The sequence below is a fragment of the Gossypium hirsutum genome, chromosome A01 (assembly GCF_007990345.1).
Source record: "Gossypium hirsutum isolate 1008001.06 chromosome A01, Gossypium_hirsutum_v2.1, whole genome shotgun sequence".
Classification (NCBI taxonomy): Eukaryota; Viridiplantae; Streptophyta; class Magnoliopsida; order Malvales; family Malvaceae; genus Gossypium; species Gossypium hirsutum.
Genome location: NC_053424.1, coordinates 12,946,840 through 13,018,928, shown reverse-complemented (window position 1 = coordinate 13,018,928; position 72,089 = coordinate 12,946,840). Strand labels below are relative to the sequence as shown.

The window sequence follows — 72,089 nt, the reverse complement described above, 5'->3', positions numbered from 1 at the left end:
ATCACTAAAACTTCTATCCAAGGTGAGAAGATAAAATGGTTTAGAAAAAATGACTTCAAAGAGCTCTTTTCGGTGAAAAGCACTTATTCTCAAATAATAACTATTTGTAGATATTACAATTTTCAACACTTGTATCTTTATGGGTGCCCTCTTTAGTGAGCTTTTAAGTCTCCCTTGTTTGTATCTTGTGAGATCTGAGATATGACACTTTTCAATGAACAAAAACAATATGAATATTTGTTTCCCATTTAAACATTTATTTTATATATTAATGCGATTCAGTTCTCTCATACTTTTCTGTGTTATCCTAACTAAAAATATATATTCTTTATATTGATTTTTTTTCGCTTCTTTCATATTGTTTAGACATACGATATTTGTGTTTGAAATATTGTCCATAGCATTTAATCTTATTATATATATAATTAATCTGTTTTCATCCTTTCACCATGAAAAGTTAGTAAAGAAATGTTTAATACATCACTATTAATATAGTTGTGAAAACACGAGCAAATAAAATGAAGGCATTTTTTTTTATTAAACAACACTTTTTTCTTTAATGAAAAGAAAAAGTTTAATAACTCAAATATTTTTTCATAATTTAATAAAACATTTTTAAAGTTTTTTTTTCCTAATTTTCATTTTGTTAAATGATAAATTTACCAAATCTATTAATTTTATAAAATTTTATAATTTTTTATATGCCTATAATATATTTGAAAATTTGTGGCATGTAATTTTTTAGGAACAATATATTTGAAAATTTGATTTTTTTTTTTGAGAAAACCAACATCTTACCAAATTAAATTAAATAGCAACCAGCAAGTCATGAGCCACTCTAACCCGGCCAGCAGGCCCACCCAATTACACCCTACCTCTAGCCCATAAGCTCACCACAATGTCCCATAATAACAGAAGATAAACTAATGAGAAGTCAGAACAAGAGATAAGCGAGTGCAGTCTATGAGGGACCTGTACCAGAACGATCGAGGTGAAGCAGATGTACCAGGCAAGCGGGGTCTTCTTCAATCCACACAAGACCATCAACTTCTCTGACTGGCTGCTCCGTAAGGACATGAGCCGCCTCGTTCGCCAATCTTCAGACATGTCGGAAAGAGCAGGACCGAAACCCAAAAGCTAGCCTCCGATCTCCAGTATTTGAGCAAAAGCTTGCATCAAAGTTCACCTTGTAAAGCCCTGTAGGTGGAGCCAACCATTGCGTCCTTCGGCTAACAGCATCAAGGGCCGGCGAACCAGGCTGGGATGAGCATTGACGCAGGTAAGAAGCTACACACAACTCGATATCTGGAATGGAGACATTCCTACCTTCATGAACAAAGCGATTGCGGTAATACCACAAGCACTACACAACCACCGAAATTTTCGAGTTGGTATACGAGTCCGGTAAAGTGAAGAAATGAAGGAACCAGTCTTGCAAGCTTTCCGTGTTCAATCGAGCAAGCCATGAAACCTGCAATCTTGACTATATAGCAGCCGTATGAGAGCATTCAAAGCATAAATGACATAGCGTCTCCTCCGCATGTCAACACAAAGGGCATAGCGGATCAATGAGGATTCGACGAGCAAAGAGAGTAGCTCTTGTGGGTATAAATCCTTTGTAAAAACGACAAACTGTCAAAAGGATTTTTTTTAGGCAACGGAAAGACCATAATGCATTGTAAAATAATTTCCCCTGTATGTCTATTACAACCGCATGGTTGTATGATATGTTGCCATTGAACCCCATAACGGTTTTGTAACCTGCTCGGTCACTATAACCCCGGAGTTATCATATTGCCACACCAGCATATCATCCATGCCAAATTTCGATAATGGAATGCTATTAATCATATGCTTCATCCTTAGAAATCAATATATGAAGTAATTTCTGATCCCAAACCATTTCGTTTTGATTTATGAGGCCGGAAACCATAGTAACTGTCATATCCAATTACGCTGATTGCACCTTACCTGTAGGCGTTGCCGGTAGCCATTTATCAGTATATATGCCTATTTGGTCCCCCCCTCCCCCCAAAAAAAAAAATTCCAATCATTTAACATCTTTATTTTTTTTGTCAAATTTACCAACTTAACATATTAATTGTGCTACCCTATATTATGTGATATATGATTGACAGAAAAATAAATAGTCTGAGTTAGTAAATTTTGATGGAAAATACTAATGGTGTTAATAATTGAGTTAGGATTTTTAAATTGAAAGAAAAATTAAAGGATTTAATTTTTAACTTTTAAAATATAGGGACTAAATCTCAAATACTATAAAAGTACAGGGACTACCATCATATTTTGACCTATAAATATTATTAAGTCGTAGTAATGTGTGTAATTGAGTAATATTTGTGGCAACGAAAACTCTTAAAATAAGATCTAAAATGTTTTTAAGTTTTAGAGCAAATTGAATTATTTTAATTCATACATTTATGATTTAATCTATCTCACTACAATAAAATAAAAAATTTCGCAATCAAAATCCTACAATTCAGATTCCAATTTCAATTAAATATTAATATTATTAACAATTGTCGAGCACTGAAAGTCTGACAACTAAAATATGTATAAAAAATTGATTAAAATTCAAATAATTAACTTAAATAGAATGATGATTAAAGTTATTATTAAACACCTCATGTTCAAATTATATTACCTTATCTTCTACTTTTAATATTATATAAAAAAAATAATTGCCATTATACACCGGGTTTGGTTGTAAAAATTTTAGTGCATGCCTATTGGTTATGAGAATTAAATGAAATTGGATTTTGGGATGTAGGAATTTAGTTGTAGAATATATTTTCACCCTTTAATTGTAAGATGGGTAAAAAAAGGTTGGGTGTTGTATTGTTTATTTTAGTGAGATAGTTAACTTACAAAGATTCAATTTGATCCGAGAATTAAAAATATTTTGATTATATAGTCACAACGTAATTGGAGCAGCCTTAGAACTAAAAACAAGAGTGAAGTCAGATCACTTTCTTAAGGGGTCGAATGAAATTTTAATTTTTTATAATTCATATCTTTATAATTTTTAAAAGATTAAATCAATTTTTTATAATTTTAGGAGATTAAAATGTAATTTTACTTTTATTAATTTAAAATTTTAAAAAGAATTAAAGACTTTAAAAATAATTTTCTATTTTAGAAGGCTCAGGTCGCCTCTAACTAAAAATTGTGAAGCACAAATAATTCCCAACAATTAGGGTGGGATACCATTCAAGTAAGATTTATTTTAGTCGGAATTAAATCTTATTTCTTCATATGATTTCAAGAGATATGTAATTAAAAGTTTAAAGTTAAGACTATATAAATTAATCAGTAAAAAGAGACTCACACAATAAGAAAGAAATGAATTTATAATAGTTTTCTTCATTTCAATGGTGAATCTCGCATCAGGATATATATTGCGAAAAATGTATTACTTTATAAATTTAATGAATTAATATACATTATCTTTGCATCAAAAACTTGAATTTTCACAATTCAAACCCTGCGTAAAAAGCTTCAGAAAAACCACAGAGAGCGGACCTAGCAGTGATACTCTTACAACAAGAGACAGCGCAAGTGTTTTTGGTTGGATACAAGACAACCTTTAGTGCCAAGATTGATGCTTCGAATTTAAAAGCCAAGAACAAAACATCTTCAGCCCATTTCCATGAATGGGTTTTTCAAGCAATGCACGTCGATTTCGACACCCTTGGCTGTATCAAACAAGAGTTTCACCAGTATTTGTTCAAAGAAGCACAAAGATCCAGTATAATATCGGTACAAGACAACAAGTCTCAGTTCGTCATGGTAAATACAAGGAGCAATACTCAAACATAAACTAATCTTGATCAACTTTTTAGCTTTACCATATTTATATATTCAGTAGAGTTTTATCTCTCCATTTTATCGAGAGTCCTTCCAGGTTAATAAATTAGCTCAAGTACTGACACCATCCTCCCTCTTTACAAATTATAGATGATGAGATTAAGTCCAATCATACCTAACTTCTCTTTAAGTACTCAAGACACTTCTACCCTATAAATCCATCAAAATTCTAAAAACAAATAGAAAACAAAACTCTCAGGCCCGACCCGAAGACCCACCTGAAATTTAGAAGGGTTTGGATAAAAATATAGATTCGAAAAATGGGTTTGGATAAAAAAATTAGGCCTGTTTAAAAAATGGGTCAGGCCTCGGATAAGGTATTTTTGGCCCGAGTCCGGCCCGAATTCACTACATGACAAAAAATCTATTTTTTTAATATTATTTTCTTATTGATTTCTCCCTATTTTGCTATATTTTACTATTATGTTGCTACTATTTTGTTGTTATTGTTTGGATATTGTATAAATTTTATTTTATTGTTAATTTTTTTTATTATTTTAAACACATTTGTTAATTTGGTTATTATTTTAGAAACATTTGCTTGTTAAGTTGCATCTATTTTAGTGTTATTTAAGTATACATATTTTTTAAAATTTATTTTTAATATGTTGAGATATTTTTATTTTGATATTTTTAGTATTTTTGATAGTTATATGTATTAAAATTATACAAAAAATAATATAAAAATTACTATAGGCTGGCCGGGTCGGGCCCGAGTTTTAACATTTTTATTTGGATCGAACTTGGGCAAAATTTTAAGCCTATTTTTTGGGCCGGACTGAACCCAAACCTAACAAACAAGCCTAAATTTTTAGTTGGACCTAGCCCGAACCGAGTCCAACCCATGAACACCTCTATCTCCAACCCCTCATTATATATGAATCTCTTTCATATAGAACAATTTATAGCAAACTAAATAGAAGAATCTAAATCCCATCATAAATTTTAAATTATTATTTGGAATTATTTTTGTCACTGTTTGTAATTTTTCTTCATTGGATTCATTAGGAAATTATTGTACCAACGCTATTCACGAAATCAATGATTTGTGTACGACACCAGGCCTACTGCTGTGTCTGGAAGGTAGATTTCAGCCACGATCAATGGCGTGTACTGTGGTTGGTAGCCCTAAAATTAATAATTGGATTCGATTCACATATATTTTTAATATTTATGTTAATTTTGAGTTTTAAATTTTAAATTTTTTATTTTGATAAAATAATATTTTAAATGATTGTTGAACATTATTTATTATAGTTTTAAATTTTGTTCATAATATATCTAAAAATAATATTTTTTAAGTAAATAAAATAATTAATAATTTTGATACTATATTTTTAAAATATTTCACTACTTTGAATATACAGTATTTATTTTTTACATGTTATGATAGATGTTGAGTTAATGGTTATACACTGAAGGTCATTCTAGTTAAGTAACTTCCCATGAAGCTCTACTTAAGTTAGAATTATGGCCAAACGTGAAATGATTATTAGTACATGTGAATACCTAAGAGATTAGGTTCACGTATTAATTGGTTAGAAATTCGTGTTCTTATTAGTTGGTTTAAGATTACCCTAAATTTTAACAAGTCGTTTTGTAAAATTATTTTCAAATCACTTCGGTGATCAATGTAACCTCCAAGATTCGATCTAAACTTCTGTGCCAAATTTTGGGGTGTTACATATAATGTCTCAAAAATAGAAGTTACAAAGCTAAACAATTAATACGAGTGATGAATTTAATTTTCAGTTACAATGGTTTTAATGGTTAAAAAAGGATGGTGAAAGGTTTTGCTGGTGATGATGATGGTGAATAGTGAAGAAGAGATCACTATATTTCTAAAAGAAGGAAAAATAACTTAATGTTATAAGAAAAGGTTAAGAGGAAACATCTAACTACCTTTATATCTGATCCATCAAGTCAAACTCTCCAAATTATCCCAAGAGTGAAGGTAACCTAAGAACCCTACCATATTTCAAGGTTACTTCCATTTCTTCTACTTTGGTGAAGTAGCACTATGTAAAACATCTTTCGCAAAATATCTTTTGAAATGCAAGATGAGGGATGTTCTTGGAAAAAGGATTATTCTAACTTGTTCAAGATATGAGTTGCTTAACGGTGATGCTTTTCTTGAAAGAACTTATTCTAAACAATGACTCTTCTAAAAAACATAGGCATTCTAAATAGAAGTTTTTCCAAACCAAGTGCGAAGCCAGAAAAATTTTATAGGGGCGGAATTATGTTGTATATTTTTATGAGAGTTAAAATGTAATTTTACAATTTGAATAGCTTACATCTTTATAATTTTTAAAGGACCCAATAAAAAAGTATCATTTTGGAGGGTCAAAAGTGAAATTTTTATTATAGGGGGTTGCCCTTATTCCAAACAACGGCGTTCTGATTATAGTTATTCTTGGAACACAATATTCTAAACTTTAGTTATTCTCAACAAAAAATATTCCTAAATGGCAGTTACATATGATGGTATTTGTTCTAAACTAAAACATTGTTTTGCACATACCTATTCTCAAACAACGATTGTTGTGAACAACAATCATTCTAAACAATAGTTGTTTTTCCAAAAGAGATATCAAGTGAAACGATGATGTTACTTGTTCCATGCTTGGTGGCCCAATTTTCTGAAATATAAATATTATTTATCTCAAGAATGAGATAAAATATTAGTAGCCGAAATTGAGTATTTACATTTTATCCCATTTATGAGAATTTTTAGTAGAAATTCTCATGCAAAAAGAGTGTAATGACGTAACAAAAAAAAATTCATATATATGTAAGAATTTCTTTTTTTTAAAATGTATTTGCATGAATTTTTTTAATGAAAAAAATCATCCATAAATTTCAAGTATATGAATGAGTTCTCAAAAAATTAAGAAAAGCATGTGATAACTTTTCTCTAAAAATTTGAGAATAATAAATCATTACTTTTTCTTTTAAAAACATGTAACATACCATTATCTTTCAAAAAAGGCCTATTATAGTGCTTGTATAAAAGAGTGAGAACATTATTGTATTTTTATACAGCTTATAATATTGACTCTTAAAAAGTTAAGGCGTAATATGTCGTACTCGCTTTTTAAAAAATAAATAAATAGGCATCGTTAGCATATATATTAATGGAATTAAAAGGAAAAACTAAAAATCAAGTCTTTAGACAACTAACAAAATTAGGGGATTGCTTGACGCAATTCTTCATTTTTTAATATATTTATAATGATATTATAAAGTAATTAAACTAATAAGTTGAGTAAGTATTGAGAATTAATATTTTGATTTTTGGGTTTATAAAAAAAAAATTTATGTCATTGAAAATTTCAATTTCATATAACACAATTTTTTTTTTTAGACTTGAGTTCTCTTTCAAAATTGAAGTTGAACATTGATGATAATAATTTTTAGAGTATTGTCAATTATTGTAAATGAATATTTATAAAAAAAATGAAATATTCTGAAGTGTTGTTATTTTATCAAAATAAAGGTAATTTGAGTATATAGAGATATATAGTTTTGTTTTCTTGTTTATGAAGTTGTGTATGCGACTTTCAATAATAACCAAGAAGTTTTTCTTAAACATATTTTATGAATTATAAATGCTTACATGGTACACATAAAACGAATACTACATTTTTTTTTATCATTTTTTAGATGGGACAAGTATTGGCTAATTTTTATAAATATGTTAGAAAAAAAATTATCTCATAAAGTAGGTTACTTTTTTATTTATTTATCCATTTATGATTTTTTTTAGATGGCTAGATAATTGTGATTTTATTCTTAACTCCTAAATTTGATTTTTCTTATAAGTATTTTAATATGTATTTTTTATTTTATGTTGTTTCAAACTTTTTTTAATTTTTAATTAATATTTATAATTAATAAATATTTTATTTTTAAGTTTTTTATTTTTAATTAATAACTCTTTTATTTATAAAATCAAATAATAAATATGTAATTATTTAAAAACATTAACTAATTCATTAGATATATTTTTCTTTATATATCAAATATTTATTTTCTCTACCTATATATAATAAATATTTATTTTCTTTAAAAATACATATTAAAATCCAACCCAGTACTCAAAGCTAAAAATACTTAAGCATTTTCACTGCAAGACAGTTTTCCTCCCTTCAAAAACAAGATAGAATGGCCAGCAGCAACCTTCAACATCTTGTCAAGAATCAGACATAATCCGTTGGTGCAAAAGTCATCGTTTTAGGGCTAATTCTGCGTTACTTTTCAAAAGCATTTCTGGAAGAAAAGCTGTGCAGAACAATCTGTTTTTAGCTAAAATTTTTAATTTTTTTCTCTCAAAAGCACTTTTAGTACTTAATTATTTTTTCACTCCTCCAAAAACATAGTACTTCCCTTTTTTTTCTTGGTATTTAATTACAAATGTATTAAAATCATTAATTAAAAATAAAAAAATATTTTTTAAAATACTAATTACAAATATTTAATAGTTATATTTAGATATTTAAAATATAGTTTATATATTCTATTTAAATTTTATAAATAATTAATATTTATTGTTTAAAAATATTTAAATTTATATTTTATATATTAAAATATTAACAAGAAGTTATAATAATTTTTTTATATTCTTACTAAAATATAATAATATTAACTAATTTAAATATTATTTAAATATATATTTGTTACTTGATAATAACATGTCTAAAATAGACATTTTATTTCTCAAAAGTATTGTCAAACTAGCCCTTAATGATTTGACTATAAAATTCGAGACCACATTCGTCTCACGCAACACATGTTATTTTTTAATCCCAAAATTTAAGGTCGATATCTTGATTGAGAAAATCTTATATTCAAGATTTAAAAAACTCCAATTGCTTGCTTATAAGATTATACATCGGTAAACACGTTCGTTAGAAAATTCTAATCTACTGTTTTGGAAGACTCATTCTACTTCTGTAAACACGTTGGGGTGAAAATATTGACTAATAGTTTAGTTTTCACCGTGGAGAGTAAAGTAGCCATCCATTAATGCTTATATATATATCTTATAGAATGACAGCAGCCACGATCAAGCAGTAGCTTTATCTATGGCAGATAATATAATCTCCATGTTTCCTCCATTCAACATCCTCCTTACCATCCTCTTTTTCTCTTTCATAGTTACCAGACTAGTGAAAACATTGAAAGCTAAGAAACCGTCCCCAAGGCTGCCTCCAGGGCCATGGAAACTACCTCTCATAGGCAACATTCACCAGCTTGTTGCTGTCTCATTGCCTCATTTCACATTAAGGAACTTGGCTCTAAACCATGGCCCCTTAATGCATCTGCAACTTGGGGAAGTCTCCACAGTTGTTATATCTTCCCCTGAATTCGCCGAAGAAGCTATGAGAAAAAATGATATCATTTTTGCTTCCAGGTCCTATCAGTTAGCTCCCAGCATCATATCTTATGACTGTACTAACATTGTATTCTCCCCTTATGGTAGTTATTGGAGGCATCTTCGAAAAATCTGCGTAACTGAGCTTTTATCCGCGCAGCGTGTGAGATCATTCAGAAGAGTTAGAGAAGAGATGGTTTCCAATCTCATCAAGACAATATCTTCAAGCCAGGGTTCACCAATCAACCTGAGTGACCAAATTTTCTCATTAACATATCGGATAACGGCAGCGATGGCCTTTGGTTCGAAATGCAGTGAAGAGGAAAAGTTCAAATCTATCATCACGAAAGTTGCAGAGCTGTCAACCGGCCTTACCCTTGCAGATTTCTTCCCTTCAATTAAAGCAGTTGAGGTAGTTAGTGGAATCAGGCCAAAACTTGAGAAGCTACATGGAGAAGCTGATAGAATACTTGAAAATATCATTTCTGAGCATAAAGAGAGGAGGGTTGAAGGAAATGGAAGTGGTGAAGATGAGAAAGATATAGTTGATATGCTTTTGAACCTTCAACAACATGGCAACCTTGACTTTCCTTTATCTTCGAACAACATCAAATCAGTCATCTTGGTATGTTTGCTTTAAATTTTTCATCCTTGAAATACAATACAAGTAATCTGCTGACTTCAAATCCATTTTCAGGACATGTTTGCTGCAGGGAGTGAAACATCATCAATATCTGTTGAATGGGCAATGTCACAACTGCTGAAAAATCCAAGCTTAATGGAAAAGGCTACAGCTGAGGTGAGACAGGTGTTTAATGGCAACGGGTATGTAGATGAAGCACAGTTTGGTGAACTAAAGTTCCTAAAATTAGTCATAAAAGAAACACTGAGGTTACACAATCCAGTGCCTTTAATACCAAGGGAATGCCGTGAGAACTGTAAGCTTGGTGGATATGATATTCCTGCTAATACTAAAGTTCTTATCAATTCATGGGCAATTGCAAGAGATTCTAGGTACTGGAGTGAACCTGAGAGTTTTAATCCTGAAAGGTTCCTTGATAGCTCATTAGACTATAAAGGAACAGATTTCCAATATATTCCGTTCGGGGCCGGAAGGAGGATATGTCCAGGCATAACATTTGGTCTTGCTAATGTTGAACAGCAACTAGCACAATTGGTGTACCACTTTGATTGGAAGCTCCCCAATGGAATGAAGTGTGAAGATTTGGATATGACATCTGGACCAGGTTTAACGATAAGAAGGAAACACGACCTGTTGGTAATTCCAGTTCCTTATCATCCTTCACCTCTTCAATAAAAGCGTGCATCAGAAATTAGCCATACTTTAATTTGTTAAACTATGGTTATAATAAACTGTTTGTTTGGCTTAAACTGAAATAATTCACATGATAACATTGACATGGGTCATTTGGACGGTTCTTTCGTTTGCCTTATTCTGGAAATTCGTCATTATGATAGACACCATTTCTATTAATTTTACGTTTGACTTTTTTTTTATTTTATTTTATTATATATTCAAGTACGACTCACACATTTTCACATGCACATTACTAAACTACCACATAAGCTATTTTGCAGTTGAGGATAAGAGTGAGTAAAATTCGATTCGGTTCGAAAAATTCAATAAAAAATTTAAATTTTAAATTAAATAGTTCGAGTTATTTGAGTTAATCAAGTTATTCGGATCAACCCAAATAAAAAATTAAGTTTTTCGGTTTAACTCGAATATGAATTACACAATTCGAGTTATCTGAAATTCCGAATAAAAAAAGACAAAATTACGTAGTTTTGATAAATGTTTACTTTATTAAAAGTTAAAATTCAAAATAATTAAGTTAAAAGGTAAAACTACGTCGTTTTGATAAATGTTTACTCATTAAGTTAAAAAACTAAATCATTATATTGTTCATGTAGATAAATAATCTTGTATTTCGTCTACTAGTTAAATAATCAGTCCATCTAAACGCAACATTAAGTATAAATAATAGGATTCGTTAATTCGACTCGATTTGACTCGAAATTTTTTGGCTCGATTCGATTCGATTCGAAAAAATTTCCAATTGAGTTCGGTTGCTAAAATAGGATTTGTCAACTCGATTAACTCGAAAATTTTTGACTCAATTCGACTCGACTCGATCGAATACTCACCCCTAGTTGAGGATGGGTGAACACCCTTAGTCAATAAATCCAATGTTAAGGTTCATTTCAGATTTGATTTTGGTTGTAACACATTTATACTATGTAGAGGGATTGTGATGAACAAAGATATTGAAAATATATAACCATATTAAGTAAAACTAACAAGTAATAAGTGTAGAGGCAAGACACATTGTATTCTTAAAAAATATATATATGTTCGAATTTTAAAGATAATATTATTGAAAAGAGTATGCATGAATCTCAACATAAACCATAAAACTGATATGGAAGATACTAAAAAAAATGACCATGTTAATAAATGACCCTTTTAGGTGATAATTTTACTGTAAGTTAGGGATGAGCAAAACTTGATTCGACTAAAAAAATAAAAAAAAAACTCGAATTTCAAGTTAAACGAATCGAGTTATTCGAGTCCACTCGAATTCTTTTTTGAATTTTGAGTTCTAATCGAGTTGAGTTTTCGAATTCGAATAATTCGAATATTAAACTATAATATTTTATACTTTACCCTACACTCCCAAACCTTTTTACTTTTCTCTCAAAACTTTTACTCCTTCCCACTTGTCCCCCAAAACTTTTACTCCCCTCCCATCCCAACCCTAATCTACCTAAAATCTATTTCCCACCAAAATTTTACTCTCCCATTTACTTTTTTTTCAAAATTTTACTCCCAAAAACCCTCAAAACTTTTTATTTTTCCCCAAAATTTTTACTTCCTCCCACTTTCCCCCTAAAACTTTTACACCATTCCCATCCCACCTCCCATCTACCCCAAACCCATCCCCCCAAAATTTTTTTAAATATTTTCCCTCCAAAATTTTACTCCCCCATTTACTCTCTCAAACTTTTATTCCCCTAAACTTTTATTCCCCTAAACTTTTATTTCTTATCCTTTACTCTCAAATAAAAAATTAAAATTATCAAAAAAAATCACTAAACATAAATAGTAATAATTTTATTTATATATACTATTTATATTATTAAATTAAATTTCACATTTTATATTATTTATATTATTGAATTGTTTAGTCATATTGAATATTTATATTAAAATTGAATTATTAATTATGCCATAAAATATTTGTGTTAAAATTTGATATTGATATCAATTTCACATTTTATCTTTAAAATAATTTTTATTAAAAAATTACATTTTTACATTTAATATATTTAGTGATAAGAATCTGAAGATAATTGAAACAACTAAACAAGTAAAGAAACTAACCCGTATATAAAAGATTAATAAATAAATTATGAGATGATGAAAGTTAATAAAAAATTTGATTAAAGCGGAAAATTTTTATTAGGATAGGTGACAGTGGTTACAAGTACATAAAATTATTTTTTAAAATTTAACTCGAACAAATATATTCGATTCGATTCGAATTCCATCTCACTTGAATCAATTTGAGAAAATTTCAAATCAAATTAGGATGATAAAATATGATTCGTCAACTTGATTAACTTAAAATTTTTTTCATTCGATTCGATTCGATTCGATCGAACACTCACCCCTATTGCAAGTAAGCATACAAAGCCAACCCAACCGAGCGCAAGCACCTGCTGCAGCTTCTATAGGCTTTGGGTTTCTTAAGTTGGTCCATTACTTTAATGCTAAAACTACCGAGTGTTGTTGGTCCATCATCTTGCAGGTAATTTGAAGTTGTAAGATTATCCTACTTTCCAAAAGCATATTATGTTATTTGCTTATACAGAGAAGAATCTAAGTAACGGAAGGCATAGATACTGGCTGGTCAGATGCCCTCATTGCCCACTACTTATGCAATTTCCTTGGTGGAAGAAAAAAATGGATTAGTGGCACTAGCTATACAACAGGCTATGGTAAATCCCCTCCCCATACACAACTATCTTCAGCATTTTTAAGATGCTTAAATTGCAATTCCTACTTAAATTATACTTGCTTTCTTATTTTAGCAGCTAATTTTCATTTTTAGTTAGAGATTATATCTAGACTACTATTTTTTTCCTCACATTAGTAGCGTATGAATATTTGCTTTTTTTAAATTTCTTTAATTTATATATATCTTTTAACTTTTTTTCATATATTTTTTAAATTTTATATAATTAATATATTGTAAAAAATAAAAAAAATCATAAATATATATTTTTAATTTTTTATATAAAATTGTTCTATGTATCAAAATCAAGCTGTATAGTTCGGTTTCCAAAATGTGTCTTAAGCCTATAATGGAATTAAGTTTGATTCGGGATTTTGTCATTTCAATCAAAAAATATATATATTTAGGGAGAGAATTGTAATTCTAAAATATATGGAGGCCAAGTTTTGTCATTTCACCTTTAACTTCCAACTTGCAGCAAGCAAAATCTTCCCTTCATCGGACATGAGCCTTTTTCCAAAAAGCCCCCCTCTTGGACTCAATGAAGAGACCACTCTTCTGTTGGGGTTTCTCTTCATCCTAATCCATATTTGTTTAAACAAGTTTTGATGTTTTTTTAGATTATTGGTTCATTTTTATTGATGGAAATGGCACTTGAATCCTCAATTCTCAGCAAACCAAATTTCTTTTCTTCAACAAAGTCCTCAGCTTTCCTGCTTTTTAATCGAAATTTGAAGTACCCACCAAAATTTTTATCCAAAACTAATCACTACCCACCTCCCATTATCTCAAGCTTTCCCAACCCCCGTGTTGTTAAAGCCTTTGGGGTGCCAAAAACTGGTGCTTTTGGAAGTCAAGCACGTTTAGGGTCGTTAATCAAAGAAAATGAAAAACTGGGAAGTTATCAGAATTTGATTTTTGTTAAAAGAGGAATTTTAGTGGCAATGGTTTGTGGTGTATTGGCCTTTGGTTGTAAAAGAGTGTTTGCTGTAGAGGGAGTGGTTAATGCTGGATATGGAGTGATTGGGCAGTCCATATTATTGTTGAAGAATGCTTGGCCAAAGCTATCTATGCTTATTAAAGTGTTCAAGGAGCAAGGTTTGGTCTTGACAGCGCTTTTGGGTCTCTCTGCATTCTTCTCAATGGCAGAGACGGCTATAACTACATTATGGCCTTGGAAGGTGTTGATTTCTTTGCTTGGTTTTATATTCGTTGAATGCATATTTTTGGTTGTTCATGATGGAAATTAGAGTGCAAGAATGTTGTTGCAAGTTTAAAAGAATGCATATGCTTGTCTTAGGAATATGTTAATTTTTCTTGATTGTGGTGCAAATTTCCTTGGCGACTTGATATATTCGGCCTAAGCTAATAATATTTGAGATTAAATTTTGATTTGCTATTTAATTCTTGGTATGAATTCCATTCTGTGTTATTAGTGTGTGGATTGAGTTCTAGTGATTTCATCCACCTCCTATAGATATGAGCTCAACTTTACTACTTTAGAAAATAATCACGTTGTTAATGGTGCACACAAGAGGAGAAATACTATGGAGGAGAAAAAATAACAGTATAGCAACACACTAGAGGGATAAGATAGAGGAGAAGAGAGACTAGAAAGGGGCAAGCAACTTATAGAATAAGCCTAGAGAACAACAACATAAAGTGTGTATCATTCAACTGTGAAACCCAATCGCCTACTTATGTTATTTGTATTGCATTGTGGTAAATGCTTAAGACAAGTCTTTTGAAGTACAGATTTCAATTTATTTTTTAATTTGGAGAGGGTTGAAGTCAAAATATCATATGCAAATTTTCTTCATTGTGTACCGGTTATTTTTAGTTTGGCATGCCATCAAGCCTTCAAGGAATCTGTTATCCATTGGTCATTTGGTGTTAATCTTGTCAGATACGTGAGCTGGCCGAAAAAGAGTCTGAAGATGGTGTATTCAAGATGCTTCGTACTGATGTAACTCGGTTTCTTACAACTATTCTTATTGGCACCACGTACTTCTCTTTTCTTGCCATCATCTTGCTATGTTCTGTTCCCATCTTTTCAGACTAAGCTTCAAAGTAATTCTTACCGTAGGGTTTATTTTCTGTACTCAGTGTGGTGAATATTGGAGCTACTGCTTTAGTCACAGATGCTGCAACAGCAATATTTGGGGAAGCTGGCGTTAGTGCAGCAACTGGAGTAATGACTGTGAGTATCAAGATCCTGTTCTTTGATTCTTTCTTCTTTGTTTTTTTTCTTTCCGGGGGGGGGGGGGGGGGGGAGGGGCGGCGGACATGCACATCTTTGAGTCTCTCTCATATCATGTATTTATCCTAAACCAGTTAAATAATTAATCAATTAACTTGTGGTTGGCCTGCATGAATATAGACAAGTAACATGACATATAATTGGTGAAATAAATATAGAAACCAGTTAACTTTCCTTTGATGATGCTAGGTTGCCATATTGCTTCTAACTGAGATCACTCCAAAGAGTATAGCTGTTCACAATCCCACAGAAGTTGCCAGATTTGTGGTAAGCTTTTTCTTTTTTAAATTTCACTATCTTCAAATAGCATAGCATTTTCTTCGTCTTATTTTATTTTATTTTTCTCTTTCTATATGCTTCTTGGCTCTCTTGGTACTTTGCTGAAGTTATAATTTCCAAGTTAAAACTAAACTTACTAATTGTCTTTGCAATATTTCTAGGTCAGGCCAGTGGCTTGGCTTTCTGTAATACTATATCCAGTGGGAAGAGTTGTCACATTTCTATCAATGGGAATGCTTAAAATTTTTGGCCTAAAAGGAAAAAGGTGAAGAAAATAATTACCTACATTTAATCTATCTGCAGCTTCTAACTCATCATGCATCTTCATTGTTGTTTCATACCAGTGGTTTTGTCAAATTTCAACATTCTTTCATTCTGTTATTTGCTTTTCAAATGCCTTATGCCTTGTATCTTTATTTTCATTGAACCTTATGTTACTGAAGATGAATTGAAGCTAATGTTACGAGGAGCAGAATTGAGTGGAGCAATAGAGGAGGAGGAGCAGGTATCCTCATATATCGCATGTATAATATAACTCTGATTGAGCTTTTTTAACACATGATAATTTATCTGCAGTGGATAATTTTCTACTACCTTTGGTTTGTGTTATGCCCAATAGATGCAAAGTTATCTTATGTGTTGTTGTAGTCTGTGTGGGGAATTATTTCCTCAGTGGACTTCTCAAACTATGTTGATTGATACTAAGTTATTGTCTAACATAGGATTCTTTTATCTGTTTGTACATGTGTGTATGTTGCATGTAGCTCACCTGCATGGATGGACCCCCCCCCCACTCCAAGTTTTTGGGTGGTTTAAAGAGGAGATGCTAAATAAAAAATAAGTAACATCCACAAAGAACTTTTCTGTTTTATACATGTGTTGTGTGTAGCCACCTTAAGAACTTTTCTGTTTTATACTGGTTTCAAAAAATAAATTCTTGAATTTGTTGAAGTGCATAAATATGAAAGGGTTCAATAGCCATTGGTCCCTCCTGGCTTCATTTGTAGCCAGTCTACTGCATATAGTAAGCCAGTACTTCCACGCCAAAAATGGATTTTTTTGGCCTTTCTTGGTTTCTCCATTGAACTGAAGCTCACAATGATTACAATGTTCCCTCCAATGGTATCTGGTAGAATGCCAATTACAGTCATGTTGCAATCATTGCTCTCAATGTTCCATGGTTATACACAAATCCAAACTGCTCTCTTTTTTAATGGTTCTGGTGTGCTCTTTTTGTTGAAATCCCCATGCAGGATATGATTGAAAATGTGTTAGAGATAAAAGATACTCATGTTAGAGAGGTGATGACACCTCTTGTTGATGTCGTTGCCATTGATGCGAGCTCAACTCTTGTTGAATTCCACAATTTGTGGTTGACTCATCAATACTCGAGGTAATTATCATAGTTGTTAAAAACAGGCTATTTCCATTCTGTATATTCACAAGAAATTACATAAATATTTATACACATAGTGAGTTTAACTTAGGAAACTCTATATTAAGAAACAGACTAATACTAGGGACGCTGTCCCTAAAAACAGCCTTAAAGTTAGGGATAGTAATCAATAAAATATTTACAGAATCCTATCTGATACACTCAAATATTCCTTAATTAGGAAACTGTAATCTGACACTCCCCCTTAAGCTGGGAAGTGGATATCATCCATTCTCAGCTTGCTTACTAGTTTCTGAAACAACTTCCCATACAATCCTTTGGTAAGTATGTCTGCTAGTATAGAATCAGTGGACACAAATGGAGTGCAAATTAAGCCACTGTCCAGTTTTTCCTTTATAAAATGTCTGTCAACCTCAATGTGCTTCGTACGATCATGTTGAACTGGATTATGTGCAATATTGATAGCAGACTTATTATCACAATACAACTTCATTGGACCTTCCCACTTGATCTTCAAATCTTCCAAAATATTTTTTAGCCATAATAACTCACAAATTCCAAGAGCCATCGCCCTAAATTCAGCTTCTGCACTAGATCTAGTCACAACATTCTGTTTTTCACTCCTCTAAGTCACAAGGTTGCCTCCTAGGAAAGTGCAATAGCCTGAGGTTGATCTTCTATCAACCATAGACCCTGCATAATCTGCATCAGTATAGGCTTCAAGGGTTAAATTCTCCCCCTTTTTAAATAGGATTCCTTTGCCTGGCATGCCCTTTAAGTACTGTAGAATCTGATACACAGCTCTAAGATGTGATTCTTTGGGGTTGTGCATAAACTGACTTACAACACCGACTGCATAGGCAATATCCGGTCTAGTATGAGACAAGTAAATGAGCTTTCCCACAAGTCTTTGATATTAACTTTTATCAATTGCTACATCTTCTAGTGCATCTCCAAGTCTGTGGTTCACCTCTATGGGTGTCTCTGCTGATTTACATCCCAACTTGTCCGTCTCTGTCAACAAATCAACTATGTATTTTTGCTGAGATATGAAGATTCCTTCTCGAGAGTGTGTCACTTCAATACCAAGGAAGTATTTTAACTTACTGAGCTCTTTGACTTCAAATTCTTTTACTAGGCATTTCTTTAAATTCTCCATTTCTTCTAGATCATCACCAGTCACTATAATGTCATCTACATAGACTAATAAAGTAGTCACTCCACCTAAAGATGAGTGTTTTACTAACAGAGTGTGATTTCCTTGACTCTATTTATACCTCAACTTGAGCATTACTTTGGTAAATCTTCCAAACCAAGCCCTCGGGGATTGTTTTAGTCCGTACAAAGCCTTTTTTAGTCTGCGAACTACCTGTCCTGTATTTGGATTGAATCTTGGTGGAACATCCATATAGACTTCCTCCTCAAGATCACCATGTAAAAAGGCGTTTTTTATGTCAAATTGTTGTAATTTCCAGCCTTGGTTGGCAGCTAGTGACAACATCACCACAGTGTTCATCTTTGCAACCAATCTATTCCTTACATTTGAGTGTACTCTTTAGCAACCAATCTTGCTTTGTACCTATCCAAAGAACCATCTGACTTATATTTCATTGTGTACACCCAGCAACATCCCACTGGTTTGTTTCCTCTCGGTTATTTCACCAAGTCCCATGTCTTATTTTTTTCAAGAGCTTCCATTTCAACCTTCATGGCATTTTTTCAATTCTCATATTCTAATGTCTCGGATACAGTTTTGGGAATGGAGATAGAATTTAGGCTAGTAAGAAAGGCTTTGTGGTTATGGGACAAATTTTTGTAAGACATGAATAAGTACAGGGGATGTTTTGTACAGGCTCTAGTCCCTTTTCTAGTAGCAATGGGAAAATCATCTAAATTTTCAGTAGTTTCAGTATTAGTATTCAAAGTAGGTTCAGTTATTACCTCAGGTTGTATAGTAGCAGGTTGTATAGGAGAAGAAGATGATTGGACTTGCACTGGTGCCTTCTTCCTTGAGTAAACCAATAAAGGAAGAGTAGAGTCCTGAATCCCTCTTTGTGATTTGGGTGTATTAGGCTCTGTTTCAGGTTGCATAGGGGCCATAGTTTCGAGTCGGGCAGGTTGGTTAGCAGGCAAGGATTGAGTGGGAGTGTTTGGTTGCTAGACAGGAGCTAGAATGTGAGTGTTTGGTTGCTGAACAGGAGCTGGAATGTCAAGAAAAAAGAATTCACTGTCCTTATCTTCTGTGAATAAGATCTCCCCCTGAAGATAAGGATGAGTAAAGAAATTCTCTTGTTCTGCAAAAGTAACATTCGCTGATACATAAAATTTTTTTGTGGCTAGATGACTTTTTAGTGGAAGAATAACCGAGAAAGACACACTTGACAGCTCGTGGATCAAATTTTCCTCTATTTTGAGAATGTATATGTACAAAGGCAGCACAGCCAAATATTTTGGGAGTAAGGTCACTTGAAGCATTGAAATCAGGAAAGAATTTTGCTAGAACTTGCATAGGACTTTGAGATTCAAGGACTTTTGTAGGCAATCTATTTATCATATGAATAGCAGTTAAAACAGCCTCCTCCCAATATTGTTTAGGGACATTTTTTTGGAATAAGAGGACTCTTGTAATAGCTAAAATGTGACCATTCTTTCTTTCGGCAACACCATTTTGTTGGGGTGTGCTAACACAAGATGACTCATATGCCTCTTTCTTGGAAATATGGTGAGAGAAATTGATTGAAATAGTCCTTGGCATTGTCTGACCTAAATTTTTTTATTTCAGCTCCAAATTGTGTTTTGATTATGTTGTAAAAGGTTGGAAAGACAGACCATACATCAGATTTCTATTTTAAAAGAAATACCCAAGACACACGGGTATAATCATCAATAAAGGATACAAACCACCGAGCCCCAGAAATATTTGAAATAGTGGATGGTCCCCAAACATCACTATGAATAAGAGTAAAAGGAGCGGATGTTCTTTTATTGCTTATCGGAAAAGAGGTACGTTTATGTTTTGCAAGTTCATAGACATCACAATGGAATTTTTCAACAGTTAATCCTTTGAACAATGAAGGAAACATAATTTTAAGGACTTTAAACAATGGATGACTAAGGCGGAGGTGATGGAGCCAAACTTGGTCTTTATTGGTTTTAATAGATTCGAATATGAAAGATAATGGTGAGGAATTCAGAGTACTAACTTCTCTACTGGATTCTTCAAGATAGTATAGGCCATTTACTTCCTTAGCATGTCCAATCATCCTCCTCGTATTTTGTTCCTGAAAAAGACATTGATTGTAATAGAAAACCACACTACAGTTAGAGTCTTTGGTAATTTTCTTGATGGATAAAAGATTGGTAAACAGTTTTAGAACATGGAGGACATTTCTAAAAGTAAGATTTTTATTTATAATAATATCACCCTGACCAGCCACTGTGATCACAGAACCATCGGCCAATGTTATCTTTCTATTACTAGGGCAAGGTATATATGAAACAAATTTTTGTGAGGAATGGGTCATGTGGTCTGTAGCTCTTGAGTCAATGACCCAAGAACTTTTGGTGGGTATATCCGAGATTTTAGAATCTTGAGAAGAGGATATACCTAAAAAACCCAAACCACAAGTACCTGTTGAAGGAGATTTTTCTAATGATTCCAGCAGATTCTTCAACTTCTCAATTTCTTCTTTATTGAACTCAACAGATGATTCTTGAGAATTCCCTTCTCCAGTGTTGCTGGTTTTGACAGTTTTAGCCATGTTTCTTTTGAACAAATTCTACAGGCTTGAGGATTGACCGAGAATGAGAAAAAGTTGCCAGACAAAGAAAAAATTCCAAAATTTGAGCTAAAAAAATGGCTCTGATACCATGTTAAAAACAAGCTATTTCCATTCGTATATTCACAAGAAATTACATAAATATTTATACACATAGTGAGCCTAACTTAGGAAACTCTATACTAGGAAATAGACTAATTAAGAAAGTACATTAATATTTATGTACTTAGTGAGCCTAACTTAGGAAACTTTATACTAGGAAACAGACTAATTCTAGGGATGCTGTCCCTAAAAACAGCCTTAAAGTTAGGGATAGTAATCAATAAAATATTTACAGAATCCTATCTGATACCCTCAAATATTCCTTAATTAGGAAACTGTAATCTGAAAATAGTAATTCACTCTTAGGTTCTTTTTAACTTAAAATAACATGCTAAGAGATTTGTTGGCACTTTCGCAGGGTGCCTGTTTTTGAGCAGCGTGTTGACAATATCGTGGGTATTGCATATGCTATGGATCTACTCGATTATGTTACAAAGGTCTCACAATTTCTGGTCTTAATCTTTTTTCTTATCATATATGACACTACCTATTAATGTAAGCAACAATACCATAGTGTGCAGAATTATAATCTGTTTGATTTTGAAGGGTGAAGTGCTAGAAAGTACCACTGTGGGAGATATGGCTCACAAACCTGCATATTTTGTGCCTGGTAATTTTGAAGCTTATATCTTCTGTTTGTTTCGTGCTTTGAACTAATGTGCAGATGAATTTTGCCTTTCTATCTTTGTATCCATTTGGCCAAATGGTAGCTTTTACTCCCTTTTTTTCACATTGTGAACATGTCGTGATGGATTATTTTATGAGAAGCTATTTCAAATAGAATCATCAATTTCTTTTACAGATTCAATGTTAGTCTGGAATCTTCTTAGAGAGTTCCGCATTAGGAAGGTTCACATGGCTGTTGTTCTTAATGAATATGGTGGAACAGTTGGAGTAAGTGCAATGAATTTCTGGCTTCATTTTGAATTGAAATTTGTATTCTTTAATGATTCTTACCTATTGAAGTACCTCAAAGGAAGATGGCATTTGTAAAAATGCACTTACATGGATTAAGGTGTTATGTGGAAGTACTTCAATAACTTAGCTAATAGCATGTTTTATTCCCATTCAAAGTAGCATCATTGATTTGTATGGCTTAACTTTAAACAATTATCTATTCAACAATAACATGGGATTAAACATGGAAAAGTTTTCCTGTAGTTGAAAAGTTGAATAAGCTGTCAAGTATTTATGAATCCTTTAACTCTTGTTAAAATTCATTGAGGTAGAGTCTGTATATGCTCAAATGTTAGCAAATCCATCACCCAACTACTAATCTGCATTTATGCCTACCCTCGCTCTCTTTTCTATTTCTCCTTGTATTCTTTTATCTCATGTTTTTATGCTGAAACAGCTAGTCACCTTAGAAGATGTGGTAGAGGAGATTGTTGGTGAAATTTTCGATGAAAATGATTCAAATGTAAGTCTTAATCCATCTTTGATGACTTTATCAATGACTTAGTTCTTCTGCTACACACTTTAATTCCTAATCATTTATATTTGTTCAAAATTTTGCTTTTCATTATTCCATCATAAGGGGATGCTTGTGAAACTTGTCAAAGTAGTCCAAAATGAGTTAATATGATTGATTCATGTCTTTTTTTGCTCAATGGTGGCCTTTTTCTGGTTATTAAGCATGTTGACATTGCATATCTTCACTTTCTCAAGATTTGGAAACTTAATGAGGATCTAGTAATACTAATTCATGATTATGCTATCAGTACTTATGTGTACCATAATAGCTTGTGAATTTAATTTTCAAATCCCTTTGACCTGAACTTTTTTTTCCTGCTATGACAGGAGGAGATCCAGAAGAAAACCGGCTACATTGTAATGCGAGCAGAGGGAATTTTTGATGTTGATGCCAATACATCTATTGATCAACTTTCTGAAGATCTGAATATCAAAATGCCCGAGGTATGTTACTCATAGTGTACTGATTTATTGATATAAATCCTCACACATGAGTTCTCATTCTACTTGCAAGTTTCTTCTAGTATAGTTGAAATGTTCATAGATGTTCTTTAGATGAAAAGGAGCTTTGAATTGGACCTCCCCTCACTCTATGAACTTATATATTTATTTCTTTCCTTTTTCTGTTTTATAGGAACATCAATATGAGACAGTGTCAGGCTTTGTCTGTGAAGCATTTGGATATATACCAAGGACAGGTGAGAGTATTAAGGTAGTCCTTGAAAAGGGAAATGAAGAAGAAGATGATGAGAATGCTGAAGCTGGATCTGATCAGCAAGATATGAAGGAAAGTCATCAAATTTATAAACTTGAGGTATGGTTTGAACCTTTGTGCCATATGTGTTTATATTGCATAGCATTTCTTTTCTCTCCTTTATGATTAATTGTCTGAGTACTTACTAATGTCATTGCTTATAAATATTCCTCACTGGAGTGCTAGTTTGATGCGTACAGAATGAATGCAGTTAGAATTTGTGACATCTGGAAATGAATCAGAATCTCTGAACCAAGTATAGAACAGTTAAATTGTCAATCATTTAGTTATTGGAGTTAGAATGAACTAAATTGTCAATCATTTAGTTATTGGAGTTAGAATGAACTAAGTTACTACTATGATATATCCTTGTAAATCCAAGCCTTCTACCTTACTGGTGAAAGCTGGCGGGTTATGAGCTGTAAGGTAGAAGGCTTGGATTTACAAGGATATATCATAGTAGTAACTTAGTTCATTCTAATTCCAATAACTAAATGATTGAGAATTTAACTCTTCTATACTTTGTTCAGAGATTCTGATTCATTTCCAGACGTCACAAATTCTAACTGCATTCATTCTATAATAGGATCCCCCCTCCATGTTTTTGGGTGTTTTAAAGAGGAGATGCTAAATAAAAAATAAGTAACATCTACAAAGAACTTTTCTGTTTTATACATATGTTGCGTGTAGCCACCTTAAGAACTTTTCCCCTCCAAGTTTTTGGGTGGTTTAAAGAGGAGATGCTAAATAAAAAATAAGTAACATCTGCAAAGAACTTTTCTGTTTTATACATGTGTTGCGTGTAGCCACCTTAAGAACTTTTCCTTAAGTTACTACAGAATGAATGCAGTTAGAATTTGTAACATCTGAAAATGAATCAGAATCTCTGAACCAAGTATAGAACAGTTAAATTGTCAATCATTTAGTTATTGGAATTAGAATGAACTAAGTTACTACTATGATATATCCTTGTAAATCCAAGTCTTCTACCTTACTGGAATTAGAATGAACTAAGTTACTACTATGATATATTCTCATGACCCTACCTAGCCGGCGGGGTATGAGCTGTGTCATGAGAATATAATCCAGAATTGTCCTCTTTGAGTACCCACAGGCCCCGCAAGGTTTTGCCACCTTAAGTTGCTTTCAGAGATTTGAACCCACGTCGCAACACATGTATGAGTGCATTCTTATCAGAACGGATACCAATTACACTACTAGATCAATTGGTATCTGTTCTAATAAGAGTGCACTCATATGTGTTGTGATGTGGGTTCGAATCTCTAGAGGCAAACCTGAGGTTGGCAAAACCTTGTGGGACCTGTGCGGTTCAAAGAGGATAATTCATAATTCCAGCTTATGTTCTTGTGGCATGGCTCATGCCCTATGACTTGGATCAGGTCTTGACATGACCCATCTCACTTTTTTCTGCCAAATTACTAAAATATAATATTCTAACTGAATATCGTGAAACCAATTGTATTTTAAAGTCTAAACAAAACTCAACAAGAATGCTAGACCTCCAAGAAAATGGTCATTAACAAATTGTTACATAGAGGAGTAAACACTTGATGAAATTCAGGAAATTCGTTGTGAAGGATACACTTCATGCAGCCTTTTGAAATTGCTGCTGCATGTGACAGCCTGTTGATGGCTTTACCAGTGCAATAGTTACTTGCATGCTGTTTTCTTTTTCAAAGGCTAACATAAGTTTGTTACACCAATGCAGCTTTCTTTGATCCTAAATTTATTAATTCTTTCTGCAAATATTTCATAAACATGACAAACTCATAGGTCATATGATCATCTATATCACTAACATATTGTTATACTCGGCAACTTGTCTTTGGTGCAGATATTAGCAGGAAATGCCCGAAAAGTTAGTGCCGTTAGATTTGAACGGATAAATGAGGAAGCACTATTAGATGACACAGCAGTAACTCCAATGATTTCAAAAATCATAAAGAGGAAATGGAGCACTGATGAAGACTCAAATAATGGCAACTACAATGAAGATACATTTGAAAAGAGGCAAGAGGAAGACATCTCAGATCACTATGTAATTGCTGATTACAAAGAGGATAAGGATAGTCCCAATGAACAGTAGTTAATATTATACTATTTGTCACTTACTTCCCCCTGAACACCCCTCTCTTCCCCTTTCAATATCTTACGGCCCCACAAGAAGAGGTAAAGACTTGAAAAACGGGACAGGAAAAAAAACAAACTAACATTGTACAATTTTTCACAGATGAAGTGAAGTGTCAACATCTGAATCATTAAAGGTGGATGTATCCATGACAGTATCTCTCTGCAGTAAATTTGACAAACTTGAAGTCTGAATAACATGATGCTGAGTATGCATGCTAGGTTCAGTGTAGATAGATCCTTGGAGAGGCGGTCTCGGCTGAAGGATCAATTCAGAATGGAAAAACAATTGGGATGCCTCATGAGGTGCAGCTGGATTGATCCGCTCTGCTTCAGAGAGCAGCCGCAAAACCTCTCTCTCCTGCCTCATTTCCTTGGCTCTCTGCAGCTGTCTAAACCTCTCTTGCAAGAGGGCAATGGATGAATGAACGGCCAGGTCACTCTGCCTTCCCATCTGCGAAATGAAGTGGAGCCTATCGAAGGTACTAAGGAAAATGCTCTATAAGGTGATCTTGTATTACTATATTCTTATATATAGGACAGTAGTAAAGCTTTGAATTCATTAATCTATTCAATGTAACCTCTTTAATTGATACCCAATGATGTAAAAGATAAAGGTACGTAGAATCGGCCGATAAGATGCAAAGTCCAAGAAGGCAGAGTTATGTAGCAATGTGTTGAGGTAAAAGTACATAATAGGAAGAAAAGTGTGAGAATGAAAAAACCAAACTGAGATGGAGTTTAGCATTTGGAAGGTATTGGTTTGCAGAATAAAAGGATGGATGATGATGCTCTGTCGGCTTGTTGCCAAGAGCTATTGGCCTCTGGAGAAGATGATACCCCTTTTTGGTGGGGGATTTGGTGGGGATCTTATATTATTCTCACCTTTCAACATTCTCTTTTCACTTTTTTTTAGAGACCAAAAAAGAAAAAAGAAAAGAAGTGGAGACAAAAGTTGGAACAGGGAATATATTTTGGACTTTGGGGTTGATGTCTTTCTCGATGGAAGCCCCTCCCCACTTTCTTTTTAAAAAAATGGAGAAAATAAAGCCTCACTCTCTCAATTTGCATGTTCTGTTTTGTCAGTAAGCTGTTGGATGGAAATGGAATGAGAGAAAAGCTATAGAGGCATAAAGTATGGGATTCGTTTTGTGGCTCTTCTGGTTGGAATATATATTTGCCTTTGAAACTTTAATTGTTGGAAGATGGTGAAAAGCTTAAAAGCAGCCTACGCAATACTACAAATCTCATATCAAACTTTGCCAACTTACAACTATCTGACTTTAGCCAAGCGTTACCAGTTAAAATTGGGAAATTGAGTGATGCAACCTTTTTTAAAAGCATTCTTGTTTGAGACCTCAACTTATCAATGATAATAGTGATGTTGGCTAACAATATACACTATATTGGTTGAATATAGAAATTCAATTCCTTCCATCCTAATAACAACTCATGGTTGATGCAAAGGTATAACGCAGGCAAGGGCTTCAAATTGGGTGGTGATAAAACATAGGTGGCAGCTTTGTTACAAACTTACAATTAAACCAGGCTATTTTTCTGTTGATAATCTCGAAGTGGTTTAGGAATTGGTCTATGTCCTCAAGTTCTCATTTAGGGAATAAAAATGAATGACTTGATTTCTACATTGGATTTTAAGTTTGGAATATTTTTGCTATTAGTCCCTATACAATATGTAAGTTGGTGATTCAGTTCATGAGTTTTAATTTGGTCATTTTCTAGTCATAAGCAGCCCAACTTTTAAAATAATTAGCCCTTACCAAATGATAATCATTATATTTGTTAAGTTAATTTATGTTATTTTCAAAATATTTGTGGCAAATATATTATCAAGTGTAATGTCATGTTTATTTGGTATTTTCACATAATATTCTGAAAGACATGTCATTTTAGTTAATGAATTTAACGATTATCGTTTAGTTTGGGGTTAACTTTTTAAATTTTGAGAAGTATAGAAACTAAAAAAGGATCAAATGAAAAAGCATGGACTGATCCTCACCTTATACATAGCATGGGTCCAATAGTAGGGCCAAAAGTTTTCTCCATTTGCTTTTGGAAAAGAAGGCCTGTTAGTATAAAGCACTTGGGTCAAATTTAAGGTCATATGTTTGGGCTCCCCAGCAATAAGAGCTAACCCATTCCTTTGTTTTTTGTTTCCCTTTAGAAATGGTTTTCATACTGTTGATAATGATTTGCAAAGACTCAACTAACCAGGGAAAATATATAATCATATGTCAATTTTCAGAGAAGAAAATGTAATTGTTTACCATTATTTCTAAAGGGAATCAAAATAAAGCCTCCTTAAAGAAAAAAAAGATATACTATTTAGACATGCAATTATATCCTAGTTTTACCAGAAAAATGTTGTTTAGAAGTAAAACATGGTTTCATTTAGATGTAACCTACTTTGGATTGTTGAATTTGCTCTATAAATATATCTATATATATATTGATGTCAATTGATTGCAACTCATTCGCAAAGTAGTGTTTGTGTCGCGCAGGTAACAATGTGCTTGAGTAAAGAAGTCTTGGAAACTAGCCTTCTGAGAATTTCTTACTTGTGAAAGACGAGAATTTTCCACAGACGAGAAGCTTCGTTGAAAGTGAAATCGAGGACCAGTCAAATGTCTTTTTCTTCTTCTTTTTCTCTGAAACTGATGGGTATCTTAAGGCAAAGGTAGTTTTAATGGAGTTTCCAAATCAAGCCATTCCAACTCCATATATAGCTCACAACTTGTTTCCAGACATGGAGAAGATGTGAAAGAAAGGAGGTAAATCAAACCCAGTTTTGTTCATGCTCACCTTATCTTTATTACTACCACCTTTTAGCCTGTCTGAAGGTGATCATGAACTTGGCTGCTCTTATCATTCAAATCTTCAGTCAATGATACATTGGGCTTCCTCTCCAACTGGAACGCCTCCGTCCCTTTCTGCACGTGGCAGGGAATCACTTGCAACAGTTTTTCTCACGTAAAAGCAATTGAACTCGCTCACGAAAACATTATTGGGACCATCTCCTCATCAATCTTTCATCTCCCAAGTATTGAGATTATAAATCTTTCCATCAATTGGTTATCTGGTGAAATTCCCAACGATATGGCTTCTTCACCTTCACTTCGATATCTCAATTTTAGCAACAACAATTTCATTGGTCCAATTCCAAACTGTTCAGTTTCACTTGAATCATTGGATCTTTCAAACAATATGATTTCGGAGGAAATTTCAGCGGAAATTGGACTCTGTTGGAGTCTGAAAACACTTGATCTTAGTGGCAATTATTTGGTTGGGAAAATCCCAACCTCTATATCAAATATCAGCAGTTCGCAGTTCTTGACTCTGGCTTCAAACGACTTAAGTGGTCAAATTCCAAGTGAAATAGGCCGATTGAAGAGCTTGAATTGGATTTACATTGACCGTAATCATTTTTCCGGAAAAATCCCAGAAGAAGTAGGCAACTTAGTTTCTCTTAATCACCTTGATCTTGCGTGGAACAATCTCAGTGGTCAAATCCCATCCTCACTTGGGAACCTGCGACCTTCATTACCTCTACCTGTGGGGAAACAAGCTTACAGGTTAGCTTCCTACACCCCTTTTTCGCCTCAAAATGCTGACTGAACTTGATCTTAGCGAAAATCATCTATCTGGGGAGTTCCCACAACTCATAATTGAGTTGCAGAACTTGAAGCTTCTTCAGCTTATGCTCAACAGCTTCACTGATAAAATTCCAAACGCTGTAGCATCTTTGCCTCGTCTTCAAGTCCTTCAACTTTGGTCCAACCAACTATCTGATGAAATCCCAAATTATCTTGGAACACAAAGTGATCTCATGATTTTAGACCTTTCAATGAACAACCTGAGTGGAAAAATACCCGATGAACTTTGCCATTCAGGCCATCTAGTTACACTGGGTCTTTTCTCAAATTCTCTTCAAGGGCAAATACCGATGAGTCTAAATACTTGCAAGAGTTTAGAGGATATTCACCTTTGGCAGAACCGTTTAGGAAACGATGAAGGAATTGTAGAATTGGACATGTTTTCAAACCTTCCAAATCTTAGATTCCTTGATCTTTCATATAATGGTGTATCAGTGAGCAGTAGCATCAATTCCAGCTATACTTGGCCTAATCTTCAGTATTTGTCCTTGGCTTATTGTAGCCTGAAGGAATTTCCCAGATTCCTAAAAGGCTCAAAACATTTAATGAGTTAAGACCTTTCTGACAACAAGATCCATGGCCAGATTCCCAAGTGGATGCTGAACAAAGGGCTGGATACTTTGAGCTATTTGAATCTTTCTCACGACTTCCAAACACATATAGAGCGACTTCCGTGGAAAAATATGAAAACACTGGATCTTCATTCAAACTTCATTCAGGGTGCTCTCCCACTTCCACCCTTAACTGTCTCATTCTTTTCCATTTCAAACAACAGTCTGATTGGAGAGCTTTCTTCTTTGATTTGTAATCGAACTTCCGTTGAAATTCTCGACTTGTCTTATAACAACTTGAATGGAACAATTCCACCATGTTTGGGGAACTTCAGCAAACGTTTGTCAGTGTTGGATCTACGAATGAATCGGTTTCAAGGAACCATCCCTGACACATTTGATCAGAAATGCGGGTTGAACAATATTAACTTCAATGGCAATGAATTGGAAGGGTCAATACCACCATCTCTGGTTCATTGTAGAAACATGCAAGTGTTGGATCTTGGTAACAACAAGATTAAAGATACATTCCCTCGCTGGCTAGAAACACTGCCTGAATTGCAAGTTCTTGTTTTGCGGTCCAACAAATTGCACTGTTTCTTACCAAGTACTACGACAAATCATTCTTTACCCGAGTTAAGAACTTTAGACTTTGCTAACAATGACTTGGCCGGGCCTTTACCAAAAGGGTACGTTGAGAACATGAAGGGCATGTGGAATCTCGATGAACAAGGAACTTCTTCATATATGGGAACAAGAAATTTCTCTTACCATTATTCTGTGAGTTTGACCATCAAAGGATTTGAGATTAAACTTGAGAAAATCTTGACAATATTCGCAAGTATTGATCTCTGAAACAATATGTTTGTCGGAGAAATTTCAAGTTTTGTTGGACAGCGTAATTCACTCAGAGGGCTCAACCTGTCTCATAATAGCTTCAGTGGTCAAATCCCTGAATCCATTGGAAATTTGACCCTACTTGAATGGTTAGACCTCTCTTCAAACAAGCTCAATGGCCAGATTCCTCACAAACTCGCTGATCTAACATTTCTTGCCTTCTTAAACCTTTCGGATAACCGACTCACAGGACCGATTCCTCAAGGCAGACAGTTCAATACATTTGAAAATGCTTCATACCATGGAAACATTGGTCTATGCGGGTTTCCATTAGCCAGAGGTTGCAACGCAGATGGGGGGACAAGCACAAAGAGGCATATGATAGCTGCAGACTGTAACAAGTTTTGTCCTGAAAGGTACGTTGATCGGGTACGGATGTGGGTTGCTAGTTGGAGCTGTTATTGGATATGTTGCTGTCAAAACAGGTAGAGCAAAATGGCTTTTGAAATTAGCTCAAAGCAAATGCCATTATGTTGCGCGGAAGCGTGTAAAAGAGTAAAATTATTATACTGAAAAATCACACTAAGTTCAATTCCCAGGAAAGAAAGGTGGATCATGAGGATCACTTAAGTACCAAGTCTTTCCTAACCAGAATATCCCTCTATCGTAATTTAATAGCACAATAAATCACTACAATCACACTCACAAAATATGCAAAAATAAATAATAAAGAACACTAGAATTTTAACGAGGTTCGGCAAATTTTGCCTACGTCCTCGGGTACTACCAAATATATTTCACTCTAAAAATACAAGTGAAATTTACAAATAGGGAGAGAGAGAACAATGCCTTAAGTAGAGAATGACAAATATGGAATGGATAAAGTGAGAAATGGTTAGGCGTATTTATAGTTGAGGTTCAGGGATCAACTTGCAAAGTCCTTATACAATTAGGGGCCAAAATTGAAATTATCCCATGCTAAATTTCAAACCAAATTTCAGTGCCATAAATAGGCAAATTACCAATAAAAGCCCCTTTTTTTTTTAAATTTACCGAAATGGGCCAAGTCAAAAATTATTTACCGGAATAGGCCAGTTTTTACAAAACGCGTCCACGTCAGCGCGTTGTCAGGGGAAAAAGCAGGAAAACGCTTCCTCAAGGAAGCGCTTTGCCTACGTGGACAGAAAACGCTTCTTTGAGGGCGCGCTTTCTGTCCACGTAGGCAAAGCACTTCCTTGAGGAAGCGTTTTCCCCGTGTTTGAACAGTAGCAACGGCTACTTTTTTTACCGTTGGTAACCCCCCCAACGGTCCAAAAAAAAACTATAAAACCCCCCATCCCTTTCATTTTTTTCACACTTAAATCATTTCAATCTACAATCTTTCAATATTCTCTCAAATTTCTCTCAAATTTCTCTTAAATTCCTCTCAAAACTCTCGTTAATTTTTTCAAAAAAGCTCTAATTTTATTTTTTCTAAATTTACTTTTTTAAATAAAAAAATTTTGATCGTGTTAGCAATGGCCGGAGAATTAATTCGCTTCGATAATAAACACATATCCGTCGAACAAATGCAAATGGTAAGTGTTAAATTTAATATTTAAATATTATTTAAGATTTCTGTCATTTATGCAAATTTAAATAATTTTTATTTTATTATTTCTTATAAAAGTCTGTAGATCGGATATTGCAATGCTATATCTGTAACATGACTGGTCCTCCATCACCGTTGATAGAGGATTACCTACGGGAAGCGGGTTTTTGGCACGTGGCGATGATAGGCCGGGGGTGTAAGTTGGACCCGAAACTTATTAGTGTGTTGATAGAAAGGTGGAGACCCGAGACGCACACATTTCATCTTCCACGTGGAGAGTGCACTATCACTTTGGAAGATATGCATTTGCAATTAGGATTGCCGGTGGACGGGGACGCAGTCACTGGGTCCATTCATTCTGCTGATTGGGGAGCGGTATACTACGAGCTTTTGGGTGCTATTCCGGATAATATTAACGGAGGTCGGATCGAGATGGGCTGGTTACTAGACATATTTCTGGAGCTGGATGATGATTCTACCAAACTAGAAAAAATTCGATATGCTCGAGCATATATTCTTCAGATAATTAGAGGTTATCTGATGCCGGACTTGTCACGAAACCTTGTACATCTGAGATGGTTGCTGAAACTCGTTGATTTTAGAGCAGCTGGTGAATTTAGTTGGGGGTCTGCCGTGTTGGCAACACTGTACCTGGAGATGTGCGGGGCTATGCGACCGAATAAAGCGAAAATCGAAGGTTGCCTATCACTACTGCAATCATGGGCACGGTTTCGCTTTCCATTTTTATGTCCTCGAGTGGACCACCCATATACATTCCCACTCATAACGAGGTAAATTTTATATTAGATTTTACAATTATTACATAGAGTTAAAATATAATCGTATGCTAAAAATTTATTTAATTAGGTGGAACCATTCAGCAAGTTATGCTCGATTACCTACCTGTCTTGAAGATATACAGCTTCTATTAGAGCAACGGTCGGAAGCATAAGTCAGTATTAAAAATATATATATACATACATAATAAAATAGTGGATTCGTATTTAGTATTTAGTATTTAGTATTTTTTATTTAACTAATATTTCCATCATTTTTATATAGTTTCAATGGACACCATACGAGGATCCGGCAATTCGGGCAGTAATTCCGGATGAATACTTGCAAAATCCGAATACTTGGTACGTGAAGGTCCCATTGGTCAACTTTGCTATTGTGGAGATGCACCAATTAGAGAGGGTATTACGACAATTTGGATTCCGACAACCAATTCCTGTGGCACCTGAGGTGTTGGATGATCATCACAAAATCGACTTACGGCAATTGCATACGGATTGGCCGAGATTCTGGTCACACTATATCCAAATGTGGGAAGATCGGTATGATTATATACCTACTCGGGAACCAATCATCGTTCCAGAGTTGGCGTGCGTGCCGGAATACATGCCATGGTTTAGGATCCATGGCAAGCCATATTTACTGTTAAAAGAGGAGAGGCAGCAGCAATTGCGTGTTCAAAGGGAACAACGTGGCCCTTTAAATCCTAGAAGAAGGGACGAGAATGCAGGCCCATCAACAGCGCCCACACAATCACCCGGCCCAGTAACAGGACCTACACAGTCACCGGGCCCAATAGTTCAACCGTCGACACCCACAGCACAGCCTCTTCATATTATCACAGCCTCTTTAGACGATGGGTATATTTACCGTACATAAAGGTACCGTCAATTTGTACCAATGGCTTACAATATGCAAATGCGTCTCGGCATTGCTGAAAGCTCCAGAAGAGACGCTTAAATACTTGGCATCCACGGAGCAATCGGTCGTTGTAGTATGCAGGTTCTGTTTGAAGGTCTGTTATGCAACCTGGGACGTATATCTCTAGCACTTAACACCACTGCCATATTTCATTATATGAAGCGTCCCACCCACTATGCATCTTCTCCAAAGCCTTCTGCTTAGCTATCCAAGCCTTGCGGTAAGAGGGCGTGTACCCCATTTGGTTACGAATATTGGCAATTAAGACTGGCACTAAAGTCCTAGGATCTGCCTTCACCATGGGTAGTATTAAGCTAGCTAACATAGCTGAATCCATCTTGGGATAATCTTGTGAAATACCTGTCAACGAAGTACGTTAAATAATGTAACATTACATAATAACAGTATTATTCAAAAACCTTAAATACTGTACCTACAGCACATGTATGTGGACCTTTATACTTTTTTATCTCCCACAACCCTGTCATTTTCCTCAACGAGGCGTAGATTTTCTATGAATAACTTTCGTCTTGCACTGCACACTTTGCCTCAAACTTATCGGATTTAGATTTAACCACGTGGTAGTTAACACCGTTATTGATGCTATGTTGTTTCAATGCACCAAGAAAACTATCCTTATTGGAAAACTCTTTACCAACTTCAAATTCACTCGAATCCAATAACGAACTTGTATGATCACGCGTTCTGTATGGTAGATCCGGAAACTCCAATGCATCATCTACAGATAGATCAACATTATGCATGTGAGCTGGAGGCGAGTATGCCCTGAATCGTAGATCTTCTTCTTCATCTGAACCCCCTTCAACATCTTCAGGTTCAGTTGAAATAGACTCCGGTTCAGAAAATAATCCAATTTATGTACCATTGCGGCCGGGCTCTCAAGGTGGATCCACATCGGACTTATCATCTAACCCACCATAATCTGCGACTTATGAGGTCCCCTCGCCGGTGGACGTCATGGGGAGTACATCATCCCTTCTTCTAGGCGTTTCATAACGTCCTTAATTGGATGTAGATTACCAAGCACTATAAGTTAATGTCGTTTCTCAGTACGTATTTCTAGCATCAAATATCGACCCACCTAGATGTATGTCCCATCCATTAACAGAGTGTCGTACAGGGATTGTGTATTCCATACCACTACCAAAAATCGGCGATTCCGTGTTATGTAACCCACTAACAGAGTGTCGGGCAGGGGTCGTGTATTCCTCTCGAACAGCAGCCGCAAACGTATCATTTGGCGATGCAAATTGTACATATAACCCAATATATGGTGCTCCACTAGTAAGATGAGTCTGCACCATTGCCTCCAAGCTACGAGCACCTTTGATGTCGAACGAGTCATATGTTACTGGATCAATAAAAGCACAAAATCGATACCTAATAGACAACACTTTCATTGGTGTCGTTTCGAATATTTTACGCCTAATCCTTTTACAAAGTTCTGTCAAATCTATGTTCTGGTTAAAAACCAGTCGTATTGTATTCTCCGAAAAAAACAACACCGTTCTCGGTGTGACGAACCTCACCATCATAGTAAATAACAGCACTAATGCGTTCACTCATCTTTAATTTTTATCCTTCTTAGCCTCTCTATTTTTTTTTTTTGCTGTAAGTTATGCAACCTGAGAACAAATTTTGGCTCATTTATAGCCCAAGTTATTTCAGAAACCACTGTAGCAAAAGAGCGTCCACGTGGGAGCTTCTTTCAGTACTGTTGCTGAAAATGCATCCTGCTTGAAGCGTTTTTGACACTATTTATGCAGACACGTTTTTTCAAAATTATTTTTTCAGAGACCACTATAGCAAAAGAGCATCCACGTGGGAGCTTCTTCCAGTAATTTTGCTGAAAATGCATCCTGCTTGAAGCGTTTTTACCACTATTTACGCAGACATGTCTTCTCAAAATTATTTTTTCAGAGACTACTGTAGCAAAAGAGCGTCTACGTGGAAGCTTCTTTCAGTACTTTTGCTGACAATGCATCCTGCTTGAAGCATTTTTTACACTATTTGCACAGTCACGTCTTCTCAAAATTATTTTTCAGATACTACTGTAGCAAAAGAGCGTCCACGTTGGAGCTTCTTTTAGTACTTTTGCTGACAATGCATCCTGCTTGAAGCGTTTTTGACACTATTTGCGCAGACACGTCTTCTCAAATTTATTTTTTCAGAGACTACTGTAGCAAAAGAGCATCCACGTAGAAGCTTTTTTAGATTAACAAATAATTTAATTAAGTTACCCCAAACCCTAATTTATTCGATTTTTTTCTTAAATACCCTAAAACCCTAAACCCTAAAATCCTAATCTAATTTTTTTAAAAATTTATAATTAATTTACTCAAGTAACCCTAAATCCTAATTTATTTTATTTTTTCCTTAAAAACCATAAACACTAAACCATAATCTAATTTTTTAAAATTAGTAATTAATTTAATTAACAAACACTAAACCCTAATTTATTTAATTTTTTTCCTTAAAACCCTAAAATTTAAAAACCCAAAATTCCCAAAACCTAACCCTAATTGTAGAAAGCCCTAATAAAAACACGGGAAAAATGCTTCCTCAAGGAAGCGTTTTCTGTCCACGTAGGCAAAGCGCTTCCTTGAGGAAGCGTTTTCCTACTTTTTCCCCTGACAACGCGCTGACGTGGACGCGTTTTGTAAAAACTGGCCCATTCCAGTAAATAATTTCTGACCTGGCCCATTTCGGTAAATTTAAAAAAAAAAGGCTTTTATTGGTAATTTGCCCGCCATAAATACTCTTATTTTCGGTTCCAACTTTCTGACACTCATATCTTTGACTTTTCAAAGATATGGGTAGTTGCTAATTCATTAAAAAGCTTAAAGTCATATGAGATCATAGATTTAAGCAACGCAAACATTACTATCAAAGGTGTTCGTAACATGTATTTCTTTCTGCTCATGGACATCCTTTTGTCTTTGCTCTAAATATTAGTAACATGCAATTCTAATTTTTATGTATTGATATAAGAAAAATATTTGGTACATATCCGATTCAATTTTTAAACTAAACAAGCAAGGTCAGGAATTAACAAGTGTCATGTAATAAATATTTTTTTAAAAAAAAGAAACGCATAACAATTTTTTAATGTTGCTTGTAAAATAAAAAAGAATATAATGTTATGAATATCTTATTAAGTGAATATCCATCATGATCAAGATAAAGTTTTGATGTACTTTAAATTCTAATAGTTATTAGAATTAGATCTCTACTTCTTTTATACTTTTTATGCCTATAAATAGAGACTCTGATAAAACATTGTAAATGACCCCTTTTTGATCAATAAAGTACATTTTATATTGCTTTCATATTTTATTTATTCTTTATTCTCCCCTTCTCTCTTTATTGCTCAAAGTGATAGTTCCTTTTATCAATGATCAAATTTATCCTCTATGATTTTCAATTTCTTTGACGGCAAGATGTAATGTTTTTATAGGAAGTTTCTTTTATTTAATATTTCATATCTAATTATTATTTTTCATTCTTCTTTCATTATATGTTATCATTGTTTTGATTAACTTATTTTACTTTTTGTTCTTAAGGATGGTAAAAGATTTGATATCGTTATCCATATGAAATCAAGAATATTTTCGAACTATCTCATACCTTCTAATGATGACAATGATGTTAAAGATCTTCAAGTATATTTTACTATATTTTATTTATTTATTATTATAATTGGAGACTAATCATGACAACATACATAAATAGATTTTGATTTGAAATCTCACGCATGTTTACGATCGTAGTTATGAAATAAAGAATCTATTGGGATGTTTATAAGTCCGTTCTACTAGATTTGTTACATTCCTCGAAATGAATGCAAACATAAAGAAAATAAAAGGTATACTCATGGACCACTAAAAGTGAGAACATATTAATAAATAAGAGAACAATGAGAGTTCTCAAGATAACTTTTCAAAGGGTAAAGATAACTTATTTTATCAATGTAATATGAAAATTATTGGCCACATATGTGGCGTATGCCCAAATATTTTGTTTCTGTTAATATTCTTTAAGGAATGATATAAAAATGTAGTAATGAATTCTATCATTACAGATAGAAAATATTTATCTTATTTGGTACTGAAACAAACAAATATTATTTCAATATTTGATAATACAAAATTAGTTGAAAGCTCCAGAAGAGCTAATATATCACTATCTAAAAAGCATAAAATTTGTGATGGTTAATGCATTACTTTTAAAAGTTATTTGTAATGGATCTCATATTGAGATTGTGAATGAGGAAGATATTATATTTCATATAAATAAAAAAAAGGGAATTGAATTATTAATTTATAATATTTATGATATTTTTTTGTCATCATCCATATTAAATGGTTGAAAGTAAAATATTTAACTGTGAAAGATCTACTCATGAGCGATAGAATATGATAATTCTATCTAAAGCTTATTATGGTTGGATGCACCTAAAGTTGCAAGTTTTTAAAGAAAAACTATGAGTATAACTCTACAGTATTTAGAATAAGTTCTCAATTAAAATTACATGGTAAAATATTACAGTTGAGAACTTACAAGAGAGAAAACTTATGTATGAAAAGTCATTGGTTATATACCTGTTGTACACTTGGAAAATAAGACTCACTCTCAAAGTTTGCTACTAATAGCTTTGTGGGCAATTGAAGATTTTGGAATATTCCCTGAAGCGATTATTGCATACAATTATTCGAAAATTATATTTATTGACTTGGAGGCATTATAGACTTCATATTGATTTAGACATTTCCAGTAGTAAACGTCACAATAGTACTTATATGTGGATACAAATTAAAAGGAATGATAATAAAATTATCAATTTGTTACAATTTAGTACAATTGAAACACATATTAAAGTAAACCAGAAGTTTACTAATACAAATGTGTTTACTACTTGGCGTGACCAGTTAGACTATCCTGAATCGTATATGATGCGAAAATTAATTGAAAATTCATATTGACATCCATTAAAAAACCAGAAGATTTTTTAATTTAAAGAATTCTCAATTGTTGCTTGTTCTCAATAAAAATTAGTTATTAGAAACTTACTAGCTAAAGTTGAGATTTAATGTCTTGCATTTTTAAAATGAATATGGGCTCATTCATCCACCATGTGGATGGTTTTGATATTTTATGACTTTGGTAGATGCATCTACAAAATAATCACATGTGGTATCAAGTTGTAACTTGTCGTTTACGAATTGCTTATTTGAATGATTAATTTCAGATTATGCAATTAAAACAATTTATCTTGCTAATGTTGGTGAGTTTACATCCCAAGTTTTCAATGATTATTGCATGTCAATTGAGATAAAAGTTGAACATCCTGTACCTCATGTTCACACACAAAATGATTTAGCTGAATTGTTTATCAAAGGCCTCCAACTAATAGCTAAACCATTACTTATGAGAACAAAACTTTCTATTTCAGCATGAGATTCATGCTTGTATTGATTTACATGTTGTACGCATCAAGCTAATAAATTATAAATACTCATCATTATAATTGATTTTTGGTCAAGAGCCAAATATTTCCCATCTTACAATTTTTGGATGTGCGGTATATGTTTCAACTGTTCCACCACAACGCACAAGTCATAATAAGAGATTGGGAAAGTATATTTATATGAGTAGAGGTATGCATGGGCTGGGTCGGGTCGAGTTTGGGCCGATCCCAACTAAAAATTTAAGCCTGTTTGCTAGGCTCAAGCCCGGCCCGGCCCGAAAAATGAGCCTAAAATTTAGCCCAAGTCCAGCCCGAATAAAAATGTTAAAACCCAATCCCGATCCGGCCCACCCATATTAATTTTTATATTATTTTTATATAATTTTAAAATATATATAAACCATCAAAAATACTAAAAACATCAAAATAAATATTTCTCAACAAATTGAAAATAAATTTTAAAAAATATGTATACTTAAATAACACTAAAATAGATGTAATTTAGCAAGCAAATGCATCTAAAATAATAACAAAATTAGCAAATGTCTTTAAAATAATAAAAAAATTAACAATAAAATAAGTTTTATATAATATCCAAACAATAACAATAAAATCGTAGCAATATAGTAGTAAAATAATAGCAAAATAGAGAGAAAATAATAAGAAAATAATATTAAAAAAATAGTTTTTTTCATTTAGTAAATTCGGGCTGGGCTGGGCTCGGGCCAAAAATGCCTTACCCTAAGCCCGACCTATTTTTTAAACGGGCCTTATTTTTTTGCCCAAGCCCATTTTTTGGGCCTATATTTTTTCCCAAACCCTCCCACATTTCGGGCGGGCCTTCGGGCCTGGCCGGGTGGCCCGGCCCATGCACACCTTTATATATGAGTCTCCTTATAATATTTTTAAGTAATTAATTCGAGATTTAATTGTGACATGAGTTGTCAGTTTTCTCAACATTAGGGGGAGAGAAACAATAACTTGTAATGAGCTAGGGGGAGAGTAATTGAACCAGAAGTTCAATAAGGATAACTCATTACAAGTTAACTGTTAGATGTATTTACAACATTAATCAAAATAACCAAATGTTATATACCATCTAATATTTTAATTTGAATCAAAGTCCCAGTAAGACAATCAGTTAGAATAAATAATTGATTGATCGGTTCAAATATGAAAATTATTTTAGATGGTTATATAGTAGACCCGGGTGCTCCAGAAGATATCCAAGACATAACTAATAAGTAAAAGTTCAGAAGAGATTTATGTACCTGAAACTGAATTTTAAAATAATGAAAATAAGAGATCTCAATAAGTTATGTCAATTCGAGAAAATATGGAATCGAATAATCAAAGTGGTCGACAATGGTTTTGCATGCAATATTATTATTGAAATAATGAAATAAAATGAGGATCTTGAATAAATCTATTGAGAAATATAGATATAGAATAAATTGATCAAAATAGAAAGATGCAACTCAAGTACAATTAAATTCATGGAGTTTTTAGACCAATAGTCCAAATATCTAAAGGTATAAAGCCAATAAGGTGCAAATGAAGTAGTTTTGCAAAAGCGGAATAAAAATACAAGTTTTTCGCTAAGTATTGGTATTGATTATGAAGAGATATAATATTCTTTTGTGGTGGATTAATAACTTTTAGATATATTATTAAATTGACAATTCATAAAAGATCTAACTTGCATCTAATGGTTATTGTTATAACCTTTTATGAATCACTATATAGTAAAGTTTATATTAAAATCCTCGAAGCATTTAGGATGCTAGAAGCATATTGAAATTCTCGAGAAATTTTTCATTTATATGAATTGAAATAATTTGAACATATGTGGTAAATTTGAGTAGTTGAAGGAGGATTATAAAATAATCTAAAATACCTATTTGTGTTTTTATATAAGAATTATGATTAAAGTTTGTTATGATTATTGTTGAATCTCCTGAAGAGATCAAAATATATTTCCCTAAATTTTCCCCACTCATGACTTTTAAAAGAATGGTAATATAAATGCTTAGCAAGTACATTCAAATAGCCATTTGAAAAACTAGTATTCAAGATTGAATATGTAGAATATGATAAAATATGTGATGTTTTCATAAGGGGGAGTAAATACACGTTGTACTCTTTGTCCTTTAACCGAGGTTTTGTCCCATTGAGTTTTCCTAGTAAGGTTTTTAATGAGGCAGCATATTATATATATTATAGATTGTGTACTCTTTTTCCTTCATTAGGTTTTTATCCCACAGGATTTTTCCTTTAAATTCTAATAGTTATTAGAATCAGATCTCTACTTCTTTTATACTTCTTATGCCTATAAATAGATACTCTGATGAAACATTATAAATCACCCCTTTTTGATCAATAAAGTACATTTTATATTGCTTTCATATTTTATTTGTTCTTTATTCTCTTCATCTCTCTTTATTTTATAACATATACAACCAATGTACCAAATACTAACTTATTGTTATACCCTATATCTTTAACCTATTTGTGAAGTCTAAAAAGCTTTGGGATAAATTTCCTTAATAAATATAACATTTAAAATCCCAACGTACATTGAATATGGCCAACGTTTTAACAATTGGTTATATACCATTTTCTAAACAAAACTTAGGGAGAGAAAAAATAAAGAACAAAAGTAAAATTTGAATGTCATATGAAAAATTCATTTCATGGAAATTAATAGACCCATGCGATGATCAACTCCTGCGGAATTGAAGTGAACAGAAACAAAAGTAAAACCATGAAGTCTTTCGTGTAATGTTTTCTGAGAAAAGAAGCTCCTAACTAAGACATCCTTAGCTCAGAGATTGAATGGGACACCATGTATGGGACCAAAACTAAAAAGTGTTGTGGATGAAGAAACCTATCGTCTTCTGCTTACTCAAACTGCTAATCTCCAACAAAAAACTATATTGAAAATGCCCCCAAATAAAAGGAGTAATAATTGTAATTAAAGCACAATAAGACTTGAAGAAATCTAGAAAACTCTAGAACAATTCATCATGCATTTTGCTGGACTTGTCTATGTATTTGCATTATCCAATCGATATAACCACCCGTCCTGCCCATCTGATCCTCATGAAGATTTACAAGCAGCAACAAACCTTCCTTGGGCTGCTCACCTTGTCTTACAAGATAAGAAAGTTGATAATATGAATGATCACTTTCTTTTAGTTTCTTCAATATCCCCATAAGCCTTCTTGGCATTTCATTATCGTGCCTGCTAAGCATAACCTGAAGTTTAAGAGAAAACAATGAAGAATCAGGTGAGTAACGTGAGCAAAGTAACATTATTGTGGAAAAAAGTGAGCATGCAAGTGAAGGTTCCAAGACAAAACAAATAAAGATTTATTGACATTCATATCTAAATATTTAGAAACCATACGATAAGACCAATCCAAATTTTTACCTAATAATCATATCAAACGGTCTACTCAAGTCAGAGTTGATATGACAATACAGACCAGCATTTAAAGCAAATCTTATATATAGCAAATGCAATTACAATATTAGTTTCCTTATGCATAAAATGGTCACAAAAACAGATGAAACATAAATACTCCACAATCTAATCATCATTAGAATACGTTCATCAACAAGAGATCGTAAGCATGTAATATTCAAAAATCTTATCACCATAAGAATATTCATACCCTTGATAATTCTGCTGCAAAGTCTGGCCCAATTAAATTCCTAGCTATATCAGGTGAAAGCATCCTACCAAACCATATGACAAAACGGAAACCATCATCGTATATATAAAGGCCTCTTGAATCTAAGCTTTCTGCAACCAATGGCAGTCTCTTCACAATGTTTTTGAAATCATTAGTTTGAGCAAATGGCTGCAAATATGAAACAGAAGGAATGTTATGTTTGCAAACTCTACATCTTTATCAAAATATATTTAAAGGGCCAAAGCCTTTACCTTTAGAAGAAACTCATCAATTCGAATCAAGCTAGGATATAAAGGCTTCAACAACTTTTTAACAGGTAATGCCATCATGGTGAAACCTGCTGCGCAGCGTTCATCAAGTTGAGCATCTGCATATCCCCCTTTCAGAGGTACAGATTTAGAGAGTGCTAATCCATACAAACACAAGAACTTTAGAGACTCGGGATAAATCATCCTAGCTCCCAACTGATGCTGCACAGCATAGAGATTGCGGTATTCTCTAAGTGCTTTTACAATCCTTAGTTGCAAATAATTTCTGGCATCTTCAAGTTTATTGGTCAAAGTTTTCTCAATGGCCGCAAAACCTCGGTTGATTAGAAAAAGTAAGGACCCTCTGAAACTAAGATCCAGCAAAACAAATAGCAAATTACCTAGTCTACAAAGCAAAGAAACAATGGCAGACATGTCAGCCACGCAATACATCGCCCCCAGATCTGCAACAACAGGGGCAGCTGCCGTATGTACTCTGATACGCCTCTCTCCACAAGATGCAGTGTATCTTTAAATCGTTAAAGAGACATCAGTGACCCATCTCCTTTTCCACTTATAAAAGTAACCCGGGCAGTTTCAGCAAACAAGGGAATAACCCAAGAAATTAAAATTTACACAGTAAGCCACTTAAAGGATACAGTAAAGCTACTTGGAAATATACTGTCTGATTTGTCAGCAGTGTCTCCTCAAAAGGATAACTGCATTGCATATGCCTTGTCACAATCTAAGGCTGGAAGTGCTAATAAATCTGTGGACCTTAGCATAAAGTTTCCATGATAAGATGTAAACCGAATCCCTGGTGCAAGTACCAAATGGCATGTATCAACGGCTTTGTTATCACAAAATCATAAGGAAACCAAACAATAAACGATAATAGCATTTTCCATAAACATTAGCCCACATCAGCATCCAGATTGAAGGAAAAAAAATTCATGTAGCTAACCCAACTACATTGGGATTATGGCTTCATAACAATAAGTTACAAGAGCAATAATGAATCAAAAGAATTAACAGACCTTTTCCACATCTTATGCGCATAACTGCTTCCCAGGCTGTTTCCCTAGTCAGATCCTTGGCTAATTCATGCCTCAACTTCTCCCCATGAATGCTTGACTGAAAGCTTGGATAATAATATACTTGACCACCAGTATATTTTTCTAGGGTACCTACATTGAAATGCATGACATCAAGTGTCATTAAAAGCTCTTCTTAACTTCGATATCAATTTTAAACTGATAGTAAAAAAGGACAGTGATTTTTGTACCTAAGGAAGCTATGTCGGTGTATTTGTCACTAAAGGCATAAATATTAACCCCTATCTGAAACTTCGTAAGATCAGCAGCCATTTGCTTGTAGAAGGTATCTTCTGGTAATCTCAATGTATGTTCCTTATCAGTTCCATACACATGAAGATCATGTCCACGCAACTTCAAGCGACCTACTCCATGGAAGGCAATGTATTTTGGAAAATTAGTAACTTTCCCCCAAGTTTACTCTGCAGTAAATAGGTTGTCAAACAACCAATAGACAATATTATCATCAGCAAGAAACTAAAAGGAATTTTATCGTTAGTAATAGCTATGGTAGAGAAAACAACATACCATAACCATGAATGCTGCCTTAAGTGCAGAACCAAAAGCAGATTCCACATTCACATTGTCCTGAAACATTGAGGGCAAGCTATCCAGGAATTTTTCAACCACATTTCTAGATTCAGACAAGTTGACAAGGAGATCATCTGGCAATGGAACAAATATATCATCCAGATCTGAAACAACCATCATTTGAGGCTGCGTAAGAGATGACTGCAAAGACAGAAGCCAAAAAATTATTTCATATGTACTTTAGCAGAATGGAGAAATTTTAAGGCATCCCAAAAAGACTTTTCCCCTGATCTCATACGTCACTTGCCTTCATATTGTAAAAACGAATTGTGCTATCAAAAGTAATGAAACCAATCTGAGTTCTGGGGAAGCCAGGCAGCTCATCCAAACATGAACGTATAGTTTGAGCAACAACCTAACAAATATGTTGCAAGTCAGCATAAACCATCACGTGCTTATACAACATGGAGAAATAAAGGAAAGAGAAACAAGCAGCATGGCCTCCAGAGGTAATTGTTAGTGTTATGACCAAAAGGCCAGAGCAAAAGCATGCAGACCTAACACTTATGTATTAAAACTATGATCAAACAATGCATACAACAACCTGGATAAAAAATCAGCTAAACAAGTTTTCCAGCATCCAAAAAGCCTTTAGTAATAGAAGCAGGGCTAACATGTATTTCTTTCCTACCTATCAATTCCATAGTAAGGCAACAATCTTGCAGGACATACTTTATAGACACGTTTTAGACCAAGGCAAAGCATTTCAACGGAAAATCTGAAGAGCTCTAATATTGAGCTTAGAGAACTAATAGGTGAACAGGAAAAGAGAAACCAGCTCAAGTGTAATTCAGATTTTCTTGATTCACGTTACTATTAGACAACTTTGCCATTATGACCCTTATTAGAATAACACAAGGATTTATTAAACACAATATGAGACTATAGACAATCAAATGCTTTAGAGGAAGTGCTTACCTCAATCATAACACTTCTTACTGCAGATATTGATACATCAATGAGAAAGAAGTACGGTGGCGTCATCGGAGGCTGCACCATGTATTCCATTGGTGGAACAAATTCCACACTGCCTTTTATAAGCTCAGGTCGCTGGTCCAAATCAATTCTTTTGCCAGTGGCATCCAAGTTTGCAAAATACTCACCTGGAACTGAATATGGAATTTGAATCAGATTAATATATATGCTTTCTAATTCCAACTATTAAAGTGACTTACCAGGGAAAAGAAAACCTATCTGCCACAAAATATAACCAATAAGATACGACTGAAAAATAAACAAAAATTACAATGCCAATAAAGAAGAGACTGTGAAATGTCATACCACCACCCACCATTAACTCAATTTTAAAAAATATATATATAAAAAATTGCACTTTGCATTTACCAATGACTTGAGATAGCAAAAAGTAAAGGAAAGATTCACTTGACAAGCAAGCTTGCAGAAAGCTGATACATATGTTGATTCAAGTCTCTATTAATGAGCAATTAGCTCATGGCCTTCAAATGGTATTTGACATTCCAAAGACGAAAGATATAGCAGATAGTAGATAAAAGTATGCACAGCATAAAAAAAGCACCCCAAACACATCAGTTACAACAAAAAACACTTGATGAAACTAACTGAACATTTAACCATTGAATTATATCATTGTTTCCTAAGTGAAATGAGTTTACCATCATTTAGTAAAGAACAGATGTTGCAACGCCACTTCCTTCCAGCATCTGTAAATGTGACATAGGGATTCACGTAAGTGCGACATCTTCTACAACGAATAATACCAGTTGAAGCGAAATTAATTACTGGCACTTCCTCCTGAATAGGAAAAATCCGTAATTGACAGGAAAAACATATGTGACTTCAACAAAATACAGTTATTGTTTTGTAGACCTAAACATAAAATATTATTGATTCTCAAGACACTTACTCCTTCAGGAGCCTCTGCAAGAGGGCAAACAACTGCATCTAGAGGCAAATGCCATCTTGAAGCCAAGGACTACGAATTTGGTATAGCACTTGTAGTAAGCCGTAGGTATCTAGGATTGCAATTCATAGGATACATCTGAAGAAAAGAACTTGGCTCCACATCACCATCCAATAGCCTAGGAAGTGTTCTATAATCAAGCCCTGGCTCAATTGATCCAGGTGTAGATGCAAGAGAGAGTGAACTAAAATCTTCTGCTAAGCTTTGGGCGCTGCCAATAGGAGGTGCAGAGCCTGGATGTTGCATTTGGTCTCTTAATTGGTAGCCTAAGGGAGTTGCTACTGGTGGAGAAGGACCATAACTTCCTTGCTGACTAGGAAAGGGAGAAGATGATACCGGTGGAGGAGGCATATAACTTCCTTGCTGAGATGGAAAAGGTGATGCTTGTGAACCTGCAGGCTGCTTGCTTGGATATCCACCAAAAGGTGGCTGAAAATTGGAGTTTGTAGCAGTATAAGATGAATCTGGACAGGGAAAAGTCTGCTGAAAATTGGGTCTGGGGCCTAAAAATGATGAATCTGATGAGGGTTGAGGAACATTCCCGCTAGATGGAGGAAATTTTACAGTTGCGGCAGAGATCTCGTTGGCACTGGCAGTACTTGTGTTTGTGGTCGAAAAGAAACTGGCGGTGTTGATACTTGACTTGTAGGAGGTTGAAAAGGTGGCTGCCCAACAGGTGGTGCATGAGTAGGGGGAGTTTGAGATGTTGAAGGAAATGATGGTGTTGGAAATCGCTGATGAGGACCCCTGGATGGTGGGACAGATGATATGGAAGGAGATGGAACTGATGGATCACTAAATCGAGGAGGCAGGCTCGGACTGGCTGATGAAGAAGGCATCATAGTTGGTAAAGCAACTGGTGGAGTAGGTCTAAAATTGCTGGCTTCTGATCCCACCACAAGACCTGACGATGAAAAAGGTCGCATAATTAGAGGAGCAGAAGCAAAAGGGGTAGAGGAAGGTCTCATGGGAAAATTTGGACGACCAGGGTTCTCAGTCCCCATGGTTTTCAGCAATACAACTACGTTTGCTACCTAGTATGTGATCTCTAAAAACTACGCCTGCCAAGAGTAGTAATATCGCAGTAGTAAGCATTCATAAAAGAAATGAACACCAGTACATTTTAATCAAATCAAGCCCCACAAAAAGAAAGAATTCTCCAGACATTACCAATGATTCTTATCAGGAATCGAACCCCAGCAAACTCACCAACAAAGAGCAAATTAAATATATCAAATTTTCACTTTGTCTTCATCTTTATAATGCTCATTAGTTCCATGCACCCTTGCAACTCAAAGGCTAAGGCTAAGGGGAGAAAAAAAAGTACAATCTCCTCCATGAATCTACAATTTAATAACAATATTCATTGGCTCAACCTCTACCCCCGATGATTAACTTCCATGCTATCCCTAATTTACAGTAAATAAATAATAAATTGCAACATCATATTTGCATCTAAGGTCTTATATAAAAGCAAAATCGACATTGACGAGAAAACTTCCAAACCTGAAACAGTTAAAAATATGATGATTTATACATAACATTTTACATAACTAAAATCGAAAAGACTCTGATTCCTTTGTTTTATCAAATTTTATACAGTTTAAAGCATTGCATCATAACTATGATAATCAGTTAAACAATCAAAAGAAGCTTCAATCAATATTCGATTCAATTCCAACTAATCTCAATAAAATTCAGCTCATTTAATTCAAAACTAACCCAAATTCCAACTGAAATAGTTCACATTCAAATTTCCAATCATCCACTAACTGAATTTCAATCAACTAATCCAAAACTCAATTCACTTGCACTAGCTTATTAGCCTCAACTTTGACTAAAAGTTATTCTTGAAAAAAAAAAAAAGGACTAACTGGTGTCGTATACAGCAGCGTAGAGATTCAGTAACAGGCCATGAAAATTATAACGGAGATGATATTTCAAGAAACCGCGAGTCAAATAAAACGACGACGTTGTAGACGAATATTTTCCGAAAGCGAGATCTAAAGCAAGAAGATGATTTTGTTAGAAATTACAGATCGAGAGAATGACGTTTAAAACAATGTAGAACAAAATCCTTACGTCGTTTTCTTTCATTTTTCTCCTTCTAATTAAGTCATTTTGGACAATCCGCGTTTCTTATTTTAATTTTCAAGCCTTTGGCTGCCCCCTCTGCTGCAAAAGACGGTTCATAATATTACTCGAATTTCTCTCCTTTTTTTCTTTTCTCTTTTTGCCATTTTTTTATAATCTATTTATATTTATATCTATCATAAATATTTTTTAAAATTGAGAATATTCTCTATCATATTATTAAATTAATTTTAAATTACTATAATTTAATTTATAATTATAAAATTTAAAATAGATTTATTACTTAAATAGAACTCTAAATATAAAATATAAAAAATATGATTATTATAATTTAATTTATAATTATTAGTTAAAATTTTTATGTAAAAAAATTGTGTTAATTTTAATTTTTTTAAAACAATTTTACTAATTTTATTAATGTAAAATAAAATAAATTATTTGAATAAAATTCTAATCATCTTAATTATCACTTTATTAATTATTTATAATATAATATTATAATATTAGTTTTTAAATTTTTTTTTATAAATTTATATTGTGTTAAGCCAACACAACACACTTAAAATCTATTCTTTTTTTTATTCATTTATTATTTGTTTTGGTGCATGTGAAAAATGTGTCGTGGGTTTGTTTCGAAAATATAATTGAAATTTCAAAAATTATTTTTTAATCATTATTATTAAATATGTTTTTTTATTTAGTTTAGTTGTCTTTCTTATTTATCATCGACTATAAAAGTTTTTAGACTCCATAAATAGTACAGGAGATATAGAATGAAAAAAAAATATATTACTAATGTATCAAATATTAGGTGGCAACTTATAATGAAAATTCTTAAAATAAGAACCATAAGAACTAAATTATTTTTAACTCGGATAAATCTAAAATTTAAGATTTGAGCACAACACCTAATCTTTTCTTCTTCTTTTTTAATGTGTAATACAAGTTTTAGACTAAAAAAATTGGATAAGCTTTTAGTTCCACGTTTAATTTTTTTTAAGCAAAAATATTGAAAGCAGATTTATAATTGAAAATAAGATATTAAGGTTATTAAGATTAAGTAATTTTGATATTCAGTATTTTTGTTTGTCTCACTGTAAATTCTTTTTCAATTTAAATCTAAAAGTAAGAAATAAAATATTTTCTTTATTTTAATGAGGTATATTAAATTTGAATCTAAGACTTGAAAAATATTTTGATTCTTATAATTTTCATTTTAAAAGTTTTCACTATAGTTACTATCTAAATACAAATCCTAATTATAATAACAATTCATGATAAATAAGAAAAATAATTTATTTTACTTTTCATTCAAATTAACATTATAAAAATTTCTATATTATTTAAAAATTAAGAGAAATTGTCATTATCAATTATATATAAAAATATTTTTAACATAATAATATTTAAAAACAATTTAAAATTTATTTAAAAATTAAACGCGTAAAATTATATTTAGCACATATAATATTAGAAACTAATTTATATAAATGAATTGAATTGATTTGGGCTGGTTGAAGGGTATTTTAGACTTAACCAGAAGAAATAAATTTGGGTCAGATGTTTGGTGGGATTGGGTCAAAATCCTTCTATGATTAGCCCAAATATTAAGGTGCCTTAAAGTTTATGGGATTGATTGGTCCATAAGATTCTCAAAATTGGACATTAACTAAAAGGTAATGTGTTGGTATGATAATTAAGGTATTTATTATTTTAGGTATGGCTTAAGTTCTAGTCACATTGCTATTAAGATTTTATTCTTTTATTGTAATTCACCAAAAAAAAAAAGAGAAAAGTTTCCAGTCACGTTGTAATAGTTATACATTACCCAATCCTTTTGAAGATATTTTGGCCATATGATTATAAACAAATTTATTTTATTTTATTTTTATCTTTCACATCTCTTTTATAATTTTTTTTCTAAATTTATTGTCTCCAAAATTAAAATCTATGTTATTTCTTTAGATATGTGATACCAACATTTAATAAAAAACAAATCCATGTTCATTAAATTATGATTTTGCTTGTTAAACATAATATATCTGTCATTATTTTCATGCCTTATTAAACATAATATATTTCTATCATATTTTAGTACAGGGGGAAGGGGTCAACTATATTTGCTTCTTAAATGCCTGCAAATTGAAAAGAAAAGAAAAAAGAAACCTAATTAAAGAAAGAATTTGTTTCAATCAATCATAAGTTGAACTGAAGGATAACAGCCACTAAAAGTAGAGGACCAGAAGTTGTCAACATCAAAATGAACATTATGTATATGTATGTGTATGTGTATTATATATATCGCCATCAGACAGACAAAAGCAATAGATGAAAGATCTACCGACCATTTATAACGGACCCCCCAATTTGTGTTGAACAATAAGAATAGATTATCAGATAATATAGGGGAAAACAAGCCTTTGATAAAGACCTCACATATTCATCTATGTTTGAATATTATTGGCTATATTTCATGTGACTACAAACCCCACCAATAGCTTGTAAGATATTATCCTCTCAACTCAATCCATGGACATAAACTTGAAATAATCGGATAAGGTTAACTCCGGTTAAGACAATTTTTTGGATAATTTACAATATTAGTCCCTTCCTCTTATGAATATTCACATTTCACTTTTCAGTTCGAAGTGAAATTTATTAGATGAGAGATATGGATTGCATAATTTACCCAATTTTAGTATACGGTTTCTTTTTAAGTGATCAAGATATTGATGTAACTTGATGATATGGACTTGCTTGTCCATCATAATTACAACATGTCGTATTAGAGATTCAAAGTCACACCTAAAAATATCTTTATATTTAGAAATTAGTCGTTTTGTGTTCATGAGACATTGGAATATTTTAAAATAAATTTGGGGGTTGGTCCAATATTGTAGAGACTAGATAGATTGATTCTTGTATTAGAATTTTGTTGGTTTTGTAGAAAAATGTTATGCTTTGAATAAATTGGACCGATTAGTTCGGACTTTTTGTGGATGAATATTTACGGTATTGAATCAAATGTTGGGTTGTAACATTTATTTTATTTACACTAACAATGAAAATGTTCATTAAGAATTTACTATATAACCCCTTGTCTCGATTTTTTTTTTCTTGTCTCAATTATTGATTTCATTAGATTTCAAATTTAAATTTTAATCCATTAAAAATGTAAGCTTTCGACTTTAAAGTAGACGAATTTAAACATTCTATGCTAGATTGTATTATAAATTTTTGTGGGGTGAATTGTAATTTGGAGTTTGATGTATTTGATTTATGCAATCAGCTTTAAAATATAAATCAATGTAAAGAAAGTATTGTTTCACAGATAAAGTTGAGAACTTTAAGATCTCGTATTTAAGTTCAAATTTATCTTAGGTATAAATTTTTAATTAATTAGTTGTTGAATTTTTTATTTAATTCAATGCATACAACGAAACTCAGTATATAAATTGTAGCTTCAATATTAGTAAATTTATTTACCGAGAGAGACTTACTAACCAAGTAGAGGGGGGAAAGGCATTCTGATCTATTGAATTTACCCACATTTAAACCAGTAGGAATGGAAATAAATACCATGAAACAAATGAGTTGATAAAAAGTAAGAGGTAGAGGCAACAAATTGATTGCATAAGCTTTTACAATTGGGGCCAAACCAAGCAAGATGAAGAAAAAGAAAGACAAAGCTTGTATTAAATGTGGCCCCCCTTGTTGTCTACCTACCCTAGTGTGGTGTGGGAAGTAATTTAAGTAACATGGGCAATGGACTCACCTTCTCTTGAGGTCAACAAACCCTGACTTTGGGGGGTATCAAATTGCTCTAATTAAGCAAAACAGAAGAAACAGAGACTTGATGCATTTGGTGGGAAAAATGAATGGGTTCCCCTCCTTTCCTTTCCTTTCCTTTCCAAATTGGCCTTGTTTTTCAAACATATGAAACCATATATTGCCTGGAAAAGGCTAGCAATGATTAGGTGAAAACATGTGAAGCAACTCAGCAAAAAATAAATAATAATAAAAAGGAAAGAGACCTTACTTACTCAGTAGCATGCAAAAGGGGGTATTGGCCATGTTATGGTCTTGACTAGCTAAGCTACAATTGGGTTTTAAATGATTCTCTCCCCACTTTGAAATATATCTCACATCCCGCCTTACAACTTTACAGTTGCTCATTACCTTTCTTCCTTTATATATAAAGATTCTGCTAGATTTTGGCTTACATGACAAAGCTTGAATTCTTAGTAGTTTAAGTTCCTAGCTTTGAATTTTTCTACCAAATTTATTTTGGATTTTATTTAATATTATGTTTTATTTGCACTTTGTCATAATTAATTCCATTTATTTTGGACTTTTAAATTTTTTAAAATTTTAAATTAATAAAAATAAAAATACACTTTAACCTCTTTGAAAATGATAATATTTTGATTTAATCCTTTAAAAATTATAATTTAATTGTGGCCCTCCTTAAAAGAATTTTTTAGCTTTATCCCTGTTTAAATATTTATTAATCTTTAATAAACATTTATATGTACTTTACTAAATTTTTGGGACACAATGCCCAAAATTATTTATAGCTCCTTCCCAACCCGTAAATAGGAGGATAATGTGCTTCAGCGTACTTGAACACGCGTTTTCCGCATTAACAACGATACACATACTAATTACACTAAGACTCAATCAACATACCTTCCTCAATTTTCATTCTTAATTAAATTTAAAAAATTAACTAATGTTTAAAGTGTAAAATTTATCACACTCAAACGCCTAGACGAAACCTATACATTGCACCAATCGGGGGTTTAAAATTAATATTAGAGAACACATTGTATACGTACTTTAATTTAAATATTATATAAAAATCTTATATCATGTCAAATGGTTTACCAAAAATAACCAAATCTTTAAATCACAATATCACCTATACATTGCACCAATCACGGGTTTATAATTAATTAAATTATAGTATACTTATGAAAATTAAATATTATTTATAAAATTAGAAGAGTGTACGTTTCGTATTTCATATTTTTTTTATTTTATATGAAAAGATAAAATATTCTTAAATTAATATTTATTGTTTTGTTAAAGTAAATATTTTTTATTATAATTTAATAACTAAGTTGAGACTCGATTATAAGTAACATCAATTCGGATAAAGTCTTTATACTATATATATAATGTGGTTGACCGAGTTGGTGTCATAAGTTAATTCGACGCCAACTCAGTCATAAAATTATTAAAATACCCTTACTTTAAAGGGTAATTAATATTATTATAAAAGTATTTTTATTTTTTTATACTTTTATATAATCTTCAAATAAAATCGATTGAGCCTTAATTCAATTGACATATGTATTATTGCTAATACAAAAGGATGTGTGAGCTTGAGTCCGTTAAAGCGCATTAATCTCTTATTTATGAGTTAAGAAGGAGTTATACGTAATTCTAGACATTGTATCAAAAAGAGCACCATTAAATTCATATAAAAAAACCCTTAGAACCTCACTAATAATCATTTGTTATATATTTTTATAAATATAATTTTTAATATAACATATTTTCGTTCACCAATTAAAATCTGGTAAATATTTAAAACACACTACATACATATTTAGAAAGCACAATAAGGGTCCGTTTGTTTATATGTAAAAGGTTTTACGGAAAATATTTTCTGCATTTTTTTGTGTTTGTTTCACAAAAAATAATTTGGTCAATGAAAAATGACTTACATGTCAAGGAAAAATAAGTCATTTTTCCTGTAAAATAACTGCGTAAGTCATTTTCTAGAAAAGAGCTCATCTATAGATAATTTTATTTTTATATAAAAATTAAATTAAATCAAGCTTAATATTATTATATTGATAATAAATTTTATTTTTATTTTTAAAAATATTTAAAATATTATATTTTTTAATTTTATTAAACATACATATTTAATTATTTATATTTAGTCATATAATAAATTATTAATATAATAAATATAATTTATTCAATTTTATTTTAAAAATAATAATTTTAAATAATATTATTCACATATTATTGAAAATATTCAATATTAATATTTTAATAATAAATATTTATTACAATAATAAATATTTTGTAGTATGAAGGTTAAAAATGTCATAAGTCCATGTAAACTTCACAGATTTGTAATTTAGCCTTTGTACTTTTATTTTCAATAATTTAGTCCATTTACTTTTCAAATTTGAAAATCAAGTCCAATTGTTGACATCATTAATTTTTTTGTTAATTTTTTTGATGTCACATTTTTAAATAAAAAATACTCACTTAGTAGTCATGTAATTAAAGAATGATGTTGTAATGAATCTGAATTTAACATAATATTTTTAATATATGAAAAAATAATGTAAAATATAAAATTATAGATAAAAATAAATTCAATTAAACAATGAAAAAATAAGAAAATATCAAATGTATGTTTGTTTAATTGAAAACAACTTTTATGAAATATTTTTAAAGAAATCTACCAAACAACACAAAATATTTTACACAGATTCATCCAAATACCAAAAAATATTAAATTTTCTAGAAAAGTAAATTATTTTCCAGAAATCATTTTCTGAAAGTCATTTAAAAAATAAAGTACCAATTACGTTAAAAAGAGAGTAAATATTTCAATTGAATTAATTGAACATTAGTTGAGTTTGTAAGATAAAATTAAGATAGGCTGAATCTTTTAGTGTCGGTTTGTTTTACTAAAAATGTTTTTTAGAAAATGATTTAACTTTTTAGAAAAATTAATATTTTTTGATGTTTAGATGAATTTGTGTAAAATATTTTTTATTGTTTGACAGATTTTTTAAAAATAGTTCATTAAAGCTATTTTCAATTAAACAAACATACATTTGAGATTTTCTTATATTTTCATTGTTTAATTGAGTTTATTTTATATCTATAAATTTATATTTTACATTGTTTTTGCATATATTAAAAATATTTTGTTAAATTCAGGTTCATTACAACATCATTTTTTTTAGTTACATTACTATCAAGTAAGTAAATTTTTTTATTTAAAAATGTGACATCAACAAAATTGACCAAAAAATTTAACAATATCAACAATTGGACTTGATTTTCAAATATGAAAAATAGAGGGACTAAATTATTGAAAATAAAAGTACAAATACTAAATTGAAAATTTGTGAAGAGTACATAGACTTATCACATATTTTAACTTTTATACTACAAAATATTTATTATTAATACATTTATAATTATAATAAATATTTATTACTAAAATATTAAATATTGAATATTTTCAATAATATATGAAAGATATTATTTAAAATTTGTTATTAAAATAAAAATAAAATATTAAATAATTATATTAATAATTTATTATATGACTAAATATAAATAATTAAATATATATGTTTAATAATATTGAAAAATATAATATTTTATATTAATATTTTAAATATTTTAAAAATAAAAAAAATAATTTTTAATATAATAATATTAAGCTTTTAAGTTAATTTTTATATAAAAATAAAATTACTTATAGATGATCTATTTTCCGAAAAATGACTTATACTTTTTAAAATGATAAGTGATTGTTTTACGTTGAGTCATTTACTGTTGATCAAACTATTTCTTGTAAAACAAATATAAAAAAATATAAAAATCATTTTTCATAAAATTTTTTACATATAAACAAATTCTACCCTTAATTAACTTTAAATGATAGAGATAATGACGCCACAACTAAGTAGACAACCAAACATTTTATATCTACAATTTCTTTTTTAATCTGCTCCGTCACATCAAACCTTCGTTTAAGAAATAATTAAACATTTTTAAAGTAATATTAATACGATATAGTTTTATTTGATTTACAAAATATTTTTCATAACATTTAATTCTCTAAGGTAATTTATACAAATATTCACTTAATTATGTTTGCATTTTTATTTGAATTCGTTCATGTTTAGTTCACACGTTAAATTGTTAATGAAAAGTTTTTGTCTAACTGATATAATAACATATTTAATCTTCAATACTTATATATTTTATAAAAGTAGAACGTCAATAATGACAATAAATCACAAAGAAATAGATAAAATTAGAATACATAGAATTTTATGTGGAAACCATTTAGGAAAAAAATCACGAGCAGAGGAGAATAAAATTCACTATGTCGAATTCGAATGATAGAAGAGGAAAAACGATTACGTCTATTTATAGATTTAAAACCTTGTTCTAATTAAAATCAAATAGAAGTAATGCAATAAGGTTAAAACACCTTACTCTAATCAACATCAAATAGCGGAAGTAAACTTCTATACGGATTTCATTTGTACAGCTTGTACCGTACCTCATAAATCCCCTATCTTGCCACTTGTATTTATTTTAATAAGAATTTAGATCACATGACTTCCAACATATTTTATCAATTTAATCATCAAACTTCCTAATCAAAGCTTTCAACTTTTAAAACAAATGTAATACCCATTTATAAATTTATAAACCTCCCCTCAAAAAAATTTTCTCTCAACTAACGAGTTGTTTTTCGAGTCAGTTATTGATACCATTGAGTTTATCTTGAAATTTTATTTCCTTTTTATTCTTTCATTACTTTTCCTCTAAATATAATACTCAGTAACCCTTTGATTGATAAATTTTTGGCTAAAGAAAATAGAAAAACCTTAAAAGAAACACTTTAAGTTTACTATTATTGTTAACAGTATGATATTCCCTTCAAGATACATAAAAATAGCCCTTAATTTGTGAACCACCGACACCAATAACTTTTACTTCGAATTCATTGATTTCCACATCCTTTGTCATCATGCCATCAAACTATGAATTGGTTGTGGAGCTATCGACATGAGATTTCACCTATTAGTCTCCAAGACCTCATCATCTTCTAATATCCTCAATCATGCCTGCCTTTAAACACAACCTCAAACACAATGAACTCGTTCTGGGTAACAACCTAAAGATATCAATTCTAATCCATTTTGACGTCATGCTATAATTTTTGACCCAACTTAAACATAGTGGTTGTTAATGTTTAAAAAAAAGGAATGGCTAAATCTGCTTTAAGTCTTCTTCATGCTTTTTTTTTCCCTTTAATTTTTTTATAAAATTATTATTTTAATAAATAAATATAGTGTTAGAAAATGAGAAAAATAGATATTCATTTATATAAAGATATTTTTATATTTTGTATGTATTTTTATCGAAAAATAAACTTTTAAATAATTTTTTTTAAATATTTTAATTTTAAAATTTGAGAGCTACATTTGTTGAATTAAGGCCAAATTAATATAATCTATAAACATTGAAGGCTAAATTTGTTATTATACTAATAAAAAAAAGACCACGCCAACATCCATTAGTGATTTAATGAAGAAGTTACCAAAATATTAAATCTCGATAATGGTAATAACTAAAATAAAAAAAAATTAAACTTAGATGATCAAAACAGAAACACATCAAAAGTTAAGTGACTATTTATATAATTTACAGTAAATGAAAAACACAATAGGTTTTGTCTTGATTTTTTTTTTTTTTGTGCATGTGTGTTCAATATGGTGAATCTCTTGAAGTCATCAGCTTGAAGAAGCGAGGCTTAGCCCTGGGGTCGTTTGAAGGTGGAGCCACCCAAGGCTTAATATTGAAAGGAATTTAAAATATTGTTTTTTAGTTTTTAAGGGGCCTAAATTTTTTTAAACTTTTAAAGGTAAAAAAAATTACCAATTTTTAAAGGGCCCTAAAAATATTTTTTTTATTTTTAAGGGCTCAAATTTTTTTTTTCTTTCCAATTTTTAAGTGACTTAAAAAAAATTTTCTCCAAACTTTAAAGAATCATAAAACCTCTTTTTATTCTTTTACTTAGGGCCCAAAAATGTTAACAACTAACGTCACAGATTTTTTGGGGGTATTATATCCCTGGGGAATCTAATTTAAAGTCTCTGCAATTTTTTGTTATTTGATAAGCAAGGTTTAACATATATTACTACATGCTTTGTTAAGGATGATGTTTGACTACTAAATTCCTTAATCATGACAAATATTTTTCTATTTGAATAATAAAAAATTATTTGCTATTAAAGTTTTTAATATTAATAAAAAGGGTTAAATGAACCAAACATATATAAATTATCGAAGTTATATCAATTAAGTAATTTCATTATTAAAATTATTGATTTAATTGTTAAATGACATGTCAAATATTATGTGATATGATTTAAAATAAAAAAATTCAAAGAAAAGTAAAAGGTTACTGCTCAATTTTTAAAACTAAAAATAAGGTAAAACCGAAAAAAAGAGTGTAAACAATAAAACTTTTGTAAAAGTTTCGAAAATCTCAATATTAAATTTTTTTTACAACATCCTCTTTTTACAATCTTCATTTAAAAAAATCATTTTAAGCTATGCCATATAAGATTTAACATCTCATTTAACAATTAAATTAAATATTTTAGTAATGGAATAACCTTATTGATTTTCCTTCTGTGAAATGAAATTCGAATTTGGAGAGACAAATAAAACGAATTTTATCTTCCTCTATTGCGTATGTATATATAACTTAAATAGAGAAAAAATAGAATAGAAATATAGAGTTTTGCATCTTTCTATATCTCCCGAAAATTCTATTTTTACTAATAATCCCTATTCTTGGATCTGATTTTAACGAATCGAATCTTTCGACAATTTGTAATAAACTCTTTCTTTATTAAATTCAAAAATTCAAATAAGAAGACAAGAACAATAGAATAATAAGAAAAGTAAAAATAAAGTAAGATAATAAAGAAAGTGGATTACATTGATAGTTTGAAAATATAATTAGAATGTTTTAAAGTTTGGGATTAGGAGCCAGGGAGATTGGCAGGGGCCCGGTCCACTCTTAAATAGAAAACTTTCAATTTAGGCTCTTTTATAATTTATAAAATTTTAATTTAGTAATGATAAAATTGCACTTGCCCCCAAAATGATAAATTTTTTATTTAATTCTTTAAAATTTATAAAGATATAGACTATTAAATTAGTGAAATTATATTTTTACTATCGTAAAAATATACAATTTAATTCTGCCCATAAAAAAGTTTTTGACTTTACTCCTATTAAGGATCAATTTAAAATCAAAACTATAATTTAAAGATGTATAGTACAATTAACTATAATAAATAATAAAAATGTTTTTATAATAACAATGTATTTTACTAATAATATCCAATGATAATAACAATGTATTTTATAATATCCTATAATAATATCCAATGATGTAGTCAAAAACCACAATCAAATATGGGCAGAGAATAATGCTAATCACAACAGAAAAGCCCACTTCTCACTAATCATATTTTAGTTTTTTTTATTTGGATTAAAAAAAGTTTCTTATTTAAATAATCATAACACTAATTATTAACCAATTATTTAATTATTTATCAAAATACAAAATCCCACTAGCCCAGGGTAAATTAAAGAAATATGATGTTTTTTTTTTGTAAGAAATCAAGTTTTTTTTTTTTAAATATCGATATAGAAAGAGAGAAAGTGAAAATGCATCTTGCAAGGTGTGCTTTTAACTATGTCAGTTGAAAACGCGCCTTATAAGACGTATTTTAACTAAAAATTAATAACTTAGCTTCTTTAGTTAGATTGTTAAATTTTAATGATTTTATCTTTACGTCTCGGGTTCAATTCTTTTTATACTCACATTTGTATTTTTTTTATTTCAAACTTTTTTTAATTAATATTTTTAATATAGTAACTCTTTTATAAATAAAAAAGTTATTAATTAAAAAGATGAATTAAAAAATAAAAAATTTGAAAATAATATATTTATTAATTATAAATCTTAATTAAAAATAAAAAAATTTGAAACAATATGAAATAAAAAATAGAAATGTGAGTAAAATAGGAATCAAACCTGAAACTTAAGGACAAAAGCACTATTTAAACATTTAACTAAAAGAATTAAGTTGTAAATTTTCAACTGACATAACTAAAAGCGCGTCCTATAAAATGTGTTTTCACTTTCTCTTTCTAAAAATAACTTATACTGATGAATTTAAAAGAAAATGACATAATTTCTTAAATTTTATATAATAAAAAAGGCATTTATTTAATTTACCCACTTTTCCAGTCTTGGTCACCACCTTCATGAATAAACCCACCATTTTTTTAATTACTAATCAATTCTCAGTTCTTACTATCAATAATTTTCTCTAATAATTTTTTAAATTTTATATAGAAAAACAGTAAATCACTATTAACATTTTTTTTCTAGGCGCACAAATTTGGGTATTATATTTTACTTATAGAATAGATTTATGTGAAAAAGAACTTATACTATTTGATAAAATGATGAAAAGTTAAGTATAGATAATTTAAGTAATGAATTTATATTATAAAATATATTTAATATATTTATTAAAAATAATAATGAAATATGATTAATTTATTTGATAAATATAAATTTTAAAACTTTAAAGATAAAGTAGGTAAAATATAAGGTTAAAAGAAATAAAACAAAGCAAAATAAAAAGAAGGAAAAATTTACATTAATTGATAAGTAGTTCATTATCTATTTATTATTTTCCACATTTTTTGATTGAAAAATTTTATCATTTGCTTTTTATATAGATTATCAAAGCTGATGCTTAGAAAATTAAATCACTAAAAATGTTTATTTTTTATTTTTTAAATATATAATTATATATCTAGAAAAATAAATACAACTAATAAAGTGTATGGTAATAAAAAAATTATATTAACATGTAAAGTGGGTTTAACAGGTAAATTACACCCAATAGATATATAGATTGTAGAGTTACTTTTAATATTAGTGAAATTTAATTATGAATAATATAAATTTTAAAATTAATGAGAAATTTAAAATTCAAAATAAAAATCTTTTTTTATCAAATTAATTCATATATAAAAATAAATAATTAACTTCTTCATTATTTATTTATTTTTGAATAATTTCATTATAAGTTTTGATAATATTTGCTCTTTTTAACACAATACTTAAAACTACTTATAATCCTTCCCCATCCCATAAATAATAGTATAATGTGTTTTAACACATTCGAACTTACGTATTCCTACACTGACAATAATACTCATGCTAATAGAATTAAGACTTAATCAGCTATACTCTTAATTATTGTAATAACAATGCACTAACTAAAAAAAAATGCAATTCATAAAATTTATGATATAATAAAAAAATTTAATTTGAATGTATAAAATTTTCAGGTGATTTTAGTTCCCCCGCCCCCCCCCCAATTGTGACACTAAAATTTACAAGGCCAAATGGCAAATACATTAATTACAAACTATAGTAGAGTGCAAGTGTTCCTGAAAAATCTAGACCATTGATTTACTAGAAAAATTGACGATCCAACGGTAACTAATTAAGGAGAATTATGTTATTAAAAGACAAAATAAAATCCAAGTTTGAGGCAACATATGTGTTGGAAAATCTAAATTTAGCACATTGGAATTTTCAAAAAAACAAAAAAAATATTTAATAAAATAAAAAAAAATCAGGAGTTTTGATATTTGTTAATGATTATGTAAATTTAAATAGTCAAAACTGTTAGAATGAAAGTCGAAAATCAAGCAAATTATATTGCCTTAATTCTCTGTATATCATTTATGAAATCTATCTGTAAAGATTTAACATTCTTTTTTAAGTTTTACTAAAAATCATTTAAAGGGACTTTTCCTTTATATAAACTTATCAAGTTGTGTTAGTTAGAAATGAAGTTGAAAGACAAGTTTTCACCAGGAAAAGTTTAAGAATGTTTGGTTTTCAGCTACCACTAAGCAGCTTCATAATTTAAACACTCCAACCCTCAATTTTATAGTTTTGGTTGGTAAGTTTAATCATTTCTTCACCCCTTTCATTTGTGTTTTGTTTGGTAAGTTTTTTCAATTTTTGTTCTTTTTTTCAGATTATTTAAAACCCTGAGAAAGTTCTGGGTTTTGAGTTCTGAAAACTTTGGACTCTGGAAAATGTGTTTTTTTAGGCTTACAATTAACTTCAACTTCTTGGTGTTTATGTTTTTTCTTCTATAATGTAAAATATATTCTCTTTATGGAAGAATATATTTTGTGTTTAATGATTTGATTTCTTTCCCATGTTTGTTTGTTTGCAAATTAAAATATATTTCAGTGTGAATTCTTTTGATTTATTATTTTTTTTATTTCCATGTTTACTGAAGATTTGAATTTCTTGTTCTTATAATGTTACTCAGATTTCATTTCTTTTAATATATTTCCTCTACAATTTACAGAGATTTTTTTTAAAAGAAAAAAGACTGAACTGCAGAGTAATTTTGCAAAGCTTTTTTTTTTTTAAAGACTATTTGTGTGTTTTTTTTTTCCTGCCATTTAACTGGATCTGCAATTTTTTTTTTTGAAGACATAGATTCTCTGCCTTTAACCTAACAGTTTAGTTAGATACCATAGCTGAAATTTGTATCTACTTTTTTTTAATCATTTTTATTTTTATTTATAATTAATATGTTTTTTTTTTAATTTTCGCAGTGATTAAACAGATGGAATTTTCCGACTACACACAGATCTTATTCAATAGAATCAAGAAAATTGATCCTGAAAATGTTTCAAAGATCATAGGGTATCTACTGTTGCAAGACTATGGTGATCAAGAGATTGTTCAGTTAGCTACTTGTCCTGATATAGTTATGCAGGAAGTTATTTATAAATCAAAGCTTGAACTGCAACAACTACCATTTAAATCCGCTTCGCCCCCCATATCGCCTTCGATGAACTCGGTCCCTACTCTTGAATTGCCTTCACAGTTCTCTTCCTTTTCACCACCTGTTTCCCCATCTGTTTCCTCTAAGCTTTTTTTGTCTCCTAGAAGTGTCCAGGTTACATCCCCTTACTGGGACCAACAGCTTGTAGCTAAACATAGCCCGGATTTTACGACGTCCGGTTACTTGGATTCCATGTCTGATTTGCAGGCTCATACTCAGTTATTGAGTTTGGAAGATCCAATAGAGTTTGTTGAAAATGGAGGATTTTCAATGGCTAATCATGACGTTAAAGTAGGACGTCGGTATCAAAATCTGCCTAGCTTTCCTGTTAAGACTTGTCATTATTTTAACAAAGGGTACTGTAAGCATGGAAGTAACTGTAGGTACTTTCATGGTCAAGTTTCGGATAACTTCCCTCAAATGTTTGTCCATAATTCGATGGATGCTGTTAGTGAAGATCATGTTATGTCACTCGAGAAGTTGGAGGTTGAGTTAGTCGAGCTTCTGAAAACAAAGAGAGGGGATCCGGTTTCCATCGCATCGCTGCCTTTGTTGTATTACGAGAAGTACGGCAAAGTTCTGCAGGCAGATGGTTATCTCACTGAGAGCCAGAGACATGGCAAAGCAGGTTACAGTTTGACAAAGCTTCTTGCGAGGTTGAAAAACACGATCCGAGTAATTGACAGGTAATTATGATCTACACTTGCTGTGGAATAAGTTAGTTTTGAGGATTTATTTGAATCATTCTTTCATGATTGTGTCGCAGGCCTCACGGACAGCATTCCGTCATTTTGGCTGAAGATGCTCCCAAGTACATGGAAAACCGAAATGATAGAAACGATCCAGGTCCGATTGTAAGTGGATCAAGACAGATATATCTTACATTTCCTGCTGAGAGCACTTTTAGTGAAGATGATGTCTCTAACTATTTCAGGTAACATGATAACCAAGTCCTTTGCAGGCTTATTTTGCTATCATATATGGTTTTCCAAAGTTTACTTACTTTTCCTGGTTTCTAATTGCAGCAACTATGGACAAGTTGAAGATGTACGGATTCCCTGCCAACAGAAACGGATGTTTGGGTTTGTAACCTTTGTCAGTGCGGATACTGTGAAGATGATCTTGGCAAAAGGAAATCCACATTATGTCTGTGGGGCTCGTGTTCTTGTGAAGCCTTACAGGGAAAAATCAAAGCTGGTTGACAGGTAAATATAATTGTTCCTCTTCTTCATTTCTATATACAAAGTTCACACAATATATCTAATGGTAAGATTCAATTTTCATGCAGGAAGTACCCGGAAAGAATTGAGTCTCCAATGTTTTATCCTCCACATTATATTGACATGGAATCCGAGCTTCAGTCGAGTAAGTTTACAAACTTATTGCAAGCATTGTAAATCAATTCGTGTCAGTTGATCATGATGATTCATTCTGAATGATAGGCATATTAATGTCCTTTCATATTTCAACAATGATTTAGTTTCATCGTTGAGTGCCAGCTTCTGCTTAAAATAACTTGTGCTCAACTGATATATGATTTCTCAGTTCCAAGAGGATATGCAACATCTAGGTTGTTCAAGAAGCAGTTTATGGAAGATCCGGAGCAAATCTTTCAACCTCCGAGGAGGCGCCTTTCAGATATGCATTTGGCACAAAAGCTGCTGGCCAATCAGTCCTTCTTTGCCCACTCCATGAATGAGTTGAAAGTCGTAGACGGTATCGAACTTTTCATACTCAACAATTTGACCTCCTCACTAATTCTATCCCATAAAATGCTTTCTTTTCCATCGAGCAGATCAACTCAATTTCCCGTCGGCCGAATTCAATTATCTCTTGGAAGCTCTCAACACCAGCACTGCATCAGATGAAAAAATCAAGCATGTAGAAGCTGACAACAACGACCAGGAGAGGTATTCTCGAACCCCAAAACTACACGAATTTTTCATCTTATCCATCGTTGGTTATAACAATTGTTTCCAACGTTGGTTCATCTGCAGTGACGGACTCAATCTGCCAGATAGTCCCTTCACTTCTGCCATAGCTAGTGGCATTTCCGCTGTCATCTAGGCCCCTTCTCCCCCAAGCAACACACATAATAGAGAGAGATAGTTAGTACCAGTTCCAATGGTGACAATCTGCTAATTTATACATAAACAAGCCCTTTTACATTCCCCTCCCCCCCCCCCTCTTTAACATTTGCTTTTCAAAGTCATCTGCAAGTACATATCATCCGGAACAAAAGCCTGAAGGAAGGATCTCCCCCTCTGTGAAGCAGCCGAAAATAAAGACGAATATGATACATACAAGAATATATAAAGAAGGATCTACAGTTTTTTATGTTAAAAATCACAGGGACAAGGCAAGAGAGGTATGGATCTTTAGAAGAGGATGTAATATAGGTCCTTTTTCTTTTTTTAGGTGAATCAACAAAAAAAGAAATAGAGAAGAGTGTGCAGAGAGTTTCAATTATGTTTGGAATCACTGTAACACTAGCAACAGATTTCAAATAACTTCAACAGACAAAGATAGCAACTTGTCAGCACTTTACACCCCCTACTTCCATTCTTTTTTACTGTTTTTGGTATGTTAATGCAAAGTCCAAATTTAAGCATCGAAAAAGATGGATTACATTGTATCATTCTTAAGGTTTCATCTTTGGAAGTTGACACTACAACCACGCGGTGGGTCCATAATATTTTCGACTCTAAATTGGACCTACCTGTATCTTATATGATAGTCTCAGGTGGAGTAGAATATAACTCCGCCATTCACGCAAAAGTGGAAACTAAAGCTGGAAAGTTATGTTACTTTTGGTGGTTTAATTGTTTGAAAATATTAGGAGTATGTGAAGCAATCATTTGAATAGAGTCACATTATTTATACCTCTCCTAACATCATCTATACCTCAAAAATCTCTCCCAAATTAATCATTCTTTACTTTTTATTTTAATTAACAGTTAAACAAAACCTTTGAAATTGATCTAAACCCGCTTGTTATAGGCCAATTTTAGCTCAGTTACATTTACAACATAAGCCCACCTACCCACCACCTACCCAATACACCTAAATTCAAGGTTATCGGAACAATGGTTTCGTAACCATAGATCCGATTTAAAGAGAAATTTATTTCAATATTTTTGCTTGAAAATTGATATGATAGGAAAATCGTATGAAAATATTGATAGGAAAATTTTATCGATTTAGTGATTAGTTAGAAAAAAAAATTATTGAAGAAATTGGGTAAAATAAGGTATCGGGACCTCTATCTCGTAAAACCGAGTCGAAAATAATTTTATAAATATTTATGAAATGTTATTAATGTGGTATTAAAATTTCGTTAGGAAATTTTAACGTTTGGGTAGTCAATTAAATGAAAAGGACTAAATTGTAATAGGTGTAAAAGTTGCTAGAGTGATTAAATAGCTTAAGAGTCTAATGAGAAAGGATTTAAAAGGCAATTAGACCCAAAATTTATTTGGGCTGGAGGCAAGGGTATGAAATCAGCAGAAAAAATGATAAATTAAGGGTAAAATTGGAATATTACAAAATTAACTAAATAAAACTAGGACTAAATAGGAAATATCTAGATTTCTCTTCATTTCTCTTCAATTCCAGCAGCTAAAAACGCCATAGAAGGGTTATCTAAGCTGGTATTTCATAATTTTTGCACCAAGTGAGTTAATCCTTGCCTTTTTCTTGTAATTTTTGTGTTTCTAACACTTTTACAACTAGGTCCTACTATTAAATTCATTAGTTTTTGATTTCATGGATGAAATTGAAAGTCACCATTGTTTAGTGATGTAATTTTATGATTAAATAGAATGAAATTAAAGATTTAATTTGTTTATGAGATGATTTTATTAGGCAATTTCAATGGAAATTGATTTTTAGGACCTAATTGTGAAAATGTTTGGAATTAAAGTCTATTGCTGAAATTCTGATTCCTAAAGGTTGTAAACTAGTTTAAGGTGATAGAATAAAATGTTAATTGAGAAAAATCAGCTCAATTGAGAGGCTAATTGAGTAGGGACGAAATTATCATTTATTAAAAACTAAGGGGAAAAATGGTAATAAACAGCTTGCACTAAAACAGTTTGGACAGCAGCAGTAGACTAACTTTGAAAAATCACCAAAAATTTTAGGAATCGAGTTAGAAGATGAAAAAAATATGGAATTAAAGATTATTGAGTCTAGTTTCTCATAGAAGAAATATTGTAAGTAATGAATTTGTAAATTTTGAGATATAATGAATTTTGTGAGACAAGGTCAGAATGAATTCGGGTTCCCCTGTTCTGACTTTGAAAAATTATAAAAAATTGAATAAAAATAATTAGGGACTTAAATTTATATGTATAGAATTCTGAATGAGTCTATTTTTAATATAAACAAACGAGAACATCATTTGAATTCTGTATAAAGAGATAATTTATTTTTAGTGAAGAAGGGTCAGAACTGTTAGACAACAGAACAGGGGTGACTTTGAAGAATAAACTGTACTGATTGGCTAAACCAAAAATTCTGAAAATTTTATGATAAAACTATATATGAGTCTAGTTTCAGGGAAAATTAACGGATCTTAATTTTGAGTTCTGTAGCTCAAGTTATAAATAATTTAGTGACTATGACTCAAGTAGACAGCTTTGAATGAACTATAAATAATAGTTGAATTATAGAGAATGTTGCATATGAACATGAAATGTATTAAATTGATAATTAAATTTATTTATTTAGATCCAGAAGATTCAAATACGAAGCTAGATCGAGGAAAGGAAAAAGTTCGGGATTAGTAGGTTTTTACTGTTTACAAACAAGTATCAAGGTAAGTTCGTGTAACTTGAATTATATTCTTAAATGCTTGAGATTGTATGTTATTAATGTGAATATGATTTGAGTGTTCATTGTTTGAAAATTTATGAAACATTGATATATTTGATAAAATGGGAAGAAATCCCGTTTGAATGAAGGGAAAATTCGATGGATCTCTGAAAAGGAATTTACGGTAAAAAGGATCTAGCCCGGACGGGTGATCCTATCTTGATATAGCCCTCCCGAAGAATATGTGTAAAATGGATTTAGCCCGGATGGGTAATCCGAATTAGGGTCTGAATTTAGCCTGGACTGGTAATTCAGATCCAAGCTCATTAGAGTAATTGTCGTTGCAGGGGATTTAGCCTGGACTGGTAATCCCGACAATACTCTATGAGTTTATATTACAGGGGATTTAGCCTGGACTGGTAATCCCGCTGCAAGGTTGAGGTTCACGGGAGTGTGCTCTCTGAAATAGAAATGTGCGCACATGAATATGATTTGACGGACCCGGAATTGTACACTAAAAGTGTACCTCTGAAAAATCCATCGAAAATTCCAAGAAATTCAACGGGATAAATGTGGAAAAATAACAAGGAAATGAAAATCATGGTATTGACGAGCTCATCAATCATAGTATATATTATTGGTACATGGAAATTATTGTACTAACTTGAATGTTGAGTTTGTGCATATTAGGGTAATAATGCATTGAATGGATATATGGATGTTTATTGTATTGTATTGAAAATATTAGGTAAGTATAATTCTTGTTACATGAGCTTACTAAGCACAAAGTGCTTACCCCGTTTCCTTTTTCTCTGTTTTGTAGTGTTAAGAGCTCAGAGGTCGGATTTGGTCGGAGACACATCACACTGTCAACCTCAGGATTTCGGTATATAAAGAAACTTTATTTTGGAAATCAATGGCATGTATAAGCTAACAAAGTAAATGTTAACGTGAACTGAATGTAAAGTTAGCCATTAGTATGGTTAACAAACCTGGTTATAGATATGTGATGACGTTATCTTATATAAATGCATGAATCTATCATGAAAATATGTTGAATTGATTTGGTTGATGTGGATTGGTCTCGATTTAATATTACAGGGAAGGTTAGATATTTATAAAAGGGCTATATTGAATATAAAAAAAATTTAATTCGTAAACTCCGGTAATGCCTCGTACCCTATTCCGGCAATGAATACGGGTAGGGATATTACACGAAATCTTCTACGCAAGAAGCCATGCTCGAAAAGATTCTTGATTGAGGAATGTGGAAGAGTTCATGCGTTGAATATTTAGAGCATTTGTATTCGTTGAATGCGATCCCTTTTCTATTTATGATACTTTTTTACTATCATTGGTTAACTTTCTTTGTTTGCTACATTTGAAATAAATAAACGTGAGTATCCCTTTTGTTCCTACCTGACCATTTTCATGCATCTAATTATGTGGTTTATTTACATGATAAATAGTGAAATAACATACTCTAAACAAAAGAAATGTTAAGCATTACCCGGATAAGAATTTGATAAGTACAAGAACCTCAAACCAAGGACAAAGTTCAACCAGGGGCAAAAGAGTGATATCTGAGAAACACAGATGGTTCGTGAAGCTTGAGGACGGGTACAGGGCCTAAAGAGAAGGTCAAGAGCCGAAGTAATGAATGCAGATCATCACAAAAAAAAAATCGTGATAAAAAAGACATACGACAAACACACCTAAGGCGCATAGCATAATCATGTAGGCATAAAGGCATTTAAGACAAACATGTGTATATCATGATAACATCATGCATGACATATACAGGTACTCCAGTAGAGCAAGAGGATGTGATGATAGCTGTACTGAATCAAAGGAAAAGACACCTTAGTTCCACCAGATGACATCTTTTAGTATTTTGATGTTTATTTCTATTTTCAAAAATCAACTCATATTGCAAGAGGTGAGTTGAGCCTCAAGACACGCTGAGGTAATTTCAATTTCTGTTTGTCAAAAATCAACTCATATTGCGAGAGGTGAGTTGAGCCTCAGGGCACGCTGAGGTATTTTCAATGTCTGCTTTTCAATTTCTGCTTTTCAAAAAAATCAACTCATATTGCGTGAGGTGAGTTGAGCCTCAGGGCACGCTGAGGTATTTTCAATGTCTTTTTTTCAATTTATGTTTTTCAAAAATCAATTCATATTGTTAGAGGTGAGCTGAGCCTCGGGTCATACGTTGAGGTATTTTTAGTTGATGTTTTTTAAAAAATCAACTCATATTGCGAGAGGTGAGTTGAGCCTCGGGTCACACGCTGAGGTATTTTTAGTTTCTATTTTTCAAAAAAATCAACTCATATTGCGAGAGGTGAGTTGAGCCTTCGTTACATGTCGAGGTATTTTCAAAATCTGTTTTTCAATTTCTGTTTTTAATGTCTGTTTTTTTTAAAGAATCAACTCATATTGCGAGAAATGAGTTGAGCTCAGGATTACATGCCGAGTAAAGAATAAAGATTGGAGTTAATTGAAGACACCAGATTTTGTCTCCCTGAAGTTGCAGTGGAGCTGACCGGGAATATCAGATCTTATATTCTCTGAAGTCGCGGAAGAAAAGACCACAAACCTTATCTCACTGAAGCGGTAGAAGAGCGGATTGAAGTCGTAGATCTTATATTCTCTGAAGTTGTAGAAGAGCAGGAGTAGATTGAAAATACAAGTCTCTATCTCTTTGAAGTTACAGTGGATTGAACCAAAGTTATAAGATGCGGTGGACTGTAAAGAGACTACCTGAACAAGAAGAGCATCAAAGAAATCAATACTTGGCAAGACCGGGAAAAGTCTTTGCTCTATTCCCGTTACAAGACAATGAGCAAAGAGGGGCAGCTGTTATAGGCCAATTTTGGCCCAGTTACATACAACATAAGCCCACATACCCACCACCTACTCAATACACATAACTCATCCTCAAACCCAAACTAAATCAAAAACTACCCAAACCTACCCAACAGACCCATTTTACACTAAAACCCAGCACTAGTCCAAACCCAATTGAAACCCTAAACCCAATTCAGCAAGGACAAAGCCATCACAAACCTTAGCCACCAACCCTCTGACATTGCCGCACCTAGGGTCTCCTCCACCCCCTAAGCGCCGCCAACGTCCCATCGCCTATACCAGCCTCTGCTCCACTGTTCAACCACTACCTGCACAGCAAACAGAACACGCAACAGCAGCAAAAAATAAGAAATAGACAGTGTAACAAAATCGGCTATAAAAGCCGAATGGAAACCATTGTAAAAGGGGATGGGTTCTTTTCGAATATTCAAGGACAAACAAATCAATACAAAAATTAGATTCCAATACATATGTAAGCAGCGATTTCAAAAAAAAAATACAAGAATAACACCAATCGAAGAACCAAATACCGATATCAAAGGTATAAGGTGATCTAGTCTTTCTATTTTTTATTTATTTTCGAATATATACTTCTATACATCTCACATATAAAAAGTATAAAAG

The 72,089-nt window shown here is 31.9% G+C and overlaps 6 protein-coding genes and 2 pseudogenes across 7 annotated transcripts; 7 read left to right on the top strand and 1 right to left on the bottom strand.

The window, feature by feature from the left end:
- Positions 1–8,938: 8,938 nt before the first annotated feature.
- Positions 8,939–10,705, top strand: LOC107921319 (desmethyl-deoxy-podophyllotoxin synthase). The gene is made up of 2 exons (XM_041076509.1): positions 8,939–9,890; positions 9,963–10,705. The coding sequence occupies exons 1-2, from the start codon at positions 8,976–8,978 to the stop codon at positions 10,581–10,583; spliced, it is 1,536 nt and encodes a 511-aa protein (XP_040932443.1). The 5' UTR covers positions 8,939–8,975; the 3' UTR covers positions 10,584–10,705.
- Positions 10,706–13,746: 3,041 nt separating this feature from the next.
- On the top strand, positions 13,747–25,632 carry LOC121206154 (putative DUF21 domain-containing protein At3g13070, chloroplastic). The gene is made up of 14 exons (XM_041076498.1): positions 13,747–14,486; positions 15,212–15,309; positions 15,412–15,505; positions 15,755–15,832; positions 16,006–16,109; positions 16,268–16,349; positions 17,098–17,237; positions 21,480–21,558; positions 21,668–21,731; positions 21,924–22,015; positions 22,476–22,541; positions 22,922–23,038; positions 23,229–23,408; positions 25,204–25,632. Exons 1-14 carry the CDS (start codon positions 13,947–13,949, stop codon positions 25,453–25,455), a joined length of 1,986 nt encoding a protein of 661 aa, XP_040932432.1. The 5' UTR covers positions 13,747–13,946; the 3' UTR covers positions 25,456–25,632.
- Positions 25,633–28,367: 2,735 nt separating this feature from the next.
- LOC121209750 (leucine-rich repeat receptor-like serine/threonine-protein kinase SKM1) lies at positions 28,368–31,188 on the top strand (annotated as a pseudogene).
- On the top strand, positions 29,764–30,573 carry LOC121209742 (receptor like protein 27-like). The gene has a single exon (XM_041081039.1). It carries the CDS (start codon positions 29,764–29,766, stop codon positions 30,571–30,573), a length of 810 nt encoding a protein of 269 aa, XP_040936973.1.
- On the top strand, positions 30,580–31,044 carry LOC121209734 (receptor-like protein 9DC3). Its single transcript, XM_041081005.1, has 2 exons — positions 30,580–30,971; positions 31,041–31,044. The coding sequence occupies exons 1-2, from the start codon at positions 30,580–30,582 to the stop codon at positions 31,042–31,044; spliced, it is 396 nt and encodes a 131-aa protein (XP_040936939.1).
- A 1,199-nt stretch (positions 31,189–32,387) lies between the features above and the next one.
- Positions 32,388–34,290, top strand: LOC121206150 (protein MAINTENANCE OF MERISTEMS-like). The gene is made up of 3 exons (XM_041076482.1): positions 32,388–32,937; positions 33,014–33,098; positions 33,209–34,290. Exons 1-2 carry the CDS (start codon positions 32,447–32,449, stop codon positions 33,096–33,098), a joined length of 576 nt encoding a protein of 191 aa, XP_040932416.1. The 5' UTR covers positions 32,388–32,446; the 3' UTR covers positions 33,209–34,290.
- A 7,738-nt stretch (positions 34,291–42,028) lies between these two features.
- LOC107918172 (protein transport protein Sec24-like At3g07100) lies at positions 42,029–48,999 on the bottom strand (annotated as a pseudogene). Its single transcript, XR_005901132.1, has 11 exons — positions 46,867–48,999; positions 46,616–46,754; positions 45,900–46,090; positions 45,229–45,336; positions 44,919–45,122; positions 44,582–44,812; positions 44,334–44,483; positions 43,956–44,113; positions 43,300–43,825; positions 43,028–43,216; positions 42,029–42,608 (listed from the first exon to the last, which is right to left on the bottom strand). The product of XR_005901132.1 is annotated as a protein transport protein Sec24-like At3g07100 (transcript).
- Positions 49,000–62,872: 13,873 nt separating this feature from the next.
- Positions 62,873–66,324, top strand: LOC107917893 (zinc finger CCCH domain-containing protein 18). Its single transcript, XM_016847297.2, has 8 exons — positions 62,873–62,921; positions 63,550–64,468; positions 64,549–64,716; positions 64,808–64,987; positions 65,071–65,147; positions 65,328–65,498; positions 65,578–65,692; positions 65,780–66,324. Exons 2-8 carry the CDS (start codon positions 63,561–63,563, stop codon positions 65,847–65,849), a joined length of 1,689 nt encoding a protein of 562 aa, XP_016702786.2. The 5' UTR covers positions 62,873–62,921; positions 63,550–63,560; the 3' UTR covers positions 65,850–66,324.
- The last annotated feature ends 5,765 nt before the right edge of the window (positions 66,325–72,089 follow it).

Excerpts from the sequence above, each read along its gene's own strand:
- LOC107921319 (XM_041076509.1), top strand. The coding sequence starts at position 8,976 with ATGGCAGATAATATAATCTCCATGTTTCCTCCATTCAACATCCTCCTT. Across the intron at positions 9,891-9,962 it reads ACATCAAATCAGTCATCTTG|GACATGTTTGCTGCAGGGAG; the intron begins GTATGTTTGCTT and ends ATCCATTTTCAG.
- LOC121206154 (XM_041076498.1), top strand. The coding sequence starts at position 13,947 with ATGGAAATGGCACTTGAATCCTCAATTCTCAGCAAACCAAATTTCTTT. Across the intron at positions 15,833-16,005 it reads CAGAAGTTGCCAGATTTGTG|GTCAGGCCAGTGGCTTGGCT; the intron begins GTAAGCTTTTTC and ends CAATATTTCTAG. Across the intron at positions 21,559-21,667 it reads TACTCGATTATGTTACAAAG|GGTGAAGTGCTAGAAAGTAC; the intron begins GTCTCACAATTT and ends TTGATTTTGAAG.
- LOC121209742 (XM_041081039.1), top strand. The coding sequence starts at position 29,764 with ATGCTGAACAAAGGGCTGGATACTTTGAGCTATTTGAATCTTTCTCAC.
- LOC121209734 (XM_041081005.1), top strand. The coding sequence starts at position 30,580 with ATGTTTGTCGGAGAAATTTCAAGTTTTGTTGGACAGCGTAATTCACTC.
- LOC121206150 (XM_041076482.1), top strand. The coding sequence starts at position 32,447 with ATGCATTTGCAATTAGGATTGCCGGTGGACGGGGACGCAGTCACTGGG. Across the intron at positions 32,938-33,013 it reads ACATTCCCACTCATAACGAG|GTGGAACCATTCAGCAAGTT; the intron begins GTAAATTTTATA and ends TTATTTAATTAG.
- LOC107917893 (XM_016847297.2), top strand. The coding sequence starts at position 63,561 with ATGGAATTTTCCGACTACACACAGATCTTATTCAATAGAATCAAGAAA. Across the intron at positions 65,148-65,327 it reads GGAATCCGAGCTTCAGTCGA|TTCCAAGAGGATATGCAACA; the intron begins GTAAGTTTACAA and ends ATGATTTCTCAG. Across the intron at positions 65,499-65,577 it reads TGAGTTGAAAGTCGTAGACG|ATCAACTCAATTTCCCGTCG; the intron begins GTATCGAACTTT and ends TCCATCGAGCAG.